Consider the following 69,986-nt stretch of genomic DNA (forward strand, 5'->3'; position numbering starts at 1 on the left):
TCAACCTTGAGAGTTGCGAGGCCGCAGATAGTGAGTGGGGGTATTGGGCCGCCGAATTGGAATGGTAGGCTCTGCAGGTTACACTGGAAATCTAATCCCAGTAATGTGGGCGCGCAGAGTTGGGGAAGGACTTAGAGCCTGTAGTTCTTAAACTCCCTCCCTTGCACCGTTAGGTTTGCGATGCAGAACCCTTTGATCTCCACTGAGTGGGATCCTGCAGCTAGGGAAATCTTTGGCGTGCTTGGATGGATGGTCAGGAAACAGCGTCTTACCGCGTCTGGGTGAATAAAACTTTCAGTGCTCCCGGAGTCGATCAGGCATGGCGTCTCGTATCCGTTGACCAGCACCGTTGTTGTCGTCGTCTGGAGCATCCGGGGCCGCGATTGATCCAGTGTCACCGAAGCCAGTCGTGGTAGTAATGTCGCGGCGTCTTCTTTGGACCCCGTGGAGCCGTCGATGCTGGGGTCCTTTGTTGTCAACCAAGATGGTGGTGTCCATGAATCGCACGCGGCCGGGGTTGGACGAAATGACCACCCCCATGGATCGCACGTGGCCGGGGGTGGACAAAATGGCCGCCCCCATGGATCGCACGTGGCTGGGGGGTCACAAGATGGCGGCGCCCATCCTCCCCTCGTGGTGCCCGGGACCCAAAATGGCGGCACCCGCGAGTTGTACATGGGGCGCGGGGTTGGGGAGCGTTTGGGATGTGCTGGGCTTGTTCTTCTCCAGGGATTGCGGCGACCCCCCGGGACCGGCACACTGCCGTGTAATGGCCCTTCTTGCCGCAGTTTTTACAAATAGCTGCGCGGGCCGGGCAGCGCTGCCGGGGGTGTTTCGCTTGTCCGCAGAAATAGCAGCGGGCCCCCCCGGGATGGTCTGGCGCTTTAACCGTGCAAGCTTGCGAGGGGGGGGTTTGTCGCGACGGGGGTCCACGGAGCCCAAGGGGCTGCCGCGCGGTCGGGGCCGTAGGCGTGGGCGTTTTGCGAGGCCACATCTAGGGTAGCTGCAAGGGCCCGTGCCTCTGAGAGTCCTAGCGACTCTCTTTCTAAAAGTCTTTGGCGGATTTGGGGAGAGTTCATACCTGCCACAAAAGCATCGCGAATTAGCAGGTCCGTGTGTTCGATTGCGTTCACCGGCGGGCAGCTGCAGCCCCGTCCCAAAATTAGCAGTGCGGCGTAGAATTCCTCTAGCGATTCTCCGGGACTTTGCCGTCTCGTCGCGAGTTGGTGGCGCGCGTAGACCTTGTTAACGGGCCGAACGTAGATGCCCTTCAGCAATGCGAGCGCCGTCGGGAAATCCTCTGCGTCTTCTATGAGAGGGTAAATTTCCAGGCTTACCCTCGAATGCAGGACCTGCATTTTCTGGTCTTCTGTGATCCGGCCGGGGGCCGTTCGGAGGTAGCCTTCAAAGCATGCTTGCCAGTGTTTGAATACTGAAGCCGAGTTCGCTGCGTGGGGGCTGATCCGCAGGCATTCCGGGGCGATCCGGAGATCCATAGTCTTTTAAGCTCGCTTAATAAATTGTAGCGCACAATGACTTACGAGAGACGAGAAGTGATGAAGTCGATCTAGGCTTTATTAAGCGATGCTTGTCCCCAGCAGCTCAGCAACAGAATGAAGCTGCGGGGAGAGGCTCGGGTTCTTATACTCCGCCTTCAGGGCGGAGCCAGGAGTCGGCAGCCAACCAGGACCCGGGATCTGTCAGCCAATAGCATCTCGGCTTCACAGTCCCACATGACCCCTAAAACATACCACCACACCTTGTTACGACTTTCAGCATTCAAGGAGTCCAGGTAACATTTTAACCAGTCAATTCCACACACAGTAGATGTGCAGCCACTGTCCAATACAGCACAATTGAAGGATTCTGCAACCAACACCCTCATTACCGGCGTAAAACTGCTTTTTTTTTGAGGTCATGTATTGGTTTTATTCTGGGTGAAGTTTTGTTCTGAATTTTAAGCATAGCGATCACAAGAGGTTGAGTGAAAAGCACCCTCAGACCGCTGATCGTCTTCAATAATCTCCAAAACTGCCGCCTTTTCTTCATTTCACTGAATTTCCCAATCTCAATCCACCCATTCATCATCATCAGCTCCTTCTCCTGGGGTGCTAGCTTTGCCATCTTGCTCCTTTTTAGACTTTGCAGTAAATATGTTGTCAGTCCAAGAAGCTCCCATCTTCTCACCTCCTGCAAAGTTGCATTTAGTCACAATTCCTGCGTCCATTTTGGCAAGTGAAACTTCAGTTCCTTCTTCCAGATCATTAATGATCTGTGAATTTAAAGCTGTTCCCTGAAGGATCTCTCTCTCTTTCAAAGCAGTTTCTCCAAAACATCGCAATATCGCAAGTATTCCTGTGTTTGCCAATTGTATTTAAAAGTGGATTTTGGCCCAAGGTGGGTTTTGTAAATAAAAGGACTGTCCCCTCTCGTTTTCAGACGTAGTCCATCTCCAATCTCCAACTCAATATTTTCCATCTCTCTCTCCGGGATCCAGAATGCCAAGCTCTGATCAGGTGTGTGCTTCTCAGAGATTCTCAACAGTTCAGGTTTATTAATCAAACTCTTCAGCTCATCCACTGAAATCTCATCTGTTGTCCCTTTGCTCCCACTTTGAAGGAAGACATCAAGTAGCCAGTGTTGGCCTTTTTGGTTTCACTAAAATTCGGTTCTATCTCCACCCCAACTGAATCAAATTTCCTTTTGTGAATTTTTGTTGGCTGAATGTAAAGAATAAAGTAACGTTCCGGGCTGCTCCCAGTGGGTTTGATGTGATGGTGGTTCACCGAGCTCAGCGCTCCCTCCAGCATCGCCCCCGGACCCCCCTGCAGCGCCTCCGGCTCCCAGCGGCCGGGCAGTAAAACAACCTTCCTTCACCTGGGATGACAGCACAATGCCTCAAATTGAACCAGGAAATGAAATTAACCTCCGAAGAACCCTGCAACAAGCAGTTACCTACACCCAAACCGATGATTCCGACCTTGAATAATTTGATACCGACCTTCACATTTTCTCTGGACCTCGCGAGCCCAATGCCAGCTCCAACACAAACAGTGATGATATGGTCCTAGAAGACAACAGCTCAGACAAACCTTTCACCTTGGGAGGCTACCCCGTTACCAAATCTGAACCGCAGCTAGACGTGTTGCACATTGACGACCCCGACGATGAGTTCTTCGGATTTGAGGATCTTCAGCCCAGCAGATATGACATCCCGACCCGTGAGTGCAGGATGATGCTGCGGCCTGACACCAAGAGACAGAGAGCGGTACAAGCCCACAGAGAGCGGCCTGCTGCCACACAGAGCGTGGTCCACGCACTGCTCAGGGTTCCCGACTCTACGAAAGAAGACACGCAAGACTCCACACCGCAGTCCTTGCATGAACAAGAAGTGACTCCGTGGTCACAAGCCTCCACAGCGAGCTTGTGGACAGCCTCCACGATAGAAGCAACGCAAGACTCCGACGCGCAGTCCTTGCATGAACAAGAAGTGACTTCAGTGTCAGAAGCCTCCACAGCGAGCTCGTGGACAGACTCCACAATAGAAAAAACGCAAGACTCCAGGGTGCAGTCCTTGCGCACACAAGACGTGACTCCAGTGTCACAAGCCTTCGCAGCGAGCTAGTGGACAGCCTCCATGATAGAAGCAACACAAGACTCCGACGCGCAGTCTTTGCAGGAACAAGACCATGAGGGTCTATCAACCTCCTCTGACCAACTAGCGGCAGACGATGCAAGTCTGCCATGCTCAAGTAAACAGCAAGAAGAATATGACAGTCTACCACGCTCCAGTGCACAGCAGGACGACCATGCTACTGTGAAGAACAAAGCAGCGGCTACAGTCCAAGAGGAATACGCCAATATTCACCACAGCTATATCCACACATTTATTCCACACCAGCAGTGCAGCCAATGACAGCTCATGCTGGACAAACCCAGTATTCAGGCATGCAGCAGCCAGCAGTCTATGCAGCATATTCTCAAACAGGCCAGCACTACGGATTGCCCACTAATGGAACCAAGACCGAAGGAGGACTACCGCCAGCGCAATCTGCACTACAGACTGGATGCCTTAGTTACATCCCAGGATTTGCTGCACCCCAGCCTGGTGTGACGGCATATTCCTATCAGATGCAAGGTTCTAGTTTCACACCATCACCAGGTATTTATGCGAGCAGCAATTCTGTTTCCAGTTCAACGGTTCTCAGCAGGATCACCCTTCCAGCACAGCACGTGGCCAGAACCAGTATGTACAGTCTTATCCAACTTCAACATATGGCACATCCATGACCTTGAATGATACTGTTGATGGTACCTCTTCAACGTTAACGCCTTATCAGCTACAAGATGCCATCCGACAGCAACATCACAAACATCGGAAAAAGAAAGGGACTCCAAATCAGACAGCGAAGTGATTTGACCACTTCTTGGTTCCTGTGGCACAGGGACGTTGATGGCATTCATAACCAAGAGAGACATTTGACCATGATGATTGATGGTTTTTGGGACTCACACAAATGATTTGGACTTATTGTTTAATCACTGTTCCCATGACTTGTATATCCCTTACCTTATCTACCTGTTCTTTGTTCAATTTTCTTAAAGTGTACAGAAAATATGAACATATAAAAAAGGGGGGATGTGATGATGTGCATCAATGTAAATGCATGTCGGCTAGCTAGACACTAGAGGGAGCACAAGAGACATCACACACACACACTCAACCAATAGATCAGTTAGATAGGACATGACCAATGCACATTCACAATACGCACGGAGGTGACACGACCACAGGGGGGCATTACACCAACCCATATATAAAGGACACCACACACATGATCTGCCTCTTTTCAGTGGAGACAGTCAGTGAGTACAGACACAGGGTTGATTCAATATCACACCCACCACGTGGATTGCAGCAACTGGTTAGTCAGTCTGGGTAGCTATAGTAGGATTAGCAGTAGTGTCGAACCCGGGTAATAGAAGTGTAAATAGTTTAATAAACGTGTTGAAGTTATCTCCACGTCTGGACCTTCCTTTGTCAAGTGCACCACAAGGAGGCCGCTTATGTTACACCTACAACATAACATATCACAGACCTGACAGTCTCTGGTGATAGCCCTGACTTCCTCGATGGAGTAGGGCAGATTGTGGGCCTTAATGAAGTGGCAAAAGCGGGTCACTCCCGGGTGACAGAGATCGTCGAGCAGGGTCCGGAGCCGGTCCACTTGTGTGCTGGCACATGTACCTCGGGACAGGGCATCGGGGGGCTCGTTGAGCTTACCGGGGTGATACAAAATCTCGTAATTGTAGGTGGAGAGCTGGATCCGCAACCTCAAGATTTTATCATTTTTGATCTTACCCCGCTGTGTGTTGTTAAACATGGAGGCAACCGACCGTTGGTCAGTGAGGAGTGTGAATTTCCTGCCGGCTAGATAATGCCTCCAATGTCACAGAGCTTCAACGATCGCTTGGGCCCCCTTTTCGACGGAGGAGTGCCGAATTTCGGAGGCATGGAGGGTGCGGGAACAGAATGCCACGGGCCTGCCTGCCTGGTTGAGGGTGGCGGCCAGAGCAACGTTTGATGCATCGCTCTCGACTTGGAAGGGGAGCGTCTCGTCGACTGCGTGCATCGTGGCCTTGGCGATGTCGGCCTTGATATGGTTGAAGGCCTGGTGAGCCTCGGCCGACAGTGGGAAAGCGGTGGATTGAATGAGTGGGCGGGTCTTGTCCGCATAGTTTGGGACCCACTGGACGTAATACGAAAAGAACCCCAGGCATCGTTTGAGGGCCTTGGGACAGTGGGGGAGGGGGAGTTCCATGAGGGGGCGCATGCGATCAATGTCGGGCCCTAGAACTCCGTTCTGAACCACATAGCCGAGGATGGCTAATCGGTTCGTACTGAACACACACTTCTCCTTGTTGTAAGTTAGGTTGAGGATTGTGGCGGTGTGGAGAAATTTGGAAAGGTTAGCGTCGTGGTCCTGCTGATCATGGCCACAGATGGTGACGTTGTCCAGGTACGGGAAAGTGGCCCGCAGCCCGTACCGGTCAACCGTTCGGTCCATCGCCCGTTGGAAGACCGAGACCCCGTTGGTGACGCCGAAGGGAATCCTAAGGAAATGGTAAAGGCAGCCGTCTGCTTCAAACGCAGTGTATGGGCGGTCCGCCTTACGGATGGGGAGCTGGTGGTAGGCAGATTTCAGGTCCACTGTCGAGAAGACCCGGTACTGTGCAATCTGATTGACCATATCAGATATGCGTGGGAGGGGGTACGCGTCGAGCTGTGTGTACCGATTGATGGTCTGACTGTAGTCAACAACCATCCTGTTTTTCTCCCCGGTTTTCACCACTACCACTTGGGCTCTCCAGGGGCTGTTGCTGGCCTCGATGATACCTTCCCGCAGCAGCCGCTGGACCTCAGACCTGATGAAGGTCCTGTCCTGGGCACTGTACCATCTGCTCCTGGTGGCGACGGGTTTGCAACTCGGGGTGAGGTTTGCAAACAGGGAAGGCGGGTCGACTTTAAGGATCGTGAGGCCGCAAACAGTAAGGGGCGGTAGGGGCCCGCCAAATTTCAGGGTCAGGCTCTGGAGGTTGCACTGGAAGTCCAGGCCGAGTAGCAAGGCAGCGCAGAGGTTGGGGAGGACGTAGAGCCGGAAGCTGCTGAACTCTACGCCCTGGACGGTGAGGGTGGCGATGCAGTACCCCCGGATCGCCACGGAGTGCGATCCGGAGGCCTGGGAGCTTCTTTGGTTAGCGGGGTGTACCCCGAGGGAGCAGCGCCTTACCCTATCGGGGTGGATGAAGCTCTCAGTGCTCCCGGAGTCCAGAAGGCAGGATATCTCATGCCCGTCGACCTTCACCTTTGTCGAAGCGGTTGCGAGGTTGTGCCGTCGAGACTGGTCGATTGTGACCGAGGTGAGACGCGGCTGGTCGTGGGCGGTTGCAGGCGACGAACGGCCCGATGAGGTGCCTGCGGGCAGGGGTCCTGAGGCGGGTAAGATGGCGGTCACGTGTCCTGGGGCAGGCAAGATGGTGGCTCCCTCGGGCTGCACTTGTCCTGGGGCAGGCAAGATGGCGGCGGCCACGGGCCGCACGTGGTCTGAGGAAAGGAAGATGGCGGCGCCCACTGGCCGCATGTGGGGGGTGCCAGGACAATAGCGGCGATTGAGCGGGCCTGGCACACTGCAGCGAAAAGTCCCTTCTTGCCACAGGCCTTGCAGAGCGCGCTCCGCCACGGGCAGCGCTGCTGGGGGTGTTTTGTCTGTCCGCAGAAGTAGCACTTGGGTCCCCCGGGGTTGGTTGGCTGCCGCGCGGCGCAGGCGTGGGGTTGGCTGAGGGCAGTCTCTGATGGGGTCCACGATGCACAGGGGGGGGGGGCCGTGCGGTCGGGGGCATAAGCCTGTACGTTGCGTGAGGCGACCGTGAGCGAGAGCGCTAGTTTCTTGGTCGCCGCAAGGTCGAGCGTAGCCCCGTCTCAGAGGCGCTGGCGGGCCGACCCTATCCCTGTAACAAACGCGTCTCTCATTAGCAGTTCGAACATTCAGTGGCCAAAACGGCCTGGCAGTCACAGTCTCTCACCAGGGCGAGCAGGGCACGCCAGAAATCTTCCACAGACTCACCGGGAAGCTGGTGCCATGTGGATAGGAGGTGCCTGGCGTAGATCTTGTTGGTCTGCTGAGCGTAATTCTCCTTCAGTAGCGCCATGGCCTCTGCGTAGGTCGGCGCGTCCTGGACAAGGGGAAAAAGTTGGAGCTCAGCCGCGTGTACAGAATCTGGAGCTTCTGTGCTTCTGAGATTGGGTCTGGCGCAGGCCCGATGTATGCTTCAAAGCAAGCTAGCCAATGTTGGAAGTCCTTTTTGCCGTTGTCTGCTTGAGGATGCAGCTGCAGGCGATCCGGCTTGATGCGGAGATCCATCTCTGAAAAACCTCTGTGTAATATGTTATGGGCGAGGCCTTTTCAGAACCCCAAAATGTATCATGGAGTTCAACCAACCTCTCCCTTTAATGGATTTGTTGCTTTTCCGAGCACACGGCTTTTTCCCTAGGTGTGGGATTACAATTATGGACACGTGGGTTTTTAAACACAAAACACTGTTTATTCCATGAACTCAACTTAACATCTTAAATAAACATTGGATCTCTTAACACCCCTTACTTCAAAGATAACTCAGAAAATATTGCAACAGTAAATAACTCCTTAAAATGTTCCTTCAAACTTCCAAGAGACTTAACACCTTTAAACAGTACCACATCAGGTTAAAGGATATATATATTTTCTGTAGAATGGCAGAGATATATTAGCTTGGTTGACTTCAGCTCCAGCACCTTGCTTTCTTCCTGCAAACTCTCTGGAAACACAGACACACCCAAGCTGCTTTCTCAAACCTGGCTTTCTCCCTTCAAGCAGCTCACAGCAAACCAGAACTTCTCAAGCTGCTGTCTCAAACTGGCTTTCTACTTTTAAACTGCTCTCAGCAAAACCAGCCAGGCACTTTATAGCTGCTCTCAGCAAAACCAGCCAGGCACTTTTCAAACTGCAAAACCAAACTTCAAAATGGCTGAACTGAGCTGAGCTCCACCCACTCTATGACATCACTGTTTTCTTAAAGGTACATTGCTTAAACATCCATGTCTTAAGGTTATCTCACATGTCAAACAAATTGATGCACTATCAATTACGACGAGCTGAGAGTAGAATGTAATCAAGGCTTTATTACACAGAGGTGTGTGGCCTCCTACAGCAGCTTACGAAATGGCTGCTGTTCGGAGAGCACACACATTTATATTCTGCCTACTGGGCGGAGCCAGCAGGCAGGGATCTACCCCCTGTACCTGTAGTACAGGGGCCTAAGTTTGCAAACGACACAAAGGTTGGTGGAATTGCGGATAGCGATGAGGACTGTCAGAGGATACAGCAGGATTTAGATCGATTGGAGACTTGGGCGGAGAGATGGCAGATGGAGTTTAATCCGGACAAATGTGAGGTAATGCATTTTGGAAGGTCTAATGCAGGTAGGGAATATATAGTGAATGGTAGAACCCTCAGGAGTATTGAGAGTCAGAGAGATCTAGGTGTACAGGTCAACAGGTCACTGAAAGGGCAACACAGGTGGAGAAGATAATCAAGAAGGCATACGGCATGCTTGCCTTCATTGGCTGGGGCATTGCGTATAAGAATTGGCAAGTCATGTTGCAGCTGTATAGAACCTTAGTTAGGCCACACTTGGAGTATAGTGTTCAATTCTGGTCGCCACACTACCAGAAGGATGTGGAGGCTTTAGAGAGGGTGCAGAAGAGATTTACCAGGATGTTGCCTGGTATGGAGGGCATTAGCTATGAGCAGCGGTTGAATAAACTTGGTTTAATCTCACTGGAACGACGGAGGTTGAGGGGAGACCTGATAGAGGTCTACAAAATTATGAGGGGCATAGACAGAGTGGATAGTCAGAGGCTTTTCCCCGGGGTAGAGGGGTCAATTACTAGAGGGCATAGGTTTAAGGTGCGAGGGGCAAGGTTTAGAGGAGATGTGCGAGGCAGGTTTTTACACAGAGGGTAGTGGGTGCCTGGAACTCGCTGCCGGAGGTGGTGGTGGAAGCAGCGACGATAGTGACTTTTAAGGGGTATCTTGACAAACACATGAATAGGATGGGAATAGAGGGATTATAGACATAGACATAGAATTTACAGTGCAGAAGGAGGCCATTTGGCCCATCGAGTCTGCACCGGCTCTTGGAAAGAGCACCCTACCCAAGGTCCACACCTCCACCCTATCCCCATAACCCCACCTAATCCCCATAACCCAGTAACCCCACCCTACACCCTATATGGACCTCGTAAGTGCAGAAGATTTTAGTTTCGATGGGCAGCATGGTCGGCGCAGGCTTGGAGGACCGAAGGGCCTGTTCCTGTGCTGTACTTTTCTTTATTCTTTGACCTCTTGCTGATCACCCTCCCCTTTCAGAATGCCCTCGGGAGTAAACATACCATGGGGGCACGGTAGCACAGAGGTTAACACTGTTGTTTCACAGCGCCAGGGACCCAGGTTCGATTCCCGGCTTGTGTCACTGTCTGTGTGGAGTCTGCACCTTTTCCCTGTGTCTGCGCGGGTTTCCTCCGGGTGCTCCGGTAAATTGGACATTCTGAATTCTCCCTCTGTATACCCGAACAGGCGCTGGAGTGTGGCGACTGGGAGATTTTCACAGTACATAGAACATTACAGCGCAGAACAGGCCCTTCGGCCCTCGATGTTGCGCCGACCTATGAAACCACTCTCAAGCCCATCAACTCTATTCCCTTATCGTCCATATGTCTATCCAATGCCCTTAGTGTTGGTGAGTCCACTACTGTTGCAGGCAGGGCATTCCACGCCCTTACTACTCTCTGAGTAAAGAACCTACCTCTGACATCTGTCTTATATCTATCTCCCCTCAATGTAAAGCTATGTCCCCTCGTGCTAGACATCACCATCCGAGGAAAAAGGCTCTCACTGTCCACCATATCCAATCCTCTGATCATCTTGTATGCCTCAATTAAGTCACCTCTTAACCTTCTTCTCTCTAACGAAAACAGCCTCAAGTCCCTCGGCCTTTCCTCATAAGATCTTCCCTCCATACCAGGCAACATTCTGGTAAATCTCCTCTGCACCCTTTCCAATGCTTCCACATCCTTCCTATAATGCGACCAGAATTGCACGCAATACTCCAAATGCGGCCGCACCAGAGTTTTGTACAGCTGCAACATGACCTCATGGCTCTGAAACTCAATCCCTCTACCAATAAAAGCTAACACACTGTACGCCTTCTTAACAACCCTCTCAACATGGGTGGCAACTTTCAGGGATCTATGTACATGGACACCGAGATCTCTCTGTTCATCCACACTGCCAAGAATCTTACCATTAGCCCAGTACTCTGAATTCCTGTTATTCCTTCCAAAATGAATCACCTCACACTTTTCTGCATTAAACTCCATTTGCCACCTCTCAGCCCAGCGCTGCAGTTTATCTATGTCCCTCTGTAACTTGTAACATCCTTCCGCACTGTCCACAACTCCACCGACTTTAGTGTCATCTGCAAATTTACTCACCCATCCTTCTACGCCCTCCTTCAGGTCATTTATAACTTGTGACACTAATAAAGATTATTATTATGGAGTCATGCTCGCAGCCACAGAAATGCCCGTCTGTTCTCCTCAGTATTGAATCCCCACAGCTTTAGCTTGCTTTGTCCTTTTCCTCCCAGTCCTGTAGGCTGATGGGGTGGTAATTGGGCCGGGCGAGGAGGCACAAGACTCAGAAAAACACTGCAATTTTCAAATTGAAGTTATTCGCTATTAATGTGCAGCTAAACCATAGAAATGATCTGAAAAGTACAGAAAGGCAACATTTTTAGTTTTTATTCAGTTTAGTTTAATTTAATAAGGCATGGAATATTTCCGTAACAGCCTCCCCGAACAGGCGCCGGAATGTGGCGACTAGGGACTTTTCATTTGAAGCCCACTTGTGACAATAAGCGATTTTCATTTCATTTCATTTCATTTCATCTCTTCTCATTCTGCTCCACAAAGTTTAATTTGTGAATGTCCAGTTAAATAGAGTAACTTCAAACCTGTACGTTAGTATTTTTGTCCGGTGCAGATTTGATGTGTCTGTGGCATTCTATTTTCTTTTATATGAATTTAGAGTACCCAATTATTATTTTTTTTCCCAATTAAGGGGCAATTTAGCGTGGCCAACCCACCTAACCAGCACATCTTTGTGGGGTTGTGGGGGTGAAACCCACGCAGACAGGGGGAGAATGTGTAAAGTCCACATGGACAGTGACCCAGAGCCGGGATTCGAACCCGGGTCCTCAGCGCCGTAGTCCCAGTGCTAACCACGGCACCATGTGCCGCCCTGTGACATTCTATTGTAACACCAGAAATGGCTGGAGGATAATTCCAGAAAGATGGATTTTGGTCTATATTTGATAACTGAAAGCGTTTCAGTAAAACAATTTAATTTGATGCTGTATCACCTATAGGAACCCAATAAGAACTTAATTCCAGGAACCAATTTTTGCTCTTAAATAGAATCTCGACTGAAACAAAGTGATACATTCATGTCACTTATTCAGAAATTCAATTTTAAAAGCTTCAACTGGGCCAAAGGATGGTAAACTCGAGAAATGTTTGTGCAACAAGTCCAGAGCTTCCTTGTTTTGAGCATGTTGATATTTCTCCTTTCTCAGTTCAGCCTTCACTGTGTCCAGTTCTGCTTGTAGTTTCTTTAGTTCTAAGTTTGATTGTTCTTTTAATCTCTCCACCAAACAGTCCCTTTCGAACCGTTGTTGCCATGATAGCTGTTTGCAATCGGAGCTGAGTTTCTCCTTTTGCAGACGCAGATCCTGGGCTTCCAATTGGCTCTGCTGTAATTGAGAGCGCAGGTAACTTGTAGTCACAACTTTTTCCTGCACATCTTTTTTAAGACCTCGAATCTCCAAGTCTTTTCTGAAGCTTTCTTGCACAATGTGTCTGAGGTACAAGGTTTTGTTCTGTAATTCCAGTTTGGTCTTACTAAGTTCAGTCTCTTTTTTTTCCAGACACACTCTGAGGTTCTTGCTGCCTGCCTTCAGCTCCTCCGACTGCAAAGAGACAAGTGCTAGTTGTGCGTTTAAATTTTGTTGCGCAATGTCTTTTCTACACTTTGTTTCACATAAAACAGTTCTTTCCTCAGTGTTCCATAGATTCTGCTTTTCCAATCCATCAACACTATTCTCAGTACTTTTCTTTGAATTGTCTGATTTACACACAGCAGCATGACTGTGACCATCGCCCTGTGATTTCAGCTCTTTAATGGAAGTTTGAGAAGTTGCTTCTGATACAATCAGTCCTGACACAGAGACCTTTCTACTCGGCATCTGGTTTTGTTGAAAATTCTTCATTTTCTGCTGGTAAAGATTTTCAATTCTTTTGGCTTTCCTGCCTTCAAAGTGTTCCGAAATCAGCACCGGCTCCAAATTAACATTCACCCCAACAAGGTCCTTCACACTGAAATGTGGAGGGAATAACTCTTCAACCCAATGTATCTTTTCCATCTCTCGGAATTTCTATTAAACAAAAACAGCCAAATGTTATCATTCAGTACTTTAAAACGATCAATGCAGATTCTGTAGGTTGGTGAATTGCATCAACAGCCACATGGAAACGTGGGGCGGACATAGAACATAGAACGATACAGCGCAGTACAGGCCCTTCGGCCCACGATGTTGCACCGAAACAAAAGCCATCTAACCTACACTGTGCCATTATCATCCATATGTTTATCCAATAAACTTTTAAATGCCCTCAATGTTGGCGAGTTCACTACTGTAGCAGGTAGGGCATTCCACGGCCTCACTACTCTTTGCATAAAGAACCTACCTCTGACCTCTGTCCTACATCTATTACCCCTCAGTTTAAAGCTATGTCCCCTCGTGCTAGCCATTTCCATCCGCGGGAGAAGGCTCTCACTGTCCACCCTATCAAACCCCCTGATCATTTTGTATGCCTCTATTAAGTCTCCTCTTAACCTTCTTCTCTCCAACGAAAACAACCTCAAGTCCATCAGCCTTTCCTCATAAGATTTTCCCTCCATACCAGGAAACATCCTGGTAAATCTCCTCTGCACCCGCTCCAAAGCCTCCACGTCCTTCCTATAATGCGGTGACCAGAACTGCACGCAATACTCCAAATTCGGCCGTACCAGAGTTCTGTACAGCTGCAACATGACCTCCTGACTCCGGAACTCAATCCCTCTACCAATAAAGGCCAACACTCCATAGGCCTTCTTCACACCCCTATCAACCTGGGTGGCAACTTTCAGGGATCTATGTACATGGACACCTAGATCCCTCTGCTCATCCACACTTCCAAGAACTTTACCATTAGCCAAATATTCTGCATTCCTGTTATTCCTTCCAAAGTGAATCACCTCACACTTCTTTACATTAAACTCCATTTGCCACCTCTCAGCCCAGCTCTGCAGCTTATCTATATCCCTCTGTAACCTGCTACATCCTTCCACACTATCGACAACACCACCGACTTTAGTATCGTCTGCAAATTTACTCACCCACCCTTCTGCTCCTTCCTCTAGGTCATTTATAAAAATGACAAACAGCAACTGCCCCAGAACAGATCCTTGTGGTACTCCACTTGTAACTGAACTCCATTCTGAACAATTCCCATCAACCACCATCCTCTGTCTTCTTTCAGCTAGCCAATTTCTGATCCACATCTCTAAATCACCCTCAATCCCCAGCCTCCGTATTTTCTGCAATAGCCTACCATGGGGAACCTTATCAAACGCTGTGCTGAAATCCATATACACATCAACTGCTCTACCCTCGTCTACCTGTTCAGTCACCTTCTCAAAGAACTCGATAAGGTTTGTGAGGCATGACCTACCCTTCACAAAGCCATGCTGACTATCCCTGATCATATTTTTCAATTTTTGACTAAGTCTCAACTCAGGTGAGAGACGCGGTGTGTAACCCCCTCCTCAGGTGAGAGACGCGGTGTGTAACCCCCTCCTCAGGCGTGAGAGGCGGTGTGTAACCCTCTCCTCAGGTGAGAGACGCGGTGTGTAACCTGCTCCTCAGACATCAGAGGCGGTCTGTAACCCCCCTCCTCAGGTGGGAGACGCGGTGTGTAACCCCCTCCTCAGGTGAAAGCAGCGGTGTGTAACCTGCTCCTCAGGTGGGAGACGCGGTGTGTAACCCCCTCCTCAGGTTAGAGAGGCGCTGTGTAACCTGCTCCTCAGGTGGGAGACGCGGTGTGTAACCCCCTCTTCAGGTGAGAGGCGCGGTGTGTAACCTGCTCCTCAGGTGGGAGACGGGGTATGTAACCCTCTCCTCAGGTGGGAGACGCGGTGTGCAACCTGCTCCTCAGGTGAGAGCAGCGGTGTGTAACCTGCTCCTCAGGTGGGAGACGCGGTGTGTAACCTGCTCCTCAGGTGGGAGACGGGGTGTGTAACCTGCTCCTCAGGTGGGAGCAGCGGTGTGTAACCTGCTCCTCAGGTGAGAGCAGCGGTGTGTAACCTGCTCCTCAGGTGGGAGACGGGGTGTGTAACCTGCTCCTCAGGTGGGAGACGCGGTGTGTAACCTGTTCCTCAAGTGGGAGAGGCGGTGTGTAACCCCCTCTTCAGGTGGGAGACACGGTGTGTAACCTGCTCCTCAGGTGACAGCAGCGGTGTGTAACCCTCTCCTCAGGTGGGAGACGCGGTGTGTAACCCCCTCTTCAGGTGGGAGACACGGTGTGTAACCTGCTCCTCAGGTGACAGCAGCGGTGTGTAACCCCCTCTTCAGGTGGGAGACACGGTGTGTAACCTGCTCCTCAGGTGACAGCAGCGGTGTGTAACCCCCTCCTCAGGTGGGAGACGCGGTGTGTAACCCCCTCCTCAGGTGGGAGACGCGGTGTGTAATCGCCTCTTCAGGTGAGAGACGCGGTGTGTAACCCCTCCTCAGGTGGGAAACACGGTGTGTAAACCCCCTCCTCAGGTGGGAGACGCGGTGCATAACCCATTCCTCAGGTGAGAGACGCTGTGTGTAACCCCCTCCTCAGGTGAGAGCAGCGGTGTGTAACCTGCTCCTCAGGTGTGAGACGCGGTGTGTAACCTGCTCCTCAGGTGGGAGACGCGGTGTGTAACCCCCTCCTCAGGTGAGAGCAGCGGTGTGTAACCCCCTCCTCAGGTGAGAGCAGCAGTGTGTAACCTGCTCCTCAGGTGTGAGACGCGGTGTGTAACCTGCTCCTCAGGTGAGAGACGCGGTGTGTAACACCCTCCTCAGGTGAGAGACGCGGTGTGTAACCCCCTCCTCAGGTGAGAGACGTGGTGCGTAACCTGCTCCTCAGGTGAGAGCAGCGGTGCGCAACCCACTCCTCAGGTGAGAGCAGCGGTATGTAACCTGCTCCTCAGGTGAGCGACACAGTGTGTAACCTGCTCCTCAGGTGAGAGATGCGGTGTGTAACCTGCTCCTCAGGTGAGAGCAGCGGTGTGTAACCCCCTCCTCAGGTGAGAGACGCGGTGTGTAACCCCCTCCTCAGGCGACAGACGCGGTGTGTAACCCCCTCAGGTGAAAGACGCGGTGTGTAACCCCCTCCTCAGGTGAGAGACGCGGTGCGTAACCCCCTCTTCAGATGAGAGACGCGGCGTGTAACCCCCTCTTCAGGTGAGAGCAGCGGTGCGCAACCCACTCCTCAGGTGAGAGCAGCGGTGTGTAACCTGCTCCTCAGGTGAGAGCAGCGGTGTGTAACCTGCTCCTCAGGTGGGAGACACGGTGTGTAACCTGCTCCTCAGGTGAGAGCAGCGGTGTGTAACCCCCTCCTCAGGTGGGAGCAGCGGTGTTTAACCCCCTCCTCAGGTGGGTGACGCGGTGTGTAACCCCCTCCTCAGGTGGGAGAGGCGGTGTGTAACCTGCTCCTCAGGTGAGAGCAGCGGTGTGTAACCCCCTCCTCAGGTGGGAGACGTGGTGTGTAACCCCCTCTTCAGGTGAGAGGCACGGTGCATATCCCATTCCTCAGGTGGGAAACGCGATGTGTAAGCCCCTCCTCAGGTGGGAGAGGCGGTGTGTAACCCCCTCCTCAGGTGGGAAACGCGGTGTGTAACCCCCTCCTCAGGTGGGAGACGCGGTGTGTAACCTGCTCCTCAGGTGGCAGACGCGGTGTGTAACCCGCTCCTCAGGTGTGAGAGGCGGTGTGTAACCCCCTCTTCAGGTGGGAGGCGCGGTGTGTAACCCTCTCCTCAGGTGGGAGACGCGGTGTGTAACCCCCTCTTCAGGTGGGAGGCGCGGTGTGTAACCCTCTCCTCAGGTGGGAGACACGGTGTGTAACCTGCTCCTCAGGTGACAGCAGCGGTGTGTAACCCCCTCTTCAGGTGGGAGACACGGTGTGTAACCTGCTCCTCAGGTGACAGCAGCGGTTTGTAACTCCCTCCTCAGGTGGGAGACGCAGTGTGTAACCCCCTCCTCAGGTGGGAGACGCGGTGTGTAATCCCCTCTTCAGGTGAGAGACGCGGTGTGTAACCCCTCCTCAGGTGGGAAACACGGTGTGTAAACCTCCTCCTCAGGTGGGAGACGTGGTGCATAACCCATTCCTCAGGTGAGAGACGCTGTGTGTAACCCCCTCCTCAGGTGAGAGAGGCGGTGTGTAACCTGCTCCTCAGGTGGGAGAGACGGTGTGTAGCCTGCTCCTCAGGTGAGAGCAGCGGTGTGTAACCCCCTCCTCAGGTGGGAGACGTGGTGTGTAACCCCCTCTTCAGGTGAGAGACACGGTGCATAACCCATTCCTCAGGTGGGAAACGCGATGTGTAACCCCCTCCTCAGGTGGGAGAGGCGGTGTGTGACCCCCTCCTCAGGTGGGAAACGCGGTGTGTAACCCCCTCCTCAGGTGGGAAACGCGGTGTGTAACCCCCTCCTCAGGTGGGAGAGGCGCGGTGTGTAACCCTCTCCTCAGATGGGAGACGCGGTGTGTAACCCTCTCCTCAGGTGGGAGACACGGTGTGTAACCTGCTCCTCAGGTGACAGCAGCGGTGTGTAACCCCCTCCTCAGGTGGGAAACGCGGTGTGTAATCCCCTCCTCAGGTGAGAGTCGCTGTGTGTAACCCCCTCCTCAGGTGAGAGCTGCGGTGTGTAACTCCCTCCTCAGGTGAGAGCAGCGGTGTGTAACCTGCTCCTCAGGTGTGAGATGCGGTGTGTAACCTGCTCCTCAGGTGTGAGATGCGGTGTGTAACCTGCTCCTCAGGTTAGAGACGCGGTGTGTAACACCCTCCTCAGGTGAGAGACGCGGTGTGTAACCCCCTCCTCAGGTGAGAGACGCGGTGCGTAACCTGCTCCTCAGGTGAGAGCAGCGGTGCGCATCCCACTCCTCAGGTGAGAGCAGCGGTGTGTAACCTGCTCCTCAGGTGAGCGACACAGTGTGTAACCCCCTCCTCAGGTGAAAGACGCGGTGTGTAATCCCCTCCTCAGGCGACAGACGCGGTGTGTAACCCCCTCAGGTGAAAGACGCGGTGTGTAACCCCCTCCTCAGGTGAGAGACGCGGTGTGTAACTCCCTCCTCAGGTGAGAGCAGCGGTGTGTAACCTGCTCCTCAGGTGTGAGATGCGGTGTGTAACCTGCTCCTCAGGTGTGAGATGCGGTGTGTAACCTGCTCCTCAGGTTAGAGACGCGGTGTGTAACACCCTCCTCAGGTGAGAGACGCGGTGTGTAACCCCCTCTTCAGGTGAGAGACGCGGCGTGTAACCCCCTCTTCAGGTGAGAGCAGCGGTGCGTAACCCACTCCTCAGGTGAGAGCAGCGGTGTGTAACCTGCTCCTCAGGTGAGAGCAGCGGTGTGTAACCTGCTCCTCAGGTGGGAGACGCGGTGTGTAATGTGCTCCTCAGGTGGGAGACGGGGTGTGTAACCTGCTCCTCAGGTGGGAGACGCGGTGTGTAACCTGCTCCTCAGGTGGGAGACGCGGTGTGTAACCTGCTCCTCAGGTGAGAGACGCGGTGTGTAACCTGCTCCTCAGGTGGGAGATGCGGTGTGTAACCTGCTCCTCAGGTGAGAGCAGCGGTGTGTAACCTGCTCCTCGGGTGGGAGATGCGGTATGTAACCCCCTCCTCAGGTGAGAGACGCGGTGTGTAACCTGCTCCTCAGGTGAGAGCAGCGGTGTGTAACCCCCTCCTCAGGCGAGAGACGCGGTGTGTAACCCCCTCTTCAGGTGAGAGCAGCGGTGCGTAACCCGCTCCTCAGGTGAGAGCAGCGGTGTGTAACCTGTTCCTCGGGTGGGAGATGCGGTGTGTAACCTGCTCCTCAGGTGAGAGACGCGGTATGTAACCCCCTCCTCAGGTGAGAGACGCGGCGCGTAACCCCCTCTTCAGGTGAGAGACGCGGCGTGTAACCCCCTCTTCAGGTGAGAGCAGCGGTGCGTAACCTGCTCCTCAGGTGAGAGCAGCGGTGTGTAACCTGCTCCTCAGGTGGGAGACGCGGTGTGTAACCTGCTCCTCAGGTGGGAGACGCGGTGTGTAACCTGCTCCTCAGGTGGGAGACGCGGTGTGTAACCTGCTCCTCAGGTGAGAGACGCGGTGTGTAACCTGCTCCTCAGGTGAGAGCAGCGGTGTGTAACCCCCTCCTCAGGTAGGAAACGCGGTGTGTAACCCCCTCCTCAGGTGGGAGACGCGGTATGTAACCCGCTCCTCAGGTGTGAGAGGCGGTGTGTAACCCCCTCTTCAGGTGGGAGGCGCGGTGTGTAACCCTCTCCTCAGGTGGGAGAGGCGGTGTGTAACCCCCTCCTCAGGTGGGAGAGGCGGTGTGTAACCTGCTCCTCAGGTGAGAGCAGCGGCGTGTAACCTCCTCCTCAGGTAGGAAACGCGGTGTGTAACCCCCTCCTCAGGTGGGAGACGCGGTGTGTAACCTGCTCCTCAGGTGGGAGACGCGGTATGTAACCCGCTCCTCAGGTGTGAGAGGCGGTGTGAAACCCCCTCTTCAGGTGGGAGGCGCGGTGTGTAACCCTCTCCTCAGGTGGGAGAGGCAGTGTGTAACCCTCTCCTGAGGTGGGAGACGCGGTGTGTAACCTGCTCCTCAGGTGACAGCAGCGGTGTGTAACCCCCTCCTCAGGTGGGAGACGCGGTGTGTAACCCCCTCCTCAGGTGGGAGACGCGGTGTGTAATCCCCTCTTCAGGTGAGAGACGCGGTGTGTAACCCCTCCTCAGGTGGGAAACACGGTGTGTAAACCCCCTCCTCAGGTGGGAGATGTGGTGCATAACCCATTCCTCAGATGAGAGACGCTGTATGTAACCCCCTCCTCAGGTGAGAGCAGCGGTGTGTAACCTGCTCCTCAGGTGTGAGACGCGGTGTGTAACCTGCCCCTCAGGTGGGAGACGTGGTGCATAACCCATTCCTCAGGTGAGAGACGCTGTGTGTAACCCCCTCCTCAGGTGAGAGAGGCGGTGTGTAACCTGCTCCTCAGGTGGGAGAGGCGGTGTTTAACCTGCTCCTCAGGTGAGAGCAGCGGTGTGTAACCCCCTCCTCAGGTGGGAGACGTGGTGTGTAACCCCCTCTTCAGGTGAGAGACACGGTGCATAACCCATTCCTCAGGTGGGAAACGCGATGTGTAACCCCCTCCTCAGGTGGGAGAGGCGGTGTGTGACCCCCTCCTCAGGTGGGAAACGCGGTGTGTAACCCCCTCCTCAGGTGGGAAACGCGGTGTGTAACCCCCTCCTCAGGTGGGAGAGGCGCGGTGTGTAACCCTCTCCTCAGATGGGAGACGCGGTGTGTAACCCCCTCTTCAGGTGGGAGGCGCGGTGTGTAACCCTCTCCTCAGGTGGGAGACACGGTGTGTAACCTGCTCCTCAGGTGACAGCAGCGGTGTGTAACCCCCTCCTCAGGTGGGAAACGCGGTGTGTAATCCCCTCCTCAGGTGGGAGACGCGGTGTGTAACCCCTCCTCAGGTGAGAGTCGCTGTATGTAACCCCCTCCTCAGGTGAGAGCTGCGGTGTGTAACTCCCTCCTCAGGTGAGAGCAGCGGTGTGTAACCTGCTCCTCAGGTGTGAGATGCGGTGTGTAACCTGCTCCTCAGGTGTGAGATGCGGTGTGTAACCTGCTCCTCAGGTGAGAGACGCGGTGTGTAACCCCCTCCTCAGGTGAGAGACGCGGTGCGTAACCTGCTCCTCAGGTGAGAGCAGCGGTGCGCATCCCACTCCTCAGGTGAGAGCAGCGGTGTGTAACCTGCTCCTCAGGTGAGCGACACAGTGTGTAACCCCCTCCTCAGGTGAAAGACGCGGTGTGTAATCCCCTCCTCAGGCGACAGACGCGGTGTGTAACCCCCTCAGGTGAAAGACGCGGTGTGTAACCCCCTCCTCAGGTGAGAGACGCGGTGTGTAACCCCCTCTTCAGGTGAGAGCAGCGGTGCGTAACCCCCTCTTCAGGTGAGAGACGCGGCGTGTAACCTGCTCCTCAGGTGTGAGATGCGGTGTGTAACCTGCTCCTCAGGTTAGAGACGCGGTGTGTAACACCCTCCTCAGGTGAGAGACGCGGTGTGTAACCCCCTCCTCAGGTGAGAGACGCGGTGCGTAACCTGCTCCTCAGGTGAGAGCAGCGGTGCGCATCCCACTCCTCAGGTGAGAGCAGCGGTGTGTAACCTGCTCCTCAGGTGAGCGACACAGTGTGTAACCCCCTCCTCAGGTGAAAGACGCGGTGTGTAATCCCCTCCTCAGGCGACAGACGCGGTGTGTAACCCCCTCAGGTGAAAGACGCGGTGTGTAACCCCCTCCTCAGGCGAGAGACGCGGTGTGTAACCCCCTCTTCAGGTGAGAGCAGCGGTGCGTAACCCCCTCTTCAGGTGAGAGACGCGGCGTGTAACCCCCTCTTCAGGTGAGAGCAGCGGTGCGTAACCCACTCCTCAGGTGAGAGCAGCGGTGTGTAACCTGCTCCTCAGGTGAGAGCAGCGGTGTGTAACCTGCTCCTCAGGTGGGAGACGCGGTGTGTAATGTGCTCCTCAGGTGGGAGACGGGGTGTGTAACCTGCTCCTCAGGTGGGAGACGCGGTGTGTAACCTGCTCCTCAGGTGGGAGACGCGGTGTGTAACCTGCTCCTCAGGTGAGAGACGCGGTGTGTAACCTGCTCCTCAGGTGGGAGATGCGGTGTGTAACCTGCTCCTCAGGTGAGAGCAGCGGTGTGTAACCTGCTCCTCGGGTGGGAGATGCGGTATGTAACCCCCTCCTCAGGTGAGAGACGCGGTGTGTAACCTGCTCCTCAGGTGAGAGCAGCGGTGTGTAACCCCCTCCTCAGGCGAGAGACGCGGTGTGTAACCCCCTCTTCAGGTGAGAGCAGCGGTGCGTAACCCGCTCCTCAGGTGAGAGCAGCGGTGTGTAACCTGTTCCTCGGGTGGGAGATGCGGTGTGTAACCTGCTCCTCAGGTGAGAGACGCGGTATGTAACCCCCTCCTCAGGTGAGAGACGCGGCGCGTAACCCCCTCTTCAGGTGAGAGACGCGGCGTGTAACCCCCTCTTCAGGTGAGAGCAGCGGTGCGTAACCTGCTCCTCAGGTGAGAGCAGCGGTGTGTAACCTGCTCCTCAGGTGGGAGACGCGGTGTGTAACCTGCTCCTCAGGTGGGAGACGCGGTGTGTAACCTGCTCCTCAGGTGGGAGACGCGGTGTGTAACCTGCTCCTCAGGTGAGAGACGCGGTGTGTAACCTGCTCCTCAGGTGAGAGCAGCGGTGTGTAACCCCCTCCTCAGGTAGGAAACGCGGTGTGTAACCCCCTCCTCAGGTGGGAGACGCGGTATGTAACCCGCTCCTCAGGTGTGAGAGGCGGTGTGTAACCCCCTCTTCAGGTGGGAGGCGCGGTGTGTAACCCTCTCCTCAGGTGGGAGAGGCGGTGTGTAACCCCCTCCTCAGGTGGGAGAGGCGGTGTGTAACCTGCTCCTCAGGTGAGAGCAGCGGCGTGTAACCTCCTCCTCAGGTAGGAAACGCGGTGTGTAACCCCCTCCTCAGGTGGGAGACGCGGTGTGTAACCTGCTCCTCAGGTGGGAGACGCGGTATGTAACCCGCTCCTCAGGTGTGAGAGGCGGTGTGAAACCCCCTCTTCAGGTGGGAGGCGCGGTGTGTAACCCTCTCCTCAGGTGGGAGAGGCAGTGTGTAACCCTCTCCTGAGGTGGGAGACGCGGTGTGTAACCTGCTCCTCAGGTGACAGCAGCGGTGTGTAACCCCCTCCTCAGGTGGGAGACGCGGTGTGTAACCCCCTCCTCAGGTGGGAGACGCGGTGTGTAATCCCCTCTTCAGGTGAGAGACGCGGTGTGTAACCCCTCCTCAGGTGGGAAACACGGTGTGTAAACCCCCTCCTCAGGTGGGAGATGTGGTGCATAACCCATTCCTCAGATGAGAGACGCTGTATGTAACCCCCTCCTCAGGTGAGAGCAGCGGTGTGTAACCTGCTCCTCAGGTGTGAGACGCGGTGTGTAACCTGCCCCTCAGGTGGGAGACGTGGTGCATAACCCATTCCTCAGGTGAGAGACGCTGTGTGTAACCCCCTCCTCAGGTGAGAGAGGCGGTGTGTAACCTGCTCCTCAGGTGGGAGAGGCGGTGTTTAACCTGCTCCTCAGGTGAGAGCAGCGGTGTGTAACCCCCTCCTCAGGTGGGAGACGTGGTGTGTAACCCCCTCTTCAGGTGAGAGACACGGTGCATAACCCATTCCTCAGGTGGGAAACGCGATGTGTAACCCCCTCCTCAGGTGGGAGAGGCGGTGTGTGACCCCCTCCTCAGGTGGGAAACGCGGTGTGTAACCCCCTCCTCAGGTGGGAAACGCGGTGTGTAACCCCCTCCTCAGGTGGGAGAGGCGCGGTGTGTAACCCTCTCCTCAGATGGGAGACGCGGTGTGTAACCCCCTCTTCAGGTGGGAGGCGCGGTGTGTAACCCTCTCCTCAGGTGGGAGACACGGTGTGTAACCTGCTCCTCAGGTGACAGCAGCGGTGTGTAACCCCCTCCTCAGGTGGGAAACGCGGTGTGTAATCCCCTCCTCAGGTGGGAGACGCGGTGTGTAACCCCTCCTCAGGTGAGAGTCGCTGTATGTAACCCCCTCCTCAGGTGAGAGCTGCGGTGTGTAACTCCCTCCTCAGGTGAGAGCAGCGGTGTGTAACCTGCTCCTCAGGTGTGAGATGCGGTGTGTAACCTGCTCCTCAGGTGTGAGATGCGGTGTGTAACCTGCTCCTCAGGTGAGAGACGCGGTGTGTAACCCCCTCCTCAGGTGAGAGACGCGGTGCGTAACCTGCTCCTCAGGTGAGAGCAGCGGTGCGCATCCCACTCCTCAGGTGAGAGCAGCGGTGTGTAACCTGCTCCTCAGGTGAGCGACACAGTGTGTAACCCCCTCCTCAGGTGAAAGACGCGGTGTGTAATCCCCTCCTCAGGCGACAGACGCGGTGTGTAACCCCCTCAGGTGAAAGACGCGGTGTGTAACCCCCTCCTCAGGTGAGAGACGCGGTGTGTAACCCCCTCTTCAGGTGAGAGCAGCGGTGCGTAACCCCCTCTTCAGGTGAGAGACGCGGCGTGTAACCCCCTCTTCAGGTGAGAGCAGCGGTGCGTAACCCACTCCTCAGGTGAGAGCAGCGGTGTGTAACCTGCTCCTCAGGTGAGAGCAGCGGTGTGTAACCTGCTCCTCAGGTGGGAGACGCGGTGTGTAATGTGCTCCTCAGGTGGGAGACGGGGTGTGTAACCTGCTCCTCAGGTGGGAGACGCGGTGTGTAACCTGCTCCTCAGGTGGGAGACGCGGTGTGTAACCTGCTCCTCAGGTGAGAGACGCGGTGTGTAACCTGCTCCTCAGGTGGGAGATGCGGTGTGTAACCTGCTCCTCAGGTGAGAGCAGCGGTGCGTAACCTGCTCCTCAGGTGAGAGCAGCGGTGTGTAACCTGCTCCTCAGGTGGGAGACGCGGTGTGTAACCTGCTCCTCAGGTGGGAGACGCGGTGTGTAACCTGCTCCTCAGGTGGGAGACGCGGTGTGTAACCTGCTCCTCAGGTGAGAGACGCGGTGTGTAACCTGCTCCTCAGGTGAGAGCAGCGGTGTGTAACCCCCTCCTCAGGTAGGAAACGCGGTGTGTAACCCCCTCCTCAGGTGGGAGACGTGGTATGTAACCCGCTCCTCAGGTGTGAGAGGCGGTGTGTAACCCCCTCTTCAGGTGGGAGGCGCGGTGTGTAACCCTCTCCTCAGGTGGGAGAGGCGGTGTGTAACCCCCTCCTCAGGTGGGAGAGGCGGTGTGTAACCTGCTCCTCAGGTGAGAGCAGCGGCGTGTAACCTCCTCCTCAGGTAGGAAACGCGGTGTGTAACCCCCTCCTCAGGTGGGAGACGCGGTGTGTAACCTGCTCCTCAGGTGGGAGACGCGGTATGTAACCCGCTCCTCAGGTGTGAGAGGCGGTGTGTAACCCCCTCTTCAGGTGGGAGGCGCGGTGTGTAACCCTCTCCTCAGGTGGGAGAGGCAGTGTGTAACCCTCTCCTGAGGTGGGAGACGCGGTGTGTAACCTGCTCCTCAGGTGACAGCAGCGGTGTGTAACCCCCTCCTCAGGTGGGAGACGCGGTGTGTAACCCCCTCCTCAGGTGGGAGACGCGGTGTGTAATCCCCTCTTCAGGTGAGAGACGCGGTGTGTAACCCCTCCTCAGGTGGGAAACACGGTGTGTAAACCCCCTCCTCAGGTGGGAGATGTGGTGCATAACCCATTCCTCAGATGAGAGACGCTGTATGTAACCCCCTCCTCAGGTGAGAGCAGCGGTGTGTAACCTGCTCCTCAGGTGTGAGACGCGGTGTGTAACCTGCTCCTCAGGTGGGAGACGCGGTGTGTAACCCCCTCCGCAGGTGAGAGCAGCGGTGTGTAACTCCCTCCTCAGGTGAGAGCAGCAGTGTGTAACCTGCTCCTCAGGTGTGAGACACGGTGTGTAACACCCTCCTCAGGTGAGAGACGCGGTGTGTAACCTGCTCCTCAGGTGAGAGCAGCGGTATGTAACCCCCTCCTCAGGTGAGAGACGCGGTGTGTAACCCCCTCCTCAGGCGAGAGACGCGGTGCGTAACCTGCTCCTCAGGTGAGAGCAGCGGTGCGCAACCCACTCCTCAGGTGAGAGCAGCGGTGTGTAACCTGCTCCTCAGGTGAGCGACACAGTGTGTAACCTGCTCCTCAGGTGAGAGATGCGGTGTGTAACCTGCTCCTCAGGTGTGAGCAGCGGTGTGTAACCCCCTCCTCAGGTGAGAGACGCGGTGTGTAACCCCCTCCTCAGGCGACAGACGCGGTGTAACCCCCTCAGGTGAAAGACGCGGAGTGTAACCCCCTCCTCAGGTGAGAGACGCGGTGTGTAACCCCCTCTTCAGGTGAGAGCAGCGGTGCGTGACCCCCTCTTCTGGTGAGAGACGCGGCGTGTAACCCCCTCCTCAGGTGAGAGCAGCGGTGTGTAACCTGCTCCTCAGGTGGGAGACGCGGTGTGTAACCCCCTCCTCAGGTGAGAGCAGCGGTGTGTAACCTGCTCCTCAGGTGGGAGACGCGGTATGTAACCCGCTCCTCAGGTGTGAGAGGCGGTGTGTAACCCCCTCTTCAGGTGGGAGGCGCGGTGTGTAACCCCCTCCTCAGGTGGGAGAGGCGGTGTGTAACCTGCTCCTCAGGTGAGAGCAGCGGCGTGTAACCCCCTCCTCAGGTAGGAAACGCGGTGTGTAACCCCCTCCTCAGGTGGGAGACGCGGTGTGTAACCTGCTCCTCAGGTGGGAGACGCGGTATGTAACCCGCTCCTCAGGTGTGAGAGGCGGTGTGTAACCCCCTCTTCAGGTGGGAGGCGCGGTGTGTAACCCTCTCCTCAGGTGGGAGAGGCAGTGTGTAACCCTCTCCTCAGGTGGGAGACGCGGTGTGTAACCCCCTCTTCAGGTGGGAGGCGCGGTGTGTAACCCTCTCCTCAGGTGGGAGACACGGTGTGTAACCTGCTCCTCAGGTGACAGCAGCGGTGTGTAACCCCCTCCTCAGGTGGGAGACGCGGTGTGTAACCCCCTCCTCAGGTGGGAGACACGGTGCATAACCCTTTCCTCAGGTGGGAAACGCGATGTGTAACCCCCTCCTCAGGTGGGAGAGGCGGTGTGTGACCCCCTCCTCAGGTGAGAGCAGCGGTGTGTAACCCCCTCCTCAGGTGGGAGACGTGGTGTGTAACCCCCTCTTCAGGTGAGAGACACGGTGCATAACCCATTCCTCAGGTGGGAAACGCGATGTGTAACCCCCTCCTCAGGTGGGAGAGGCGGTGTGTGACCCCCTCCTCAGGTGGGAAACGCGGTGTGTAACCCCCTCCTCAGGTGGGAAACGCGGTGTGTAACCCCCTCCTCAGGTGGGAGAGGCGCGGTGTGTAACCCTCTCCTCAGATGGGAGACGCGGTGTGTAACCCCCTCTTCAGGTGGGAGGCGCGGTGTGTAACCCTCTCCTCAGGTGGGAGACACGGTGTGTAACCTGCTCCTCAGGTGACAGCAGCGGTGTGTAACCCCCTCCTCAGGTGGGAAACGCGGTGTGTAATCCCCTCCTCAGGTGGGAGACGCGGTGTGTAACCCCTCCTCAGGTGAGAGTCGCTGTGTGTAACCCCCTCCTCAGGTGAGAGCTGCGGTGTGTAACTCCCTCCTCAGGTGAGAGCAGCGGTGTGTAACCTGCTCCTCAGGTGTGAGATGCGGTGTGTAACCTGCTCCTCAGGTGTGAGATGCGGTGTGTAACCTGCTCCTCAGGTTAGAGACGCGGTGTGTAACACCCTCCTCAGGTGAGAGACGCGGTGTGTAACCCCCTCCTCAGGTGAGAGACGCGGTGCGTAACCTGCTCCTCAGGTGAGAGCAGCGGTGCGCATCCCACTCCTCAGGTGAGAGCAGCGGTGTGTAACCTGCTCCTCAGGTGAGCGACACAGTGTGTAACCCCCTCCTCAGGTGAAAGACGCGGTGTGTAATCCCCTCCTCAGGCGACAGACGCGGTGTGTAACCCCCTCAGGTGAAAGACGCGGTGTGTAACCCCCTCCTCAGGTGAGAGACGCGGTGTGTAACCCCCTCTTCAGGTGAGAGCAGCGGTGCGTAACCCCCTCTTCAGGTGAGAGACGCGGCGTGTAACCCCCTCTTCAGGTGAGAGCAGCGGTGCGTAACCCACTCCTCAGGTGAGAGCAGCGGTGTGTAACCTGCTCCTCAGGTGAGAGCAGCGGTGTGTAACCTGCTCCTCAGGTGGGAGACGCGGTGTGTAATGTGCTCCTCAGGTGGGAGACGGGGTGTGTAACCTGCTCCTCAGGTGGGAGACGCGGTGTGTAACCTGCTCCTCAGGTGGGAGACGCGGTGTGTAACCTGCTCCTCAGGTGAGAGACGCGGTGTGTAACCTGCTCCTCAGGTGGGAGATGCGGTGTGTAACCTGCTCCTCAGGTGAGAGCAGCGGTGTGTAACCTGCTCCTCGGGTGGGAGATGCGGTATGTAACCCCCTCCTCAGGTGAGAGACGCGGTGTGTAACCTGCTCCTCAGGTGAGAGCAGCGGTGTGTAACCCCCTCCTCAGGCGAGAGACGCGGTGTGTAACCCCCTCTTCAGGTGAGAGCAGCGGTGCGTAACCCGCTCCTCAGGTGAGAGCAGCGGTGTGTAACCTGTTCCTCGGGTGGGAGATGCGGTGTGTAACCTGCTCCTCAGGTGAGAGACGCGGTATGTAACCCCCTCCTCAGGTGAGAGACGCGGCGCGTAACCCCCTCTTCAGGTGAGAGACGCGGCGTGTAACCCCCTCTTCAGGTGAGAGCAGCGGTGCGTAACCTGCTCCTCAGGTGAGAGCAGCGGTGTGTAACCTGCTCCTCAGGTGGGAGACGCGGTGTGTAACCTGCTCCTCAGGTGGGAGACGCGGTGTGTAACCTGCTCCTCAGGTGGGAGACGCGGTGTGTAACCTGCTCCTCAGGTGAGAGACGCGGTGTGTAACCTGCTCCTCAGGTGAGAGCAGCGGTGTGTAACCCCCTCCTCAGGTAGGAAACGCGGTGTGTAACCCCCTCCTCAGGTGGGAGACGCGGTATGTAACCCGCTCCTCAGGTGTGAGAGGCGGTGTGTAACCCCCTCTTCAGGTGGGAGGCGCGGTGTGTAACCCTCTCCTCAGGTGGGAGAGGCGGTGTGTAACCCCCTCCTCAGGTGGGAGAGGCGGTGTGTAACCTGCTCCTCAGGTGAGAGCAGCGGCGTGTAACCTCCTCCTCAGGTAGGAAACGCGGTGTGTAACCCCCTCCTCAGGTGGGAGACGCGGTGTGTAACCTGCTCCTCAGGTGGGAGACGCGGTATGTAACCCGCTCCTCAGGTGTGAGAGGCGGTGTGAAACCCCCTCTTCAGGTGGGAGGCGCGGTGTGTAACCCTCTCCTCAGGTGGGAGAGGCAGTGTGTAACCCTCTCCTGAGGTGGGAGACGCGGTGTGTAACCTGCTCCTCAGGTGACAGCAGCGGTGTGTAACCCCCTCCTCAGGTGGGAGACGCGGTGTGTAACCCCCTCCTCAGGTGGGAGACGCGGTGTGTAATCCCCTCTTCAGGTGAGAGACGCGGTGTGTAACCCCTCCTCAGGTGGGAAACACGGTGTGTAAACCCCCTCCTCAGGTGGGAGATGTGGTGCATAACCCATTCCTCAGATGAGAGACGCTGTATGTAACCCCCTCCTCAGGTGAGAGCAGCGGTGTGTAACCTGCTCCTCAGGTGTGAGACGCGGTGTGTAACCTGCCCCTCAGGTGGGAGACGTGGTGCATAACCCATTCCTCAGGTGAGAGACGCTGTGTGTAACCCCCTCCTCAGGTGAGAGAGGCGGTGTGTAACCTGCTCCTCAGGTGGGAGAGGCGGTGTTTAACCTGCTCCTCAGGTGAGAGCAGCGGTGTGTAACCCCCTCCTCAGGTGGGAGACGTGGTGTGTAACCCCCTCTTCAGGTGAGAGACACGGTGCATAACCCATTCCTCAGGTGGGAAACGCGATGTGTAACCCCCTCCTCAGGTGGGAGAGGCGGTGTGTGACCCCCTCCTCAGGTGGGAAACGCGGTGTGTAACCCCCTCCTCAGGTGGGAAACGCGGTGTGTAACCCCCTCCTCAGGTGGGAGAGGCGCGGTGTGTAACCCTCTCCTCAGATGGGAGACGCGGTGTGTAACCCCCTCTTCAGGTGGGAGGCGCGGTGTGTAACCCTCTCCTCAGGTGGGAGACACGGTGTGTAACCTGCTCCTCAGGTGACAGCAGCGGTGTGTAACCCCCTCCTCAGGTGGGAAACGCGGTGTGTAATCCCCTCCTCAGGTGGGAGACGCGGTGTGTAACCCCTCCTCAGGTGAGAGTCGCTGTATGTAACCCCCTCCTCAGGTGAGAGCTGCGGTGTGTAACTCCCTCCTCAGGTGAGAGCAGCGGTGTGTAACCTGCTCCTCAGGTGTGAGATGCGGTGTGTAACCTGCTCCTCAGGTGTGAGATGCGGTGTGTAACCTGCTCCTCAGGTGAGAGACGCGGTGTGTAACCCCCTCCTCAGGTGAGAGACGCGGTGCGTAACCTGCTCCTCAGGTGAGAGCAGCGGTGCGCATCCCACTCCTCAGGTGAGAGCAGCGGTGTGTAACCTGCTCCTCAGGTGAGCGACACAGTGTGTAACCCCCTCCTCAGGTGAAAGACGCGGTGTGTAATCCCCTCCTCAGGCGACAGACGCGGTGTGTAACCCCCTCAGGTGAAAGACGCGGTGTGTAACCCCCTCCTCAGGTGAGAGACGCGGTGTGTAACCCCCTCTTCAGGTGAGAGCAGCGGTGCGTAACCCCCTCTTCAGGTGAGAGACGCGGCGTGTAACCTGCTCCTCAGGTGTGAGATGCGGTGTGTAACCTGCTCCTCAGGTTAGAGACGCGGTGTGTAACACCCTCCTCAGGTGAGAGACGCGGTGTGTAACCCCCTCCTCAGGTGAGAGACGCGGTGCGTAACCTGCTCCTCAGGTGAGAGCAGCGGTGCGCATCCCACTCCTCAGGTGAGAGCAGCGGTGTGTAACCTGCTCCTCAGGTGAGCGACACAGTGTGTAACCCCCTCCTCAGGTGAAAGACGCGGTGTGTAATCCCCTCCTCAGGCGACAGACGCGGTGTGTAACCCCCTCAGGTGAAAGACGCGGTGTGTAACCCCCTCCTCAGGTGAGAGACGCGGTGTGTAACCCCCTCTTCAGGTGAGAGCAGCGGTGCGTAACCCCCTCTTCAGGTGAGAGACGCGGCGTGTAACCCCCTCTTCAGGTGAGAGCAGCGGTGCGTAACCCACTCCTCAGGTGAGAGCAAGGTGTGTAACCTGCTCCTCAGGTGAGAGCAGCGGTGTGTAACCTGCTCCTCAGGTGGGAGACGCGGTGTGTAATGTGCTCCTCAGGTGGGAGACGGGGTGTGTAACCTGCTCCTCAGGTGGGAGACGCGGTGTGTAACCTGCTCCTCAGGTGGGAGACGCGGTGTGTAACCTGCTCCTCAGGTGAGAGACGCGGTGTGTAACCTGCTCCTCAGGTGGGAGATGCGGTGTGTAACCTGCTCCTCAGGTGAGAGCAGCGGTGTGTAACCTGCTCCTCGGGTGGGAGATGCGGTATGTAACCCCCTCCTCAGGTGAGAGACGCGGTGTGTAACCTGCTCCTCAGGTGAGAGCAGCGGTGTGTAACCCCCTCCTCAGGCGAGAGACGCGGTGTGTAACCCCCTCTTCAGGTGAGAGCAGCGGTGCGTAACCCGCTCCTCAGGTGAGAGCAGCGGTGTGTAACCTGTTCCTCGGGTGGGAGATGCGGTGTGTAACCTGCTCCTCAGGTGAGAGACGCGGTATGTAACCCCCTCCTCAGGTGAGAGACGCGGCGCGTAACCCCCTCTTCAGGTGAGAGACGCGGCGTGTAACCCCCTCTTCAGGTGAGAGCAGCGGTGCGTAACCTGCTCCTCAGGTGAGAGCAGCGGTGTGTAACCTGCTCCTCAGGTGGGAGACGCGGTGTGTAACCTGCTCCTCAGGTGGGAGACGCGGTGTGTAACCTGCTCCTCAGATGGGAGACGCGGTGTGTAACCTGCTCCTCAGGTGAGAGACGCGGTGTGTAACCTGCTCCTCAGGTGAGAGCAGCGGTGTGTAACCCCCTCCTCAGGTAGGAAACGCGGTGTGTAACCCCCTCCTCAGGTGGGAGACGCGGTATGTAACCCGCTCCTCAGGTGTGAGAGGCGGTGTGTAACCCCCTCTTCAGGTGGGAGGCGCGGTGTGTAACCCTCTCCTCAGGTGGGAGAGGCGGTGTGTAACCCCCTCCTCAGGTGGGAGAGGCGGTGTGTAACCTGCTCCTCAGGTGAGAGCAGCGGCGTGTAACCTCCTCCTCAGGTAGGAAACGCGGTGTGTAACCCCCTCCTCAGGTGGGAGACGCGGTGTGTAACCTGCTCCTCAGGTGGGAGACGCGGTATGTAACCCGCTCCTCAGGTGTGAGAGGCGGTGTGAAACCCCCTCTTCAGGTGGGAGGCGCGGTGTGTAACCCTCTCCTCAGGTGGGAGAGGCAGTGTGTAACCCTCTCCTGAGGTGGGAGACGCGGTGTGTAACCTGCTCCTCAGGTGACAGCAGCGGTGTGTAACCCCCTCCTCAGGTGGGAGACGCGGTGTGTAACCCCCTCCTCAGGTGGGAGACGCGGTGTGTAATCCCCTCTTCAGGTGAGAGACGCGGTGTGTAACCCCTCCTCAGGTGGGAAACACGGTGTGTAAACCCCCTCCTCAGGTGGGAGATGTGGTGCATAACCCATTCCTCAGATGAGAGACGCTGTATGTAACCCCCTCCTCAGGTGAGAGCAGCGGTGTGTAACCTGCTCCTCAGGTGTGAGACGCGGTGTGTAACCTGCCCCTCAGGTGGGAGACGTGGTGCATAACCCATTCCTCAGGTGAGAGACGCTGTGTGTAACCCCCTCCTCAGGTGAGAGAGGCGGTGTGTAACCTGCTCCTCAGGTGGGAGAGGCGGTGTTTAACCTGCTCCTCAGGTGAGAGCGCGGTGTGTAACCCCCTCCTCAGGTGGGAGACGTGGTGTGTAACCCCCTCTTCAGGTGAGAGACACGGTGCATAACCCATTCCTCAGGTGGGAAACGCGATGTGTAACCCCCTCCTCAGGTGGGAGAGGCGGTGTGTGACCCCCTCCTCAGGTGGGAAACGCGGTGTGTAACCCCCTCCTCAGGTGGGAAACGCGGTGTGTAACCCCCTCCTCAGGTGGGAGAGGCGCGGTGTGTAACCCTCTCCTCAGATGGGAGACGCGGTGTGTAACCCCCTCTTCAGGTGGGAGGCGCGGTGTGTAACCCTCTCCTCAGGTGGGAGACACGGTGTGTAACCTGCTCCTCAGGTGACAGCAGCGGTGTGTAACCCCCTCCTCAGGTGGGAAACGCGGTGTGTAATCCCCTCCTCAGGTGGGAGACGCGGTGTGTAACCCCTCCTCAGGTGAGAGTTGCTGTATGTAACCCCCTCCTCAGGTGAGAGCTGCGGTGTGTAACTCCCTCCTCAGGTGAGAGCAGCGGTGTGTAACCTGCTCCTCAGGTGTGAGATGCGGTGTGTAACCTGCTCCTCAGGTGTGAGATGCGGTGTGTAACCTGCTCCTCAGGTGAGAGACGCGGTGTGTAACCCCCTCCTCAGGTGAGAGACGCGGTGCGTAACCTGCTCCTCAGGTGAGAGCAGCGGTGCGCATCCCACTCCTCAGGTGAGAGCAGCGGTGTGTAACCTGCTCCTCAGGTGAGCGACACAGTGTGTAACCCCCTCCTCAGGTGAAAGACGCGGTGTGTAATCCCCTCCTCAGGCGACAGACGCGGTGTGTAACCCCCTCAGGTGAAAGACGCGGTGTGTAACCCCCTCCTCAGGTGAGAGACGCGGTGTGTAACCCCCTCTTCAGGTGAGAGCAGCGGTGCGTAACCCCCTCTTCAGGTGAGAGACGCGGCGTGTAACCCCCTCTTCAGGTGAGAGCAGCGGTGCGTAACCCACTCCTCAGGTGAGAGCAGCGGTGTGTAACCTGCTCCTCAGGTGAGAGCAGCGGTGTGTAACCTGCTCCTCAGGTGGGAGACGCGGTGTGTAATGTGCTCCTCAGGTGGGAGACGGGGTGTGTAACCTGCTCCTCAGGTGGGAGACGCGGTGTGTAACCTGCTCCTCAGGTGGGAGACGCGGTGTGTAACCTGCTCCTCAGGTGAGAGACGCGGTGTGTAACCTGCTCCTCAGGTGGGAGATGCGGTGTGTAACCTGCTCCTCAGGTGAGAGCAGCGGTGCGTAACCTGCTCCTCAGGTGAGAGCAGCGGTGTGTAACCTGCTCCTCAGGTGGGAGACGCGGTGTGTAACCTGCTCCTCAGGTGGGAGACGCGGTGTGTAACCTGCTCCTCAGGTGGGAGACGCGGTGTGTAACCTGCTCCTCAGGTGAGAGACGCGGTGTGTAACCTGCTCCTCAGGTGAGAGCAGCGGTGTGTAACCCCCTCCTCAGGTAGGAAACGCGGTGTGTAACCCCCTCCTCAGGTGGGAGACGCGGTATGTAACCCGCTCCTCAGGTGTGAGAGGCGGTGTGTAACCCCCTCTTCAGGTGGGAGGCGCGGTGTGTAACCCTCTCCTCAGGTGGGAGAGGCGGTGTGTAACCCCCTCCTCAGGTGGGAGAGGCGGTGTGTAACCTGCTCCTCAGGTGAGAGCAGCGGCGTGTAACCTCCTCCTCAGGTAGGAAACGCGGTGTGTAACCCCCTCCTCAGGTGGGAGACGCGGTGTGTAACCTGCTCCTCAGGTGGGAGACGCGGTATGTAACCCGCTCCTCAGGTGTGAGAGGCGGTGTGTAACCCGCTCTTCAGGTGGGAGGCGCGGTGTGTAACCCTCTCCTCAGGTGGGAGAGGCAGTGTGTAACCCTCTCCTGAGGTGGGAGACGCGGTGTGTAACCTGCTCCTCAGGTGACAGCAGCGGTGTGTAACCCCCTCCTCAGGTGGGAGACGCGGTGTGTAACCCCCTCCTCAGGTGGGAGACGCGGTGTGTAATCCCCTCTTCAGGTGAGAGACGCGGTGTGTAACCCCTCCTCAGGTGGGAAACACGGTGTGTAAACCCCCTCCTCAGGTGGGAGATGTGGTGCATAACCCATTCCTCAGATGAGAGACGCTGTATGTAACCCCCTCCTCAGGTGAGAGCAGCGGTGTGTAACCTGCTCCTCAGGTGTGAGACGCGGTGTGTAACCTGCTCCTCAGGTGGGAGACGCGGTGTGTAACCCCCTCCGCAGGTGAGAGCAGCGGTGTGTAACTCCCTCCTCAGGTGAGAGCAGCAGTGTGTAACCTGCTCCTCAGGTGTGAGACACGGTGTGTAACACCCTCCTCAGGTGAGAGACGCGGTGTGTAACCTGCTCCTCAGGTGAGAGCAGCGGTATGTAACCCCCTCCTCAGGTGAGAGACGCGGTGTGTAACCCCCTCCTCAGGCGAGAGACGCGGTGCGTAACCTGCTCCTCAGGTGAGAGCAGCGGTGCGCAACCCACTCCTCAGGTGAGAGCAGCGGTGTGTAACCTGCTCCTCAGGTGAGCGACACAGTGTGTAACCTGCTCCTCAGGTGAGAGATGCGGTGTGTAACCTGCTCCTCAGGTGTGATCAGCGGTGTGTAACCCCCTCCTCAGGTGAGAGACGCGGTGTGTAACCCCCTCCTCAGGCGACAGACGCGGTGTAACCCCCTCAGGTGAAAGACGCGGAGTGTAACCCCCTCCTCAGGTGAGAGACGCGGTGTGTAACCCCCTCTTCAGGTGAGAGCAGCGGTGCGTGACCCCCTCTTCAGGTGAGAGACGCGGCGTGTAACCCCCTCCTCAGGTGAGAGCAGCGGTGTGTAACCTGCTCCTCAGGTGGGAGACGCGGTGTGTAACCCCCTCCTCAGGTGAGAGCAGCGGTGTGTAACCTGCTCCTCAGGTGGGAGACGCGGTATGTAACCCGCTCCTCAGGTGTGAGAGGCAGTGTGTAACCCCCTCTTCAGGTGGGAGGCGCGGTGTGTAACCCCCTCCTCAGGTGGGAGAGGCGGTGTGTAACCTGCTCCTCAGGTGAGAGCAGCGGCGTGTAACCCCCTCCTCAGGTAGGAAACGCGGTGTGTAACCCCCTCCTCAGGTGGGAGACGCGGTGTGTAACCTGCTCCTCAGGTGGGAGACGCGGTATGTAACCCGCTCCTCAGGTGTGAGAGGCGGTGTGTAACCCCCTCTTCAGGTGGGAGGCGCGGTGTGTAACCCTCTCCTCAGGTGGGAGAGGCAGTGTGTAACCCTCTCCTCAGGTGGGAGACGCGGTGTGTAACCCCCTCTTCAGGTGGGAGGCGCGGTGTGTAACCCTCTCCTCAGGTGGGAGACACGGTGTGTAACCTGCTCCTCAGGTGACAGCAGCGGTGTGTAACCCCCTCCTCAGGTGGGAGACGCGGTGTGTAACCCCCTCCTCAGGTGGGAGACGCGGTGTGTAATCCCCTCTTCAGGTGAGAGACGCGGTGTGTAACCCCTCCTCAGGTGGGAAACACGGTGTGTAAACCCCCTCCTCAGGTGGGAGATGTGGTGCATAACCCATTCCTCAGATGAGAGACGCTGTATGTAACCCCCTCCTCAGGTGAGAGCAGCGGTGTGTAACCTGCTCCTCAGGTGTGAGACGCGGTGTGTAACCTGCTCCTCAGGTGGGAGACGCGGTGTGTAACCCCCTCCGCAGGTGAGAGCAGCGGTGTGTAACTCCCTCCTCAGGTGAGAGCAGCAGTGTGTAACCTGCTCCTCAGGTGTGAGACGCGGTGTGTAACCTGCTCCTCAGGTGAGAGCAGCGGTATGTAACCCCCTCCTCAGGTGAGAGACGCGGTGTGTAACCCCCTCCTCAGGCGAGAGACGCGGTGCGTAACCTGCTCCTCAGGTGAGAGCAGCGGTGCGCAACCCACTCCTCAGGTGAGAGCAGCGGTGTGTAACCTGCTCCTCAGGTGAGCGACACAGTGTGTAACCTGCTCCTCATGTGAGAGATGCGGTGTGTAACCTGCTCCTCAGGTGAGAGCAGCGATGTGTAACCCCCTCCTCAGGTGAGAGACGCGTGTGTAACCCCCTCCTCAGGCGACAGACGCGGTGTGTAACCCCCTCAGGTGAAAGACGCGGTGTGTAACCCCCTCTTCAGGTGAGAGCAGCGGTGCGTGACCCCCTCTTCAGGTGAGAGACGCGGCGTGTAACCCCCTCTTCAGGTGAGAGCAGCGGTGCGTAACCCACTCCTCAGGTGAGAGCAGCGGTGTGTAACCTGCTCCTCGGGTGGGAGATGCGGTGTGTAACCTGCTCCTCAGGTGAGAGCAGCGGTGTGTAACCCCCTCCTCAGGTGGGAGACGCGGTGTGTAACCCCCTCCTCAGGTGGGAGACGCGGTGTGTAATCCCCTCTTCAGGTGAGAGACGCGGTGTGTAACCCCTCCTCAGGTGGGAAACACGGTGTGTAAACCCCCTCCTCAGGTGGGAGATGTGGTGCATAACCCATTCCTCAGATGAGAGACGCTGTATGTAACCCCCTCCTCAGGTGAGAGCAGCGGTGTGTAACCTGCTCCTCAGGTGTGAGACGCGGTGTGTAACCTGCTCCTCAGGTGGGAGACGCGGTGTGTAACCCCCTCCGCAGGTGAGAGCAGCGGTGTGTAACTCCCTCCTCAGGTGAGAACAGCAGTGTGTAACCTGCTCCTCAGGTGTGAGACGCGGTGTGTAACACCCTCCTCAGGTGAGAGACGCGGTGCGTAACCTGCTCCTCAGGTGAGAGCAGCGGTGCGCAACCCACTCCTCAGGTGAGAGCAGCGGTGTGTAACCTGCTCCTCAGGTGAGCGACACAGTGTGTAACCTGCTCCTCAGGTGAGAGATGCGGTGTGTAACCTGCTCCTCAGGTGAGAGCAGCGGTGTGTAACCCCCTCCTCAGGTGAGAGACGCGGTGTGTAACCCCTTCCTCAGGCGACAGACGCGGTGTGTAACCCCCTCAGGTGAAAGACGCGGTGTGTAACCCCCTCCTCAGGTGAGAGACGCGGTGTGTAACCCCCTCTTCAGGTGAGAGCAGCGGTGCGTGACCCCCTCTTCAGGTGAGAGACGCGGCGTGTAACCCACTCCTCAGGTGAGAGCAGCGGTGTGTAACCTGCTCCTCAGGTGAGAGACGCGGTGTGTAACCTGCTCCTCAGGTGGGAGACGCGGTGTGTAACCCCCTCCTCAGGTGAGAGCAGCGGTGTGTAACCTGCTCCTCAGGTGAGAGCAGCGGTGCGTAACCCACTCCTCAGGTGAGAGCAGCGGTGTGTAACCTGCTCCTCGGGTGGGAGATGCGGTGTGTAACCTGCTCCCCAGGTGAGAGCAGCGGTATGTAACCCCCTCCTCAGGTGAGAGACGCGGTGTGTAACCCCCTCCTCAGGCGAGAGACGCGGTGTGTAACCCCCTCTTCAGGTGAGAGCAGCGGTGCGTAACCCGCTCCTCAGGTGAGAGCAGCGGTGTGTGAACTGCTCCTCAGGTGAGAGCAGCGGTGTGTAACCTGCTCCTCAGGTGAGAGACGCGGTGTGTAACCCCCTCTTCAGGTGAGAGACGCGGCGTGTAACCCCCTCTTCAGGTGAGAGCAGCGGTGCGTAACCCACTCCTCAGGTGAGAGCAGCGGTGTGTAACCTGCTCCTCGGGTGGGAGATGCGGTGTGTAACCTGCTCCTCAGGTGAGAGCAGCGGTGTGTAACCTGCTCCTCGGGTGGGAGATGCGGTGTGTAACCTGCTCCTCAGGTGAGAGCAGCGGTATGTAACCCCCTCCTCAGATGAGAGACGCGGTGTGTAACCCCCTCCTCAGGCGAGAGACGCGGTGTGTAACCCCCTCTTCAGGTGAGAGCAGCGGTGCGTAACCCACTCCTCAGGTGAGAGCAGCGGTGTGTTACCTGCTCCTCAGGTGAGAGCAGCGGTGTGTAACCTGCTCCTCAGGTGAGAGACGCGGTGTGTAACCCGCTCCTCAGGTGGGAGACGCGGTGTGTAACCCCCTCTTCAGGTGAGAGACGCGGTGTGTAACCTGCTCCTCAGGTGAGAGCAGCGGTGTGTAACCTGCTCCTCAGGTGAGAGCAGCGGTGTGTAACCTGCTCAGGTGAGAGACGCGGTGTGTAACCCGCTCCTCAGGTGGGAGACGCGGTGTGTAACCCCCTCCTCAGGTGAGAGCAGCGGTGTGTAACCTGCTCCTCGTTTGGGAGAGGGGGTGTGTAACCTGCTCCTCAGGTGAGAGCAGCGGTGTGTAACCTGCTCCTCAGGTGAGAGCAGCGGTGTGGAACCTGCTCCTCAGGTGAGAGCAGCGGTGTGTAACCCGCCACCTCCTCAGGTGGGAATCCTTTAAAAGCCAGCAGAGGACAACTAAAAAAAAAATCAATAAGGGGGAGGAGAAGATGAAATATGAGTGCAAGCTAGCAAGTAATATAAAAGAAGGTAGGAAGAGTTTTTTCAATCTATAAAAGGTAAGAGAGAGGTAAAAATAGACATTGGACCACTAGAAAATGTGGCTGGAGAAATAATAATAGGAAACAAAGAAATGGCAGCCGAACTGAATAGTTACTTTGCATCAGTCTTCACGGTGGAAGACACCAGTGGGATGCCAAAGCTCCAGGAGAATCAGGTGTCAGAGGTGAGTGCAGTGACCATTACGAAGGAGAAGGTTCTGGGAAACTGAAAGGTCTGAAGGTGGATAAGTCACCTGGACCGGATGGACGACACCACAGGGTCCTAAAAGAGAGAGCTGAGGAAATTGTGGAGGCATTGGTGGTGATCTTCCAGGAATCACTGGAGGCAGTAAGGGTCCCAGAGGACTGGAAAGTAGCTAATGTAACACCCCTGTTTAAGAAGGGAGGGAGGCTGAAGATGGAAAATTATAGGCCGGTTAGCCTGACTTTGGTCATTGGTAAGATTTTAGAGTCCATTATTAAAGATGAGATTGCGGAGTACTTGGAAGTGCATGGTAAAATAGGACTGAGTCAGCACGGCTTTGTTAAAGGGAGGTCGTGTCTGACAAATCTGTTAAGAGTTCTTTGAGGAGGTAACAAGCAAGTTAGACAAAGGAGAGCCAGTGGACGTGATTTATTTAGATTTCCAGAAGGCCTTTGACAAGGTGCCGCATTGGAGACTGTTAAATAAGTTAAGAGCCCATGGTGTTAAGGGCAAGATCCTGGCATGGATAGAGGATTGGCTGACTGGCAGAAGGCAGGGAGTGGGGATAAAGGGGTCTTCTTCAGGATGGCAGCTGGTGACTAGTGGTGTACCTCAGGGTCGGTGCTGGGACCACAACTTTTTACAATATACATTAATGATCTGGAGGAAGGAACTGAAGGCACTGTTCCTATGTTTGCAGATGATATAAAGATCTGTAGAGGGACAGGTAGTATTGAGGGAGCAAGGGGGCTGCAGAAGGACTTGGACAGGCTAGGAGAGTGGGCAATGAAGTGGCAGATGGAATACAATGTGGAAAAGTATGAGGTTATGCACTTTGGAAGGAGAAATGGAGGCATAGACTATTTTCTAAATGGGAAGGTGCTTCGGAAATCAGAAGCACAAAGGGATTTAGGAGTCCTTGTTCACGATTCTCTTAAGGTTAACGTGCAGGTTCAGTCGGCAATTAGGAAGGCAAATGCAATGTTTCTTTTTTTAAATAAATTTAGAGTACCCAATTAATTTTTTCCAATTAAGGGGTAATTTCGCGTGGCCAATTCACCTACCCTGCATATCTTTGGGTTGTGGGGGCGAAACCCACGCAAACACGGGTAGAATGTGCAAACTCCACACGAACAGTGACCCAGAGCCAGGATCGAACCTGGGACCTCGGCGCCATGAGGCAGCAGGGCTAACCCACTGCGTCACCGTGCTGCCCCAGCAAATGCGATGTTAGCATTCATGTCAAGAGGGCTAGAATACAAGACCAAGACCCCATTTGGAGTATTACCATAAGACATAGGAGTGGAAGTAAGGCCATTCAGCCCATCGAGTCCACTCCACCATTCAATCATGGCTGATTTCAACTCCATTTACCCGCTCTCTCTCCATAGCCCTTAATTCCTCGAGAAATCAAGAATTTATCAACTTCTGTCTTAAAGACACTCAACATCCCGGCCTCCACCGCCCTCTGTGGCAATGAATTCCACAGACCCACCACTCTCTGGCTGAAGAAATTTCTCCTCATCTCTGTTCTAAAGTGACTCCCTTTTATTCTAAGGCTATGCCCCCGGATCCTAGTCTCCCCTGCTAATGGAAACAACTTCCCTACATCCACCCTATCTAAGCCATTCATTATCTTGTAAGTTTCTATTAGATCTCCCCTCAACCTCCTAAACTCCAATGAATATAATCCCAGGATCCTCAGACGTTCATCGTATGTTAGGCCTACCATTCCTGGGATCATCCGTGTGAATCTCCGCTGGACCCGCTCCAGTGCCAGTATGTCCTTCCTGAGGTGTGGGGCCCAAAATTGCTCACAGTATTCTAAATGGGGCCTAACTAATGCTTTATGAAGCTTCAGACGTACATCCCTGCTTTTATATTCCAAGCCTCTTGAGATAAATGACAACATTGCATTTGCTTTCTTAATTATGGACTCAACCTGCAAGTTTACCTTTAGAGAATCCTGGACTAGGACTCCCAAGTCCCTTTGCACTTGAGCATTATGAATTTTGTCACCGTTTAGAAAATAGTCCACGCCTCTATTCTTTTTTCCAAAGTGCAAGACCTCGCACTTGCCCACGTTGAATTTCATCAGCCATTTCTTGGGCCACTCTCCTAAACTGTCTAAATCTTTCTGCAGCCTCCCCACCTCCTCCATACTACCTGCCCCTCCACCTATCTTTGTATCATCGGCAAACTTAGCCAGAATGCCCCCAGTCCCGTCATCTAGATCGTTAATATATCAGGAGAACAGCTGTGGCCCCAACACTGAACCCTGTGGGACACCACTCGTCACCGGTTGCCATTCCGAAAAAGAACCTTTTATCCCAACTCTCTGCCTTCTGCCTGACAGCCAATCGTCAATCCATGTTAGTACCTTGCCTCGAATACCATGGGCCCTTATTTTACTCAGCAGTCTCCCGTGAGGCACCTTATCAAAGGCCTTTTGGAAGTCAAGATAGATAACATCCATTGGCTCTCCTTGGTCTAACCTATTTGTTATCTCTTCAAAGAACTTTAACAGGTTTGTCAGGCACGACCTCCCCTTACTAAATCCATGCTGACTTGTCCTAATCTGACCCTGCACTTCCAAGAATTTAGAAATCTCATCCTTAACAATGGATTCTAGAATCTTGCCAACAACCGAGGTTAGGCTAATTGGCCTATAATTTTCCATCTTTTTCCTTGTTCCCTTCTTGAACAGGGGGGTTACAACAGCGATTTTCCAATCCTCTGGGACTTTCCCTGACTCCAGTGACCTTTGAAAGATCATAACTAACGCCTCCACTATTTCTTCAGCTATCTCCTTTAGAACTCTAGGATGTAGCCCATCTGGGCCCGGAGATTTATCAATTTTTAGACCTTTTAGTTTCTCTAGCACTTTCTCCTTTGTGATGGCTACCATATTCAACTCTGCCCCCTGACTCTCCGGAATTGGTGGGATATTACTCATGTCTTCTACTGTGAAGACTGACGCAAAGTACTTATTTAGTTCCTCAGCTATTTCCTTGTCTCCCATCACAAAATTACCAGCGTCATTTTGGAGCGGCCCAATGTCAACTTTTGCCTCCCGTTTGTTTTTAATGTATTTAAAGAAACTTTTACTATCATTCCTAATGTTACTGACCTAAAGTTAAAGGTGTTAACTAGGGTTCAGGGTGAGCACATTCCTCTTAGTGAGAAGGGTAAAGCTGGTAGATATTCACAAATATCCCCATCCTCAATGATAGGAGAAACTAGCAAATCAGTACAAAAAATAAGGCTGAAGGATTTCCAACCATCTTCAGCTAGAAGTGTCAAGTGGATGATCCAATCCTCTTTCAGTGATCCCTTACATCACATTTACCAGTCTTCAGCTAATTTGTGATATTACACCATGTGATTAAGAAATGGTTGAAGATAGTGATTTGATTTAATGAACTTCTGCAATTAATCTGAGATAGCTCACAGATCATGCTTTCGTAGTTTCCTGTGTTTAGATTTAGTAACCTCGTTTCAGATTATCCGAAACTAGGTTCCTCAATCAAAACACAGGAAACTACGAAAGCATGATCTGTGAGCTATCTCAGATTAATTGCAGAAGTTCAACATCATCCAGCCCTAGCCCCTCCTTCCCCCCACCAGTGTAATTTTACACTTGGTACAATGTTACACTTGGATTTAACAAAAAATGACTTGGGATTCAATAATTAATTTTCTCTTCTTTTTTTATAGAGTACCGAATAATTGTTTTTACAATTAAGGGGCAATTTAGTGTGGCCAATCCACCTACCCGGCACATCATTTTGGGTTGTGGGGGTGAGACCCATGCAGGCACAGGGGATAGTGCAAACCCCACACGGACAGTGACCTGAGGCCAGGATCGAACCCGGGTCCTCGGCGCCGTGAGGCAGCAGTGCACCACCGTGCTGCCCTGACCATATCAAATATGAACAGGAGGCCATTTAGCCCTTTGAGCCTGCTCTGCCATTTAATAGGATCTTGCCTGATCTAACACTCACTATGTCCACTTTCGTGCCTCAATTCCCCAACTGATTAAAAACCTATTGATCTCAGACTTGAAAGTGTTCAAGGACTCGGCCTCCACAGCATCCTGGGTAAAGAATTCCAAAGAGTCACCACTCTTTAAGAGAAGGAAAAAAGCCACAGAGAACAGCAACACAAGGAAACAACTTAAATGAATACATTCTCACCTATCCAAGATCATAAATAGAAATTTGCCCTTTTTATCTTACAAATTTAGAATACCCAATTCATTTTTTCTCATTAAGGGACAGTTTAGTGTGGCCAATCCATCTACCCTGCACATCTTTGGGTTGTGGGGGTGAAACCCACGCAAACACGGGGAGAATGTGCAAACTCCACACGGACAGTGACCCAGAGCTGGGATCGAACCTGGGACCTCGGCGCCGTGAGGCAGCAGTGCTAACCACTGCAGCACCGTGCTGCCCGAAGAATTTGCCGGTTGGCCCATTGAGATTGCTCGCCAGTCCAAAGATCATGGCTGATCTGATTGTAGCCTTCACTGCATCTTTCTTCTTGGGCTCCATAACCCTGAACTCCCTTCTTGATCAAAAATCTGTCTAACTCAGCCTCGAATATATTCAACAACCAGCCTCCACTGCACTCTGGGGAAGAGAATTATAAAGACTAACAACCCTCAGAGGGAAGAAATTCCTCTTAAGCTGTCTTAAATGGAAGCACCTTAATTTTAAACAGTTCCCCCCCCCCCCCCCCCCCAGTGCTAGATGCCACACTGTACCCCAAAAAGAAACAAAATGATTTTTTATTCATTATTACAGGACATGGCCAGACCAGCATTTACCCAATTACCCTTGATAAAGTGGTGGTGAGCTGCTTTCTTCAACTGCTGCAGTCCATGTGGTGTAAGTACACCCATAGTGCTGTTAGGGTGGGAGTTTTGACCCAGGGGCAGCAACATAATATATAATATATTATTCCCAAGTCAGGGTAATGAGTGCTGCCAATGTTCGTCGGTGGTAGGTTTGACTGTTTGTGGAAGGTGAAATGAAAATCGCTTGTCACAAGTCGGCTTCAAATGAAGTTACTGTGAAAAGCCCCTAGTCGCCACATTCCGGGGAATGTCCGATTGACTGAACAGCACAGCTTTCAGGACTTGTGGGAGGAAACCGGAGCCCCCGGAGGAAACCCACGCACACACGGGGAGGACGTGCAGACTCCGCACAGACAGTGACCCAAGCCGGAATCGAACCTGGGACCCTGGCGCTCTGAAGCAATTGTGCTAACCAGTGTTGCCATGCCAACCCCGGTTCCCAGTCACCGTGCGAATCTCCTCACCATTCAGCCCCTCTGCTGTTGTGGGAGGTTTGCCCTCCACATCCCTCACAACAATGCCGCTGTCCTCGTTCATTCCTCACACACAAACCCACCATTGCCCATTAAACATCACCTCAGCAGCCCGCAACCAGCAGCGCAATCTCCTTCCGGGGTCACCGACTGCCGGAAGCGCCGCCCAGGTAACCCCGGCAACGTCACCAAACCCCGCAAATAGGCAGGACAAGCCCCGGGCCCCGCCCCCTGACCTTTCCCGGGCCCCGCCCATTGACCAGTCCGGGCCCCGCCCCCATACCAGCCGGGCCCGCCCCAGCTACGGGCCCCGCCCCCTGACCAGTTCCTGACCCGCGCACAGCCAGACCCCGCCCCCCCGCCCCCGCCCCCCCCGACCCCGCCCCGACCCCGCCCCGACCTATCATCCGGTTGCTACGGGAGTTGAGGGTTTGCAGCCGGTTCAGAAAGTTCACGGGGATTGTTCCCGGGTGTTGGGAGGTTGTTCCCGGTTGTTGGGAGGTTGTTCCCGGTTGTTGGGAGGTTGCCCCCGGTTGTTGGGAGGTTGCCCCCGGTTGTTGAGAGGTCGCTCCCGGTTGTTGGGAGGTTGCTCCCGGGTGTTGGGAGGTTGCTCCCGGTTGTTGGGAGGTTGCTCCCGGTTGTTGGGAGGTTGCTCCCGGGTGTTGAGAGGTTGCCCCCGGTTGTTGGGAGGTTGCTCCCGGTTGTTGAGAGGTCGCTCCCGGTTGTTGGGAGGTTGCTCCCGGGTGTTGGGAGGTTGCTCCCGGTTGTTGGGAGGTTGCTCCCGGGTGTTGGGAGGTTGCTCCCGGTTGTTGAGAGGTTGCCCCCGGTTGTTGGGAGGTTGTTCCCGGTTGTTGGGAGGTTGTTCCCGGTTGTTGGGAGGTTATTCCCGGTTGTTGGGAGGTTGTTCCCGGTTGTTGGGAGGTTGCTCCCGGTTGTTGGGAGGTTGCTCCCGGTTGTTGGGAGGTTGCTCCCGGTTGTTGGGAGGTTGCTCCTGGGTGTTGGGAGGTTGCTCCCGGTTGTTGGGAGGTTGCCCCCGGTTGTTGAGAGGTCGCTCCCGGTTGTTGGGAGGTTGCTCCCGGGTGTTGGGAGGTTGCTCCCGGTTGTTGAGAGGTTGCCCCCGGTTGTTGGGAGGTTGTTCCCGGTTGTTGGGAGGTTGTTCCCGGTTGTTGGGAGGTTATTCCCGGTTGTTGGGAGGTTGTTCCCGGTTGTTGGGAGGTTGCTCCCGGTTGTTGCGAGGTTGCCCCCGGTTGTTGGGAGGTTGTTCCCGGGTGTTGGGAGGTTGCTCCCGGTTGTTGGGAGGTTGTTCCCGGTTGTTGGGAGGTTGTTCCCGGTTGTTGCGAGGTTGTTCCCGGTTGTTGGGAGGTTGCTCCCGGTTGTTGCGAGGTTGTTCCCGGTTGTTGCGAGGTTGTTCCCGGTTGTTGCGAGGTTGCTCCTGGGTGTTGGGAGGTTGCTCCCGGTTGTTGGGAGGTTGCTCCCGGTTGTTGCGAGGTTGCTCCCGGTTGTTGCGAGGTTGCTCCTGGGTGTTGGGAGGTTGCTCCCGGTTGTTGCGAGGTTGCTCCCGGTTGTTGGGAGGTTGCTCCCGGGTGTTGGGAGGTTGCTCCCGGTTGTTGCGAGGTTGTTCCCGGTTGTTGGGAGGTTGCTCCCGGTTGTTGGGAGGTTGCTCCCGGTTGTTGCGAGGTTGCTCCCGGGTGTTGGGAGGTTGCTCCCGGTTGTTGGGAGGTTGCTCCCGGTTGTTGAGAGGTCGCTCCCGGTTGTTGCGAGGTCGCTCCTGGGTGTTGGGAGGTCGCTCCCGGTTGTTGGGAGGTTGCTCCCGGTTGTTGCGAGGTTGCTCCCGGTTGTTGGGAGGTTGCTCCCGGTTGTTGCGAGGTTGCTCCCGGGTGTTGGGAGGTTGCTCCCGGTTGTTGGGAGGTTGCTCCTGGGTGTTGGGAGGTTGCTCCCGGTTGTTGGGAGGTTGCTCCCGGTTGTTGCGAGGTTGCTCCCGGGTGTTGGGAGGTTGCTCCCGGTTGTTGGGAGGTTGCTCCCGGTTGTTGCGAGGTTGCTCCCGGTTGTTGCGAGGTTGCTCCCGGTTGTTGCGAGGTTGCTCCCGGTTGTTGCGAGGTTGCTCCCGGTTGTTGCGAGGTTGCTCCCGGGTGTTGGGAGGTTGCTCCCGGTTGTTGCGAGGTTGTTCCCGGTTGTTGCGAGGTTGCTCCTGGGTGTTGGGAGGTTGCTCCCGGTTGTTGGGAGGTTGCTCCCGGTTGTTGCGAGGTTGCTCCCGGTTGTTGGGAGGTTGCTCCTGGGTGTTGGGAGGTTGCTCCCGGTTGTTGGGAGGTTGCTCCCGGTTGTTGGGAGGTTGCTCCCGGTTGTTGCGAGGTTGCTCCCGGGTGTTGGGAGGTTGCTCCCGGTTGTTGCGAGGTTGCTCCCGGTTGTTGCGAGGTTGCTCCCGGTTGTTGGGAGGTTGCTCCCGGGTGTTGGGAGGTTGCTCCCGGGTGTTGCGAGGTTGCTCCCGGGTGTTGGGAGGTTGCTCCCGGTTGTTGCGAGGTTGCTCCCGGTTGTTGCGAGGTTGCTCCCGGGTGTTGGGAGGTTGCTCCCGGTTGTTGCGAGGTTGCTCCCGGTTGTTGCGAGGTTGCTCCCGGGTGTTGGGAGGTTGCTCCCGGGTGTTGCGAGGTTGCTCCCGGGTGTTGGGAGGTTGCTCCCGGTTGTTGCGAGGTTGCTCCCGGTTGTTGAGAGGTTGTTCCCGGTTGTTGAGAGGTTGCTCCCGGTTGTTTTTTTTTTTTTTATAAATGTTTTATTGAAATTTTTTTCCCAAACAACAATTTTTCCCCTCTTACAAAGCAAACGCAACAATAACAATACAGAAATTTTAAACAATACACAAGTAACAAAACCCCTTTATCTTTGACCTAAACTTAAACTAAACCCCCCCCCCCCCCTGGGTTGCTGCTGCTGGTCATCTGTCTTCCCTCTAACGTTCCCCTAGGTAGTCGAGAAATGGCTGCCACCGCCTGGTGAACCCTTGAGCCGATCCTCTCAGGGCAAACTTTATCTGCTCCAGTTTAATGAACCCCGCCATATCATTTACCCAGGCCTCCAGTCCGGGGGGTTTCGCCTCCTTCCACATGAGTAGGATCCTGCGCCGGGCTACTAGGGACGCAAAGGCCACAACGTCGGCCTCTTTCGCCTCCTGCACTCCCGGCTCTTCCGCAACTCCAAATAGAGCTAACCCCCAGCCTGGTTTGACCCGGGCCTTCACCACCCGCGAAATCACTCCCGTCACTCCCTTCCAATACCCTTCCAGTGCCGGGCACGCCCAAAACATATGTGCGTGGTTTGCCGGGCTCCCGCCACACCTCCCACATTTGTCCTCCACTCCAAAGAACCTGCTCAATCTTGCTCCCGTTATGTGTGCTCTATGTAGCACCTTAAATTGAATCAGGCTAAGCCTGGCGCATGAGGAAGAGGAATTTACCCTGCTTAGGGCATCAGCCCACATACCCTCCTCTATCTCCTCCCCTAGTTCTTCTTCCCACTTTCCTTTTAGTTCGCCCACCGACTCCTCCCCCTCTTCCCTCATCTCTCGGTAAATCTCTGACACCTTGCCCTCTCCGACCCACACCCCTGAAAGCACCCTGTCCTGTATCCCCTGTGTCGGGAGCAATGGAAATTCCCTCACCTGTTGTCTAGTAAATGCCCTCACCTGCATATATCTCAAGAAATTTCCCCGGGGCAACTTATACTTTTCCTCCAATGCTCCCAAGCTCGCAAAAGTCCCATCTATAAATAAATCTCCCACCCTCCTAATTCCCAACTGGAACCAGCTCTGAAATCCTCCATCCATTCTTCCTGGGGCGAACCTATGGTTGTTCCTGATTGGGGACCCCACCAGGGCTCCCCGCACCCCTCTCTGTCGCCTCCACTGTCCCCAGATATTCAATGTTGCCGCCACCACCGGGTTCGTGGTAAACTTTTTAGGTGAGATCGGTAGCGGCGCCGTCACCAGCGCCTCTAAACTCGTCCCTTTACAGGACTTTCTCTCCAGTCTTTCCCACGCCGCTCCCTCACCCTCCATCATCCATTTACGTATCATTGCCACATTGGCGGCCCAATAGTAATCGCCCAAGTTCGGTAGTGCCAATCCTCCTCTGTCCCTACTACGCTGAAGGAACCCCCTCCTTACTCTCGGAACTTTCCCTGCCCACACGAAGCTCGTGATGCTCCTGTCTATTTTATTAAAAAAGGTCTTAGTGATTAGTATAGAGAGACATTGAAATACAAATAAGAACCTCGGGAGGACCATCATCTTAATTGCTTGCACCCTGCCCGCCAGCGATAGAGGCTGCATGTCCCACCTCTTGAAGTCCTCCTCCATTTGTTCTACCAACCGTGTCAGATTAAGTCTGTGCAAGGTTCCCCAGCTCCTAGCGATCTGAATCCCCAGGTATCGGAAGTTTCTTTCCACTTTCCTTAGAGGCAAGCCTTCTATCTCTCTACTCTGGTCCCCTGGATGTATCACAAATAATTCACTCTTTCCCATGTTTAGCCTATACCCCGAGAAATCCCCGAACCCCCTCAAAATTCGCATAACCTCTATCATTCCCCCCGCTGGGTCCGACACGTATAACAATAGGTCATCCGCATATAACGAGACTCGGTGTTCTTCTCCCCCTCTAATCACCCCTCTCCATTTCCTGGAGTCTCTCAACGCCATGGCCAGAGGTTCAATTGCCAACGCGAACAACAATGGAGACAGCGGGCATCCCTGTCTTGTTCCCCTATATAGTCGGAAATACTCCGATCTATGTCGACCTGTAACTACGCTTGCCGTTGGAGCCCCATAAAGAAGTCTAACCCAGCTAATAAACCCGTTCCCAAACCCAAACCTCCTTAACACTTCCCATAAATACTCCCACTCCACCCTATCAAATGCCTTCTCTGCGTCCATTGCCGCCACTATCTCTGCATCCCCCTCCACTGGGGGCATCATTATCACCCCTAATAGTCGTCGCACGTTAACATTCAGTTGTCTCCCTTTTACGAACCCTGTCTGATCTTCGTGCACCACCCCCGGGACACAGTCCTCTATCCTCGATGCCAGCACCTTTGCCAACAATTTGGCGTCCACGTTCAACAATGAAATGGGTCTATAGGACCCGCACTGCAACGGATCTTTATCCCTCTTCAAAATTAACGATATCGTCGCCTCTGACATCGTCGGGGGTAGAGTCCCCCCTTTCCTGGCCTCATTGAACGTCCTCACCATCAACGGGGCCAACAAGTCCACATATTTTCTGTAATACTCCACCGGGAACCCGTCTGGTCCTGGGGCCTTCCCTGCTTGCATGCTTCCCAGTCCCTTAATAACCTCGTCCACCCCAATCGGTGCCCCCAGGCCTACCACCCCCCGCTCCTCCACTTTCGGGAACCTCAATTGGTCCAGGAACTGCCGCATCCCCTCCTCTCCCTCTGGGGGTTGAGACCTATACAGTTCCTCATAGAAGGTCTTGAACACCTCATTTATCTTTCCTGCCCTTCGCACCGTGTCTCCCCTTTCGTCTCTAATTCCTCCTATTTCCCTCGCTGCTGCCCTCTTTCGCAATTGATGAGCCAACAGGCGACTCGCCTTTTCCCCATATTCATACCTCCTCCCCTGTGCCTTCCTCCACAGTACCTCCGCCTTTCTGGTGGTCAGAAGGTCAAATTCCGTCTGGAGTCGTCTCCTCTCCCTGTACAATTCCTCCTCCGGGGTCTCTGCAAATTCCCTATCCACCCTTAAAATCTCCCCCAGTAATCTTTCCCTTTCCTTGGCCTCTTTTTTCCTTTTGTGGGCCCCAATGGAGATCAGCTCTCCTCTGACCACCGCTTTTAGTGCTTCCCATACCACTCCCACAGGGACCTCGCCGTCGTCATTGACCTCCAGGTATCTCTCAATACACCCCCGCACTCTTGCACACACTCCCTCATCCGCCATCAGTCCCACATCTAATCGCCAGAGTGTTCTCTGCTCCCTTTCCTCTCCTAATTCCAGGTCCACCCAATGTGGGGCATGATCCGAAACCGCTATGGCTGAGTACTCAGCTTCTTCCACCCTAGAGATCAACGACCTTCCCAAAACAAAAAAATCTATCCGGGAGTACACTTTATGGACATGGGAGAAGAAGGAATACTCCCTAGCCCTAGGTCTAAGAAATCGCCATGGATCCACTCCCCCCATTTGGTCCATAAACCCCTTAAGTACCTTGGCCGCTGCCGGCCTTCTTCCGGTCCTTGAGCTGGATCTATCTAGCCCCGGGTCCAGCACCGTATTAAAGTCCCCTCCTAAAATCAAGTTTCCTACCTCCAGGTCCGGTATACGCCCCAGCATCCGTCTCATAAATCCCGCATCGTCCCAGTTTGGGGCATACACGTTAACCAACACGACCTCCATTCCCTCCAGCCTGCCACTCACCATTACATATCTACCTCCGCTATCTGCTACGATGTTCTTTGCTTCAAATGCGACCTGTTTCCCCACCAAAATGGCCACCCCTCTATTCTTTGCGTCCAGTCCTGAGTGGAACACCTGTCCCACCCATCCTTTCCTTAGCCTAACTTGGTCCGCCACCTTTAGGTGCGTCTCTTGGAGCATAACCACGTCTGCCCTTAGTCCTTTCAAATGCGCGAGCACTCGGGCCCTTTTTATCGGTCCGTTCAGGCCTCTCACGTTCCACGTGATCAGCCTCACTAGGGGGCTACCTGCCCCCCTCCCGTGTCGACTAGCCATTACCTTCTCTAGGCCAGTCCCATATCCCGCCTCCGCGCTCCCGCTCGCTCCCCCAGCGTCGCACACCATCCCCGCCCACCCACTCTTTAGCCATTTCCTTTTGGATTTCCGCAGCAGCAACCCAGTTGTCCCCCCCCCCTTCTCCCTCCCTCCTCCCCTCCCCGCTAGATCTCTTTCTAGCTTGATTGCTCCCCCCATATTACTTCCGTAAGTCAGCTGACTTCAACTGACCCCGGCTACTCCTGCTCACTCCTCGACCTCCCCATGTGGGGAACTCCCATCCGCCTTGCGCCTGTCTTCCCGCCTTATTCTTTCTGGTGCGGGAACATCCCTTTACCTGACCCGCCTCTTATGGCGCAGCTCCCTTTCCCCTCCCCCTCCCCTTCCCCATTCTCCAACTATGTCCCGTCTTTCCCCCCTCACCGCCGCCCACATTTCCCCAATGTCTCCCCCCTTCCCTGTTTACTTCTCAATTAACTTCCACCGTAACATTAACAATAACATTTCCTGCAGCATCAGTCCCTCAGTTCCGATCCAATTTCTCTTCTTTGATGAAGGTCCATGCTTCCTCCGCCGTCTCGAAATAATGGTGTCTCTCCTGATACGTGACCCATAGTCTTGCCGGCTGCAGCATCCCGAACTTCACCTTCCTTTTATGCAACACCTCTTTGGCTCGGTTGAAGCTCGCCCTCCTTCTCGCCACCTCCGCACTCCAATCCTGGTATACCCGTACCACTGCATTCTCCCATCTGCTACTCCGCACCTTTTTAGCCCATCTCAGGACCTCTTCTCTATCCTTAAGGCGGTAAAATCGCACGATTATCGCCCTGGGTGGTTCTCCCGCTTTTGGTCTTCTCGCCGGAATCCGATTTGCCCACTCCACCTCCAAGGGGCCCGTAGGGGCCTCAGCACCCATCAGTGAGCTCAGCATCGTACTTGCGTACGCTCCACAGTCCACTCCTTCCACACCCTCAGGGAGACCCAGTATCCGAAGGTTCTTCCTTCGCGCTCCATTTTCTAGGGCTTCGATCCTTTCAGTACACTTTTTATGAAGTGCCTCGTGCGTCTGTGTCTTAACCGCCAGGCCCAGGATCTCGTCCTCAATATCTGTCACCTTCTGCTCCACCACACGGAGCTCTGTCTCCTGGGTCTTTAATGTCTCCTTGAGCCCCTCAATTGCCTGTAGCAACGGGGTCAGCACCTCCCTCTTCAGCAGCTCCACGCACCGTCTCACAATTTCATGCTCAGGCCCCCATGTCGCCTGCGCTTTCTCCGCCGCCATCTTGTACTTCTCTCTTTCTGACCCTTTGGTCGACGATTCCTCGCGCTGCAGCCGCCGCCGCCGGTTTTTTCCTCCTTCGTTTGGGGGGGACTCCCTTCTCACACGCCCCACACCGGGTTGCGTCGTCGAAAAATTCCCCGTTGAGGCTCTTAAAAGAGCCCGAAGGTCCGTCGGAGCTGGAGCCGCCGAAGCGTGCGGCTAGCTAGGCATCACCGCAACCGGAAGTCCCTTCAGTGGCCTTGATGAGGTCTTTTCACAGTTGTTCCCTCTGCTGCTAGAATTCACCTTTGATACAGGCCCTCAGGTCAGCTTGCAGCTTTAAGCTTGCCCTTCCCCCGCCTGCATGCTGGAAGAGGCCCTGTTTATCCTGTAGTTGCAGCCAAATCTTTCACTGTTTCTGCGTGTGTCTGGCAACCAAGAGACATACCCTTCCTGGGGGACACTGTCGGGGGAATATTGCCGCCTTCTTCCCACACCGGGAAATGTCAAACAAATGCCGTGGGGGCCCTGTAAAAGAGCCCAAAAGTCCGTTCCAAGCAGGAGCTGCCGAATATGCGACCTAGCTCTGCATAGCCGCACCCGGAAGTCTCGTTGCTCCCGGTTGTTGCGAGGTTGCTCCCGGGTGTTGGGAGGTTGCTCCCGGTTGTTGCGAGGTTGCTCCCGGTTGTTGCGAGGTTGCTCCCGGTTGTTGCGAGGTTGCTCCCGGTTGTTGGGAGGTTGCTCCCGGTTGTTGCGAGGTTGCTCCCGGTTGTTGCGAGGTTGCTCCCGGTTGTTGCGAGGTTGCTCCCGGTTGTTGCGAGGTTGCTCCCGGTTGTTGCGAGGTTGCTCCCGGTTGTTGCGAGGTTGCTCCCGGTTGTTGAGAGGTTGCTCCCGGTTGTTGAGAGGTTGCTCCCGGTTGTTGAGAGGTTGCTCCCGGTTGTTGAGAGGTTGCTCCCGGTTGTTGAGAGGTTGCTCCCGGTTGTTGGGAGGTTGCTCCCGGTTGTTGGGAGGTTGCTCCCGGTTGTTGGGAGGTTGCTCCCGGTTGTTGGGAGGTTGCTCCCGGTTGTTGGGAGGTTGTTGCCGCTTGTTTGGAGGTTTTTCCTGGTTGTTTGGAGGTCGTTCCCAGTTTCATAGATTTCATCGAATTTACAGTGCAGAAGGAGGCCATTCGGCCCATCGAGTCTGCACCGGCTCTTGGAAAGAGCACCCTACCCAAGGTCAACACCTCCGCCCCATCCCCACAACCCAGTAACCCCACCCAACACTAAGGACAATTTTGGGCACTAAGGACAATTTATCATGGCCAATCCACCTAACCCGCACATCTTTGGACTGTGGGAGGAAACCGGAGCACCCGGAGGAAACCCACGCACACACGGGGAGGATGTGCAGACTCCGCACAGACAGTGACCCAAGCCGGAATCGAACCTGGGACCCTGGAGCTGTGAAGCAATTGTGCTATCCACAAGGCTACTGTGCTGCAGTTGTTGGGGGATTGTTCCCGGTTGTTGGGGGATTGTTGGGAGGTTGCTCCCGGTTGTTGGGAGGTTGCTCCCGGTTGTTGGGAGGTTGCTCCCGGAATTTGGGAGGTTGCTCCCGGTTGTTGGGAGGTTGTTCCCGGTTGTTGGGGGGTTCACGGGATTGTACCCGGTTGTTGGGGGGTGTACGGGGATACTACCTGGTTGGGGGGTTCATGGGGTTTAGACCCGGGTGTTGGGAGGTTGTTCCCGGTTGTTGGGAGGTTCCTAGGTGTTGGGAGGTTGTTCCCGGGTGTGGGGGTTTGTTCCCGGGTGTGGGGGTTTGTTCCCGGGTGTGGGGGTTTGTTCCCGGGTGTGGGGGTTTGTTCCCGGGTGTGGGGGTTTGTTCCCGGGTGTGGGGGTTTGTTCCCGGGTGTGGGGGTTTGTTCCCGGGTGTGGGGGTTTGTTCCCGGGTGTGGGGGTTTGTTCCCGGGTGTGGGGGTTTGTTCCCGGTTGTTAGCGGTTGTTCCCGGTCATTGGGAGGTTTTTCCGGTCGTTGTGAGGTTGCTCCCGGTCGTTGGTAGGTTTTTCCTGGTTGTTGGGAGGTTTCTCCCGGTTGTTTGGAGGTCGTTCCCAGTTGTTTGGGGGATTGCTCCCGGTTGTTGGGAGGTTGCTCCCGATTGTTGGGAGGTTGCTCCCGGTTGTTGGGGGGATTTCGCCCGGTTGTTGGGGGCTTGTTCCCGGTTGTTGGGGGATTGTTCCCGGCTGTTGGGGGATTGTTCCTGGCTGTTGGGGGACTGTTCCTGGTTGTTGGGGGACTGTTCCTGGTTGTTGGGGGACTGTTCCTGGTTGTTGGGGGACTGTTCCTGGTTGTTGGGGGATTGTTCCTGTTTGTTGGGGTTTTTTTCCCGGTTTTTTGGATGTTTTCCCCGATTGTTGGCTGTTTTTCCCAGTTGTTGGGAGGTTGCTCCCGGTTGTTGGATTCACGGGGATTGTACCCGGTTGTTGGGAGGTTCACGGGGATTGTACCCGATTGTTGGGAGGTTCACGGGGATTGTACCCGGTTGTTGGATTCACGGGGATTGTACACGGGTGTTGGGGATTTCACGGGAATTACAAAGAAAATTACAGCACAGGAACAGGCCCTTCGGCCCTCCCAGCCTGCGCCGATCCAGATCCTTTATCTAAACCTGTCTTCTATTTTCCAAGGATCTACTTCCCTCTGTTCCCCGCCCGTTCATATTTCTGTCTAGTTTCATCTTAAATGATGCTGTCGTGCCCGCCTCTACCACCTCCGCTGGCAACCATCCAGGCACCCACCACCCTCTGCGTCAAAAACGTTCCACGCACAGCTCCCTTAAACTTTCCCTCTCTCACCTTGAAATCATGACCCCTTGTAATTGACACCCCCACTCTTGGAAAAAGCTTGTTGGTATCCACCCTGTCCATACCTCTCATAATTTTGTAGACCTCAATCAGGTCTCCCCTCAACCCCTGTCTTTCCAACGAAAACAATCCTAACCTACTCAACCTTTCTTCATAGCTGGCACCCTCCATACCAGGCAACATCCTGGTGAACCTCCTCTGCACCCTCTCTAAAGCATCCACATCCTTCTGGTAATGTGGCGACCAGAACTGCACACAGTATTCCAAATGTGGCCTAACCAAAGTCCTATACAACTGTAACATGACCTGCCGACTCTTGTGCTCAATACCCCGTCCGATGAAGGCAAGCATGCTGTATGCCTTCTTGACCACTCTATCGACCTACGTTGCCACCTTCAGGGTACAATGGACCTGAACTCCCAGATCTCTCTGTACATCAATTTTCCCCAGGACTCTTCCATTGACCGTATAGACCGCTCTTGAATTAGATCTTCCAAAATGCATCACCTCGCATTTGCCTGGATTGAACTCCATCTGCCATTTCTCTGCCCAACTCTCCAATCGATCTATATTTTGCTGTGTTCTCTGGTAGTCCTCCTCGCTATCTGCAACTCCACCAATTTTAGTATCATCTGCAAACTTGCTAATCAGACCACCTATACCTTTTTCCAGATCGTTTATGTATATCGCAAACAACAGTGGTCCGAGCACGGATCCCTGTGGAACACCACTAGTCACCCTTCTCCATTTTGAGTCACTCCCTTCCACCACTACTCTGTCTCCTGTTGCCTGTTCTTTATCCATCTAGCTAGTACACCCTGAACCCCATACGACTTCACTTTTTGCATCAACGTGCCATGGGAAACTTTATCAAACGCGTTACTGAAGTCCATGTATATGACATCTACAGCCCTTCCCTCAGCAATTAACTTTGTCACTTCCTCAAAGAATTCTATTAGGATTGTAAGACATGACCTTCCCTGCACAAAACCATGCTGCCTATCACTGATAAGTCTATTTTCTTCCAAATGTGAATAGATCCTATCCCTCAGTATCTTCTCCAACAGTTTGCCTACCACTGACGTCAAGCTCACAGGTCTATAATTCCCTGGATTATCCCTGCTACCCTTCTTAAACAAAGGGACAACGTTAGCAATTCTCCAGTCCTCCGGGACCTCACCCGTGCTCAAGGATGCTGCAAAGATATCTGTTAAGGCCCCAGCTATTTCGTCCCTCGCTTCCCTCAGTAACCTGGGATAGATCCCATCTGGACCTTGTCCACCTTAATGCCTTCTGGAATATCCAAAACCTCCCCCTTCCGTATGCCGACTTGACCTAGAGTATTTAAACATCCATCCCTAGCCTCAACATCCGTCATGTCCCTCTCCTTGGTGAATACCGATGCAAAGTACTCATTAAGAATCTCACCCATTTCCTCTGACTCCACGCATAAATTCCCTCTTTTGTCTTTGAGTGGGCCAATCCTTTCTCTGGTTACCCTCTTGCTCCTTATATACAAATAAAAGGCTTTGAGATTTTCCTTAACCCTGTTAGCCAAAGATATTTCATGACCCTTTTAGCCCTCTTTATTGCTCGTTTGAGATTTGTCCTGCTTTCCTGATATTCCTCCAAGGCTTCATCAGTTTTAAGTCGCTTAGATCTGATGTATGCTTCCTTTTTCATCTTAGCTAGTCTCACAATTCCACCCGTCATCCATGGTTCCCTAATCTTGCCATTTCTATCCCTCATTTTCACAGGGACATGTCTGTCCTGCACTCGAATCAACCTTTCCTTAAAAGACCCCCACATTTCAAATGTGGATTTACCCTTAAACAGCTGCTCCCAATCCACATTCCCTAGCTCCTGCCGATTTTTGTTGTACTTGGCCTTTTCCCCAATTTCGCACTCTTCCTTTAGGACCACGCTCGTCTTTGTCCATGCGTATTCTAAAATTACGGAATTGTGATCGCTATTCCCAAAGTAATCACCGACTGAAACTTCAACCACCTGGCCGGGATCATTCCCTAATACCAGGTCCAGAATGGCCCCTTAAGGGAAAGTCAGGGAACCAAGAGGTGAAGTAATCAGTGGGAAGCGTAGCTGCTTAGGAATACAAAAAAGCACGAAAAGACAGAACTCCGGAGAGGTTACAATAGTCCCCATCCCACAAAATATGACAGTGTATGGAAAGGCTCAGTAAACCAAGGTCCACCACACTAAGAAAACAAAAAGGGAAGGTCAATAGAGAATTAAAGGTGCTATATTTAAATGCGCGCAGTGTACGGAACAAGGTAGATGAGCTTGTGGCCCAGATTGTGACTGGCAGGTATGATGTGGTAGGCATCACAGAGACATGGTTGCAGGGGGTTCATGACTGGCATTTAAACATCCAGGGATTCACAACCTATCGAAAAGACAGAGGGGTGGGCAGAGGGGGCGGGATTGCCTTGTTAATTAGGAATGAAATTAAATCAATAGCACTAAACGACATTGGGGTCGGATGATGTGGAGTCTGTGTGGGTAGAGTTGAACCACAAAGGCAAAAAAACCATAATGGGAGTTATGTACAGGCCTCCTAACAGTGGTCAGGACCAGGGGCACAAGATGCACCACGAAATAGAAAGTGCATGTCAGAAAGGCAAGGTCACAGTGATCATGGGGGACTTTAATATGCAGGTGGACTGGGTAAATAATACTGCCAGTGGACCCAAGGAAAGGGAATTCATTGAATGTTTACAGGAAGGCTGTTTGGAACAGCTTGTGATGGAGCCCACGAGGGAACAGGCCATTCTGGACTTAGTGTTATGTAATGAGCCAGACTTGATTAAAGATCTTAAAGTAAGGGAGCACTTAGGAGGCAGTGATCATAATATGGTCGAATTCAATCTCCAATTTGAAAGAAAGAAGGTAGAATCAGATGTAAAGGTGTTACAGTTAAATAAAGGTAACTACAGGGGCATGAGGGAGGAACTGACGAAAATCGACTGGGAGCAGACCCTAGTGGGAAAGACAGTAGAACAGCAATGGCAGGAGTTTCTGGGTGTAATTGAGGACACAGTACAGAGGTTCATCCCAAAGAAAAGAAAGGTTATCAGAGGGGGGATTAGGCAGCCATGGCTGACAAAGGAAGTTAGGGAATGCATCAAAGCAAAAGAGAAAGCCTATAATGTGGCAAAGAGGATTGGGAAGGCTACAAAAACAAACAGAGGATAACAAAGAGAGAGATAAGGAAAGAGAGGATCAAATTTGAAGGTAGGCTAGCCAGCAACATTAGGAATGATAGTAAAAGTTTCTTTAAATACATTAAAAACAAACTGGGGGCAAAAGTTGACATTGGGCCGCTCCAAAATGACGCTGGTAATTTTGTGATGGGAGACATAGAAATAGCCGAGGAACTGAATAAGTACTTTGTGTCAGTCTTCACAGTAGAAGACATGAGTAATATCCCAACAATTCCGGAGAGTCAGGGGACAGAGTTGAATATGGTAGCCATCACAAAGGAGAAAGTGCGAGAGAAACTAAGAGGTCTAAAAATTGACAAATCTCCGGGCCCAGATGGGCTACATCTTAGAGTTCTAAAGGAGATAGCTGAAGAAATAGTGGAGGCGTTAGTTATGATCTTCAACAGTCACTGGAGTCAGGGAAAGTACCAGAGGATTGGAAAATCGCTGTTGTAACCCCACTGTTCAAGAAGGGAACAAGGAAAAAGATGGAAAATTATAGGCCAATTAGCCTGACCTCGGTTGTTGGCAAGATTCTAGAATCCATTGTTAAGGATGAGATTTCTAAATTCCTGGAAGTGCAGGGTCGGATTAAGACAAGTCAGCATGGATTTAGTAAGGGGAGGTCGTGCCTGACAAACCTGTTAGAGTTCTTTGAAGAGATAACAAATAGGTTAGACCAAGGAGAGCCAATGGATGTTATCTATCTTGACTTCCAAAAGGCCTTTGATAAGGTGCCTCACGGGAGACTGCTGAGTAAAGTAAGGGCCCATGGTATTCGAGGCAAGGTACTAACATGGATTGACGATTAGCTGTCAGGCAGAAGGCAGAGAGTTGGGATAAAAGGTTCTTTTTCGGAATGGCAACCGGTGACGAGTGGTGTCCCGCAGGGTTCAGTGTTGGGACCACAGCTGTTCTCTTTATATATTAACGATCTAGATAACGGGACTGAGGGCATTCTGGCTAAGTTTGCCGATGATACGAAGATAGGTGGAGGGGCAGGTAGTATGGAGGAGGTGGGGAGGCTGCAGAAAGATTTAGACAGTTTAGGAGAGTGGTCCAAGAAATGGCTGATGAAATTCAACGTGGGCAAGTGCAAGGTCTTGCACTTTGGAAAAAAGAATAGAGGCATGGACTATTTTCTAAACGGTGACAAAATTCATAATGCTGAAATGCAAAGGGACTTGGGAGTCCTAGTCCAGGATTCTCTAAAGGTAAACTTGCAGGTTGAGTCCGTAATTAAGAAAGCAAATGCAATGTTGTCATTCATCTCAAGAGGCTTGGAATATTAAAGCAGGGATGTACTTCTGAAGCTTTATAATGCATTAGTTAGGCCCCATTTAGAATACTGTGAGCTATTTTGGGCCCCACACCTCAGGAAGGACATACTGGCACTGGAGCGGGTCCAGCGGAGATTCACACGGATGATCCCAGGAATGGTAGGCCTAACATACGATGAACGTCTGAGGATCCTGGGATTATATTCATTGGAGTTTAGGAGGTTGAGGGGAGATCTAATAGAAACTTACAAGATAATGAATGGCTTAGATAGGGTGGATGTAGGGAAGTTGTTTCCATTAGCAGGGGAGACTAGGACCCGGGGGCACAGCCTTAGAATAAAAGGGAGTCACTTTAGAACCGAGATGAGAAATTTCTTCAGCCAGAGAGTGGTGGTATTGTGGAATTCATTGCCACAGAGGGCGGTGGAGGCCGGGACGTTGAATGTCTTTAAGACAGAAGTTGATAAATTCTTGATTTCTCGAGGAATTAAGGGCTATGGAGAGAGAGCGGGTAAATGGAGTTGAAATCAGCCATGATTGAATGGTGGAGTGGACTCGATGGGCCGAATGGCCTTACTTCCACTCCTATGGCTTATGGTCTTCCCGAGTTGGACTATTTACATACTGCTCTAGAAAACCCTCCTGGATGCTCCTTACAAATTCTGCTCCATCTACGCCTCCAACACTACGTGAGTCCCATTCAATGTTGGGGAAGTTAAAATCTCCCATCACGACCACCCTATTGCTCCTACATTTTTCTATAATCTGTCTACATATTTGTACCTCTACTTCATGCTCGCTTTTGGGAGGCCTGTAGTAAAGTCCCAGCAATGTTGCTGCACCCTTCCTATTTCTTAGCTCTACCCATATTGCCTCAGTGCACGAATCCTCCATCGTGCCCTCCTTAATCACAGCTGTGATATCATCTCTGACCAGTAATACAACTCCACCACTTTTACCTCCCTCTCTATCCCTCCTGAAGCATCTATACCCTGGGATATTTAGTTGCCAGTCTTGCCCTTCCCTCAACCAAGTCTCAGTAATACCAATAACATCATATTCCCAGGTACTAATCCAAGCCCTAAGTTCATCTGCCTTACCTGCTACACTTCTCGCATTGAAACAAATGCACCTCAGACCACCTGTCCTTTTGCATTCATCATCTCTTCCCTGTCTACTCTTTCCCCTTAGTCACATTGAGTTTATTATCTAGTACCTTACTGTCTTTAGTTGCTGCCTCTTTACTGACCTCTAACTTCCTAATCTGGTTCCCATCCCCATGCCACATTAGTTTAAAACCTCCCCACCAGTAATAGCAAATTGGTTCCAGCCCTGCCCAGGTGTAGACCATCCGATTTGTAATGGTCCCACCGCCCCCAGAACCGGTTCCAATGTCCCAAAAATCTGAACCCCTCCCTCCTGCACCATCTCTCAAGTCACGTATTCATTCTGACTATTCTTGAATTTCTACTCTGACTGTGACGTGGCACTGGTAGCAATCCTGAGATTACTACCTTTGAGGTCCTACTTTTTAACTTATCTCCTAACTCCCTAAGTTCTGATTGTAGGACCTCATCCCGTTTTTTACTTATATCATTGGTGCCTATATGCACCATGACAACTGGCTGTTCACCCTCCCCCTTCAGTATGTCCTGCAGCCGATCTGAGACATCCCTGACCCGTGCACCCGGGAGGCAACATACCATTCGGGAGTCTCGTTTTCAACCACAGAAATGCCTGTCTACTCCCCTTACGATTGAATTCCGTATGACTATAGCACTGCCAGTCTTTATTGCGCCCTTCTGTGCAGCAGAGCCAACCACGGTGCCATGAGCCTGGCTACTACTGCCTTCCCCTGGTGAGTCATCTCCCCCAACAGTATCCAAAATGGTATACTTGTTTTGGAGGGAGATGACCGCAGGGGACACCTGCACTGCCTTCCTGCTCTTTCTCTGCCTTTTGGTCACCCATTCCCTGTCTCCCTCACCAATCCTAATCTGCGGTGTGACCAACTCACTGAAAGTGCTATCCACGACCTCCTCAGCATCGCGGATGCTCCAAAGTGAGTCCATCCGCAGCTCCAGAGCCGTCATGAGGTCTAACAGGAGCTGCAGCTGGACACACTTTCCGCACATGAAGGAGTCAGGGGCATCGACCGCGTCCCTGAACTGCCACATTGAGCACGAGGAGCATAACACGGGTCTGGGATCTCGGGGTTCACGGGGATTGTAAGCAGTTGTTGGGGGGTTGTTTCCAGTTGTTGGGGGGTTGTTTCCAGTTGTTGGGAGGTTGTTCCCTGTTTTGGGGAGGTTGTTCCCGGTTGTTGGGCGGTTGTTCCCGTTTGTTGGGCAGTTGTTCCCTGTTTTTGGGCGGTTGTTCCCGGTTGTTGGGAGGTTGTTCCCTGTTGTTGGGGGATTTTTCTCGGTTGTTGGGGGGTTGTTCCCTGTTTTTGGGAGGTTGTTCCCAGTTGTTGGGAGGTTGTTCCTGGTTGTTGGGGGATTTTTCCCGGTTGTTGGGAGGTTGCTCCCGGTTGTTGGGGGGTTCACGGGGTTTGTACCCGGTTGTTGGTGCGTTAACGGGGATTGTACCCGGTGTTGGGGGGTTTACGGGGATTGTACCCGGTTGGGGGCTTCATGGGGATTGTACCCGGGTGTTGGGAGGTTGCTCCTGGTTGTTGGGAGGTTGCTCCTGGTTGTTGGGAGGTTGCTCCTGGTTGTTGGGAGGTTGCTCCTGGTTGTTGGGAGGTTACTCCTGGTTGTTGGGAGGTTACTCCTGGTTGTTGGGAGGTTACTCCTGGTTGTTGGGAGGTTACTCCTGGTTGTTGGGAGGTTACTCCTGGTTGTTGGGAGGTTGCTCCTGGTTGTTGGGAGGTTGCTCCTGGTTGTTGGGAGGTTGCTCCTGGTTGTTGGGAGGTTGCTCCTGGTTGTTGGGAGGTTGCTCCTGGTTGTTGGGAGGTTGCTCCTGGTTGTTGGGAGGTTGCTCCTGGTTGTTGGGAGGTTGCTCTTGGTTGTTGGGAGGTTTTTCTCGGTTGTTGGGAGGTTGCTCCCGGTTGTTGGGAGGTTTTTCTCGGTTGTTGGGAGGTTGCTCCCGGTTGTTGGGAGGTTGCTCCCGGTTGTTGGGAGGTTGCTCTTGGTTGTTGGGAGGTTGTCCCCGGTTGTTGGGAGGTTGTCCCCGGTTGTTGGGAGGTTGTCCCCGGTTGTTGGGAGGTTGCTCCCGGTTGTTGGGAGGTTGCTCCCGGTTGTTGGGAGGTTGCTCCCGGTTGTTGGGAGGTTGCTCCCGGTTGTTGGGAGGTTGTTCCCGTTTGTAGAGAGGTTCCTGGTTGTTAGGATGTTTTTCCCGGTTGTTGGGAGGTTGCTCCCGGCTGTTGGGAGGTCGCTCCCGGCGGTTGGGCGGTCGCTCCCGGCGGTTGGGAGGTCGCTCCCGGCGGTTGGGAGGTCGCTCCCGGCGGTTGGGAGGTCGCTCCCGGCGGTTGGGCGGTCGCTCCCGGCGGTTGGGAGGTCGCTCCCGGCGGTTGGGAGGTCGCTCCCGGCGGTTGGGAGGTCGCTCCCGGCGGTTGGGAGGTCGCTCCCGGCGGTTGGGAGGTCGCTCCCGGCGGTTGGGAGGTCGCTCCCGGCTGTTGGGAGGTCGCTCCCGGCTGTTGGGAGGTCGCTCCCGGCTGTTGGGAGGTCGCTCCCGGCTGTTGGGAGGTCGCTCCCGACTGTTGGGCGGTCGCTCCCGGCTGTTGGGCGGTCGCTCCCGGCTGTTGGGCGGTCGCTCCCGGCGGTTGGGAGGTCGCTCCCGGCTGTTGGGCGGTCGCTCCCGGCGGTTGGGCGGTCGCTCCCGGCGGTTGGGAGGTCGCTCCCGGCTGTTGGGAGGTCGCTCCCGGCGGTTGGGAGGTCGCTCCCGGCGGTTGGGAGGTCGCTCCCGGCGGTTGGGAGGTCGCTCCCGGCGGTTGGGAGGTCGCTCCCGGCGGTTGGGAGGTCGCTCCCGGCGGTTGGGAGGTCGCTCCCGGCGGTTGGGAGGTCGCTCCCGGCGGTTGGGAGGTCGCTCCCGGCGGTTGGGAGGTCGCTCCCGGCGGTTGGGAGGTCGCTCCCGGCGGTTGGGAGGTCGCTCCCGGCGGTTGGGAGGTCGCTCCCGGCGGTTGGGAGGTCGCTCCCGGCGGTTGGGAGGTCGCTCCCGGCGGTTGGGAGGTCGCTCCCGGCGGTTGGGAGGTCGCTCCCGGCGGTTGGGAGGTCGCTCCCGGCGGTTGGGAGGTCGCTCCCGGCGGTTGGGAGGTCGCTCCCGGCGGTTGGGAGGTCGCTCCCGGCGGTTGGGAGGTCGCTCCCGGCGGTTGGGAGGTCGCTCCCGGCGGTTGGGAGGTCGCTCCCGGCGGTTGGGAGGTCGCTCCCGGCGGTTGGGAGGTCGCTCCCGGCGGTTGGGAGGTCGCTCCCGGCGGTTGGGCGGTCGCTCCCGGCGGTTGGGCGGTCGCTCCCGGCGGTTGGGCGGTCGCTCCCGGCGGTTGGGCGGTCGCTCCCGGCGGTTGGGCGGTCGCTCCCGGCGGTTGGGCGGTCGCTCCCGGCGGTTGGGCGGTCGCTCCCGGCGGTTGGGCGGTCGCTCCCGGCGGTTGGGCGGTCGCTCCCGGCGGTTGGGCGGTCGCTCCCGGCGGTCGCTCCCGGCGGTTGGGAGGTCGCTCCCGGCTGTTGGGAGGTCGTACTCGGTTGTTGGGAAGTTGAGTAGGGAAGGTGGTAAAAGAGGTGGAGGAGTAGCATTGTTAATCATGGATAGTTTAACGGCTGCAGAAAGGCAGTTCGAGGGGGATCTGCCTACTGAGATAATATGGGCTGAAGTTAGAAATAGGGAAGGAGCGGTCACGTTGTTAGGAGTTTTCTACCGGCCCCCAAATAGTAATAGAGATGTGGAGGAAGAAATTGCAAAGCAGATTATGGATAGGTGTGGATGTCTCAGGGTAGTTGTCATGGGTGACTTTAACTTTCCAAATATTGATTGGAACCTCTATAGGTCGAACAGTTTGGATGGGACAGTTTTTGTACAGTGTGTGCAGGAGGGTTTCTTGACACAATATGTGGATAGGCCGACAAGAGGTGGAGCCACATTAGATTTGGTACTGGGTAATGAACCGGGCCAAGTGTTAGATTTGTTTGTGGGAGAGCACTTTGGAGATAGTGACCACAATTCGGTGTCTTTCACTATTGCAATGGAGAGTGATAGAGCCATTCGGCAGGGCAAGGTTTATAATTGGGGGAGGGGTAATTATGATGCGATTAGGCAAGGATTAGGGAGCATAAGATGGGAACAGAAACTGTCAGGGAAAGGCACAAATGAAAAGTGGAGCTTGTTCAAGGGACAAATGTCCTTGATAGGCATGTCCCTGTCAGGCAGGGAGGAAATGGCCCGTGTGAGGGAACCATGGTTCACAAAAGAGGTTGAATGGCTTGTCAAGAGGAAAAAGGAAGCTTATGTAAGGATGAGAAAACAAGGTTCAGTTGGGTCGCTTGAGGGTTACAAGGTAGCAAGGAATGAGCTGAAAAAAGGGCTTAGGAGAGCTAGGAGGGGGCATGAGAAGTCCTTGGCGGGTCGGATCAAGGAAAACCCCAAGGCTTTTTACTCTTATGTGAGAAGTAAAAGAATCACCATGGTGAGGATAGGGCCGGTCAAGGACAGTAGTGGGAACTTGTGCATGGAGTCAGAAGAGATAGGAGAGGCGTTGCATGAATACTTTTCTTCAGTGTTCACCAAGGAGAGGGGCCATATTTTTGAGGATGAGAGTGTGAAACAGGCGGGTAAGCTGGAGGAAGTAGATGTTCTGAGGAAGGATGTGTTAGCAATTTTGAAAAACCTGAGAGTCGACAAGTTCCCTGGGCCAGATGGGATATATCCTAGGATTCTTTGGGAGGCAAGGGATGAGATTGCAGAGCCTTTGGCTTTGATCTTTGGGTCCTCACTGCCATGGGGATAGTGCCAGAGGATTGGAGAGTGGCGAATGTTGTTCCTCTGTTCAAGAAAGGGAATAGGAATGACCCTAATAATTATAGGCCAGTTAGTCTTTCTTCAGTGGTCGGTAAGTTAATGGAAAGGGTCCTGAGGGATAGGATTAATGACCATTTGGAAAGATGCAGCTTAATCCGGGATAGTCAACACGGATTCCTGAAGGGTAAGTCTTGCCTCACAAATGTGATTGAATTCTTTGAGGAGGTAACTAAGTGTGTAGATGAAGGTAGAGCAGTTGATGGAAACATGGATTTCAGTAAGGCGTTTGATAAGGTTCCCCATGCTCGGCTCATGAAGAAAGAAAGGAAGTGTGGGACAGAGGGAAATTTGGCCAACTGGATAAGTAACTAGCTATCACATAGAAGACAGTAAGAAGTCTTACAACACCAGGTTAAAGTCCAACAGGTTTGTTTCGATGTCACTAGCTTTCGGAGCGCTGCTCCTTCCTCAGGTGAATGAAGAGGTATATTCCAGAAACATATATATAGACAGATTCAAAGATGCCAGACAATGTTTGGAATGCGAGCATTAGCAGGTGATTAAATCTTAACAGATCCAGAGATGGGTTAACCCCAGGTTAAAGAGGTGTGAATTGTGTCAAGCCAGGACAGTTGGTAGGATTTTGCAGGCCAGATGGTGGGGGATGAATGTAATGCGACATGAATCCCAGGTCCCGGTTGAGGCCGCACTCGTGTGCGGAACTTGGCTATAAGCTTCTGCTCGGCGATTCTGCGTTGTTGCGCGTCCTGAAGGCCGCCTTGGAGAACGCTTACCCGGAGATCAGAGGCTGAATGTCCTTGACTGCTGAAGTGTTCCCCGACTGGAAGGGAACATTCCTGCCTGGTGATTGTCGCGCGATGTCCGTTCATTCGTTGTCGCAGCGTCTGCATGGTCTCGCCAATGTACCACGCTTCGGGACATCCATTCCTGCAGCGTATGGGGTAGACAACGTTGGCCGAGTCGCACGAGTATGTACCGCATACTTGGTGGGTGGTGTTCTCACATGTAATGGTGGTATCCATGTCGATGATCTGGCACGTCTTGCAGAGATTGTCATGGCAGGGTTGTGTGGTGTCGTGGTCACTGTTCTGAAGACTGGGTAGTTTGCTGCAAACAATGGTTTGTTTGAGGTTGCGCGGGGTTACCCCATCTCTGGATCTGTAAAGATTTAATCACCTGCTAATGGTCGCATTCCAAGCATTGTCTGGCATCTTTGAATCTGTCTATATATATGTTTCTGGAACATACCTCGTCATTCACCTGAGGAAGGAGCAGTGCTCGGAAAGCTAGTGACATCGAAACAAACCTGTTGGACTTTAACCTGGTGTTGTAAGACTTCTTACTGTGCTCACCCCAGTCCAACTCCGGCATCTCCACAACATGGTGACAGGTGGTGGTGGTGGATGGAAACATCCAGACAGGTGGTGGTGGTGGATGGAAACTTTTCAGACTGGAGACCAGTTACCAGCGGTGTACCACAGGGATCAGTGCTGGGTCCTCTGCTATTTGTGATTTTTATCAATGGCTTGGAGGAGGGGGCTGAAGGGTGGGTCAGTAAATTTGCTGATGACACCAAGATTGGTGGAGTAGTGGATGAGGTGGAGGGCTGTTGTAGGCTGCAAAGAGACATTGATAGGATGCAGATGTGGCAGATGGAGTTTAACCCTGATATGTGTCAGGTGATTCATTTTGGTAGGGCAAATTTGAATGCGGATTACAGGGTCAATGGCAGGGTTCTGAGGAACATAAGAACATAAGAACTAGGAGCAGGAGTAGGCCATCTGGCCCCTCGAGCCTGCTCCGCCATTCAATGAGATCATGGCTGATCTTTTGTGGACTCAGCTCCACTTTCCGGCCTGAACACCATAACCCTTAATCCCTTTATTCTTCAAAAAACTATCTATCTTTATCTTAAAAACATTTAATGAAGGAGCCTCTACTGCTTCACTGGGCAAGGAATTCCATAGATTCACAACCCTTTGGGTGAAGAAGTTCCTCCTAAACTCAATCCTAAATCTACTTACCCTTATTTTGAGGCTATGCCCCCTAGTTCTGCTTTCACCCGCCAGTGGAAACAACCTGCCCGCATCTATCCTATCTATTCCCTTCATAATCTTATATGTTTCTATAAGATCCCTCCTCATCCTTCTAAATTCCAACGAGTACAGTCCCAGTCTACTCAACCTCTCCTCGTAATCCAACCCCTTCAGCTCTGGGATTAACCTAGTGAATCTCCTCTGCACACCCTCCAGTGCCAGTACGTCCTTTCTCAAGTAAGGAGACCAAAACTGAACACAATACTCCTGGTGTGGCCTCACTAACACCTTATACAATTGCAGCATTACCCCCCTAGTCTTAAACTCCATCCCTCTAGCAATGAAGGACAAAATTCCATTTGCCTTCTTAATCACCTGTTGCACCTGAAAACCAACTTTCTGCGACTCATGCACTAGCACACCCAGGTCTCTCTGCACAGCAGCATGTTTTGCCCTTGGTCCCCAACTCCAAATCATCTATGTAAATTGTGAACAGTTGTGGGCCCAACACTGATCCCTGAGGGACACCACTAGCTACTGATTGCCAACCAGAGAAACACCCATTAATCCCCACTCTTTGCTTTCTATTAATTAACCAATCCTCTATCCATGCTCCGACTTTCCCCTTAATGCCATGCATCTTTATCTTATGCAACAACCTTTTGTGTGGCACCTTGTCAAAGGCTTTCTGGAAATCCAGATATACCACATCCATTGGCTCCCCGTTATCTACCGCACTGTTAATGTCCTCAAAAAATTCCACTAAATTAGTTAGGCACGACCTGCCCTTTATGAACCCATACTGCGTCTGTCCAATGGGACAATTTCCATCCAGATGCCTCGCTATTTCTTCCTTGATGATAGATTCCAGCATCTTCCCTACTACCGAAGTTAAGCTCACTGGCCTATAATTACCCACTTTCTGCCTACCTCCTTTTTTAAACAGTGGTGTCACGTTTGCTAATTTCCAATCCGCCGGGACCACCCCAGAGTCTAGTGAATTTTGGTAAATTATCACTAGTGCATTTGCAATTTCCCTAGCCATCTCTTTTAGCACTCTGGGATGCATTCCATCAGGGCCAGGAGACTTGTCTACCTTTAGCCCCATTAGCTTGCCCATCACTACCTCCTTGGTGATATCAATCCTCTCAAGGTCCTCACCTGTCATAGCCTCATTTCCATCAGTCACTGGCGTGTTATTTGTGTCTTCCACTGTGAAGACTGACCCAAAAAACCTGTTCAGTTCCTCAGCCATTTCCTCATCTCGCATTATTAAATCTCCCTTCTCATCCTCTAAAGGACCAATATTTACCTTTGCCACTCTTTTTTGTTTTATATATTTGTAGAAACTTTTACTATCTGTTTTTATATTCTGAGCAAGTTTACTCTCATAATCTATCTTACTCTTTTTTATAGCTATTTTAGTAGCTATCTGTTGCCCCCTAAAGATTTCCCAGACCTCTAGTCTCCCACTGATCTTTGCTACTTTGTATGTTTTTTCCTTCAATTTGATACTCTCCCTTATTTCCTTAGATATCCACGGTCGATTTTCCCTCTTTTTACCGTCCTTCCTTTTTGTTGGTATAAACCTTTGCTGGGCACTGTGAAAAATCACTTGGAAGGTTCTCCACTGTTCCTCAACTGTTTCCCCATAAAGTCTTTGCTCCCAGTCTACCTTAGCTAGTTCTTCTCTCATCCCATTGTAATCTCCTTTGTTTAAGCACAAAACACTAGTGCTTGATTTTACCTTCTCACCCTCCATCTGTATTTTAAATTCCACCATATTGTGATCGCTCCTTCCGAGAGGATCCCTAACTATGAGATCCTGAATCAATCCTGTCTCATTACACAGGACCAGATCTAGGACCGCTTGTTCCCTCGTAGGTTCCATTACATACTGTTCGAGGAAACTATCGCGGATACATTCTATAAACTCCTCCTCAAGGCTGCCTTGACTGACCTGGTTAAACCAATCAACATGTAGATGAAAATCCCCCATGATAACTGCTGTACCATTTCTACATGCATCTGTTATTTCTTTGTTTATTGCCTGCCCCACCATAATGTTACTATTTGGTGGCCTATAGATTACTCCTATCAGTGACTTTTTCGCCTTACTATTCCTGATTTCCACCCAAATGGATTCAACCTTATCCTCCATAGCACCGATGTCATCCCTTACTGTTGCCCGGATGTCATCCTTAAATAACAGAGCTACACCACCTCCCTTACCATCCACTCTGTCCTTCTGAAAAGTTTGATACCCTTGGATATT

At 54.2% G+C, this 69,986-nt stretch overlaps 1 protein-coding gene and 1 pseudogene across 3 annotated transcripts; both read right to left on the reverse strand.

The window, feature by feature from the left end:
* Window positions 1-1,943: 1,943 nt before the first annotated feature.
* LOC140406628 (arpin-like) lies at window positions 1,944-7,642 on the reverse strand (annotated as a pseudogene).
* A 3,744-nt stretch (window positions 7,643-11,386) lies between these two features.
* On the reverse strand, window positions 11,387-44,513 carry LOC140406629 (coiled-coil domain-containing protein 160 homolog). 3 transcript variants are annotated; one of them, XM_072494631.1, is made up of 2 exons: window positions 44,471-44,513; window positions 11,387-13,092 (listed from the first exon to the last, which is right to left on the reverse strand). In XM_072494631.1, exon 2 carries the CDS (start codon window positions 13,078-13,080, stop codon window positions 12,109-12,111), a length of 972 nt encoding a protein of 323 aa, XP_072350732.1. In that variant the 5' UTR covers window positions 13,081-13,092; window positions 44,471-44,513; the 3' UTR covers window positions 11,387-12,108. The 3 variants fall into 3 exon arrangements, with proteins under 3 accessions (XP_072350732.1, XP_072350730.1, XP_072350731.1); XM_072494629.1 differs by having other exon boundaries at window positions 44,451-44,509; XM_072494630.1 differs by lacking the exon at window positions 44,471-44,513 and adding an exon at window positions 44,359-44,458.
* Window positions 44,514-69,986: the final 25,473 nt, after the last annotated feature.

The sequence above is a fragment of the Scyliorhinus torazame genome, unplaced genomic scaffold, assembly GCF_047496885.1.
Source record: "Scyliorhinus torazame isolate Kashiwa2021f unplaced genomic scaffold, sScyTor2.1 scaffold_729, whole genome shotgun sequence".
NCBI lineage: Eukaryota > Metazoa > Chordata > Chondrichthyes > Carcharhiniformes > Scyliorhinidae > Scyliorhinus > Scyliorhinus torazame.